Source organism: Ammodytes marinus (assembly GCF_949987685.1).
Source record: "Ammodytes marinus genome assembly, chromosome: 9".
Taxonomy (NCBI): Eukaryota; Metazoa; Chordata; class Actinopteri; order Uranoscopiformes; family Ammodytidae; genus Ammodytes; species Ammodytes marinus.
Genome location: NC_137213.1, coordinates 3,022,127 through 3,094,215, shown reverse-complemented (window position 1 = coordinate 3,094,215; position 72,089 = coordinate 3,022,127). Strand labels below are relative to the sequence as shown.

The 72,089-nt window shown below is 42.6% G+C and overlaps 1 protein-coding gene across 1 annotated transcript; it reads right to left on the bottom strand.

Moving 5' to 3' along the window:
• Positions 1-15,904: 15,904 nt before the first annotated feature.
• On the bottom strand, positions 15,905-70,791 carry LOC307255051 (phospholipid phosphatase-related protein type 4-like; the record flags this gene model as incomplete). Its single annotated transcript, XM_080033650.1, has 11 exons — positions 15,905-16,830; positions 18,552-18,705; positions 34,160-34,778; positions 36,851-37,079; positions 37,679-37,820; positions 41,714-41,887; positions 43,017-43,074; positions 49,078-49,273; positions 49,910-50,039; positions 53,227-53,412; positions 70,708-70,791. The coding sequence occupies 11 exons, from the start codon at positions 70,789-70,791 to the stop codon at positions 15,905-15,907; spliced, it is 2,898 nt and encodes a 965-aa protein (XP_079889776.1).
• Between the last annotated feature and the right edge of the window lie 1,298 nt (positions 70,792-72,089).

The following is a 72,089-nucleotide window of genomic DNA, read 5'->3' as shown; positions in this document are numbered from 1 at the left end:
TACACACCAGACCCAACAATACAGAGGAGCTGAAGGCCACTATCAAAGCAACCTGGGCTTCCATAACACCTCAGCAGTGCCACAGACAGATAGCATCCTTTGGAAGCGCATTGTGAAGCGCCTTGTGACCCTGGTCTGTGAAGGGCGCTATATAAATAAAAGCTTACTTACTTACTTACTTACATCCATGCCACACCGCATTTAGGCAATAATGTGTGCAAAGGGGGCCCAAACCAAGTACTTAGTACATATGCATGATTATACTTTATAGAGGGCCGACATTTTTGTATTTAAAATCCTTTTTTTATTGATTTTATGTAATATTCAAATGTTCTGAGATTTTGAATTTGGGGTTTTCATAAGCTGTAAGCCATAATAATCACAATTATAACAAATAAAGGCTTGAAATATCTCACTTTGGATGTAATGAGTCTATATAATATATTAGTTTCACCATTTAGGTTGAATTACTGAAATAAATGAACTTTTGCACGATATTCTAATTTTTCGAGTTTCACCTGTATTGATAAGAGATTTATTCTTGTTCTTTTCATACGGGCAGCGACATTCCACGTGTGTATCGCGCTGGACCTGTGGTGTAGCATTGGGCGAGGAAGCCTTGACAGCGCCCTGATTTAATCTGCAAGGTTAAGATCTCTCTATAACAGTTTTTCCAATGACTCTAGCCTATTTTGTTCAAACTGCCTTTGTATTTCACATCCCTCAATTAGCACCTGTCACTTTCACATGGGCCTATTTTAATTAAATATTCAGATGATTCAGCAGATGCAAGGTGTGTCAGTTCTGTGTGCAGTTCACAGGACAGTTTACAGGGACAGGGAACAGGTGGACAGTAGTGTTCGGGCATGGTAGGAGCTACACACCTCTTAAATGTAACCAAGGTTGAGAGATTGATATGGATTTTGGGAGGACCAGGAGGATAGGCTAAATCTCCATTCTGGGAGAAGAGGTTGAGTTGATGGAGGGCTACAGAAACCTGGGCATTTAATTAAACAACAAACTGCATGGAGGGACAGAGCAGACTCTACTTCATGAGCAAATCCTTGTTAACCTGTTTAAGCCCAGTTGGTTGTGGAGAGAATGATAATGCACAAGCTGCTGAAGATGATGGACAGCATCACCTTCAGCTATTTGACCACTACAGAAAGTCATTCCTGATACAATCCACAATAACTGCTGCTACAATGCCACACTTTCCCTATGGCAATAAATAAAGTACATTATCCATCTATAAATCCATCCATCCATGCAGGTATATTTAAACAACGCCTATGCATATGGGTTCTGTATTATAATCTCTGAAGGACACACCTTTTGGTTTACTATTTCCACAAGAAAACAAATGAGCAAACAAAAAGCTTAATTTTCCATATTGGGCCTTCAAATTTATCAGAAAATCAACCTTGCGGTAAAGAACACCAACTGAATACATTGCTGGAAAGGTGCTAATGTTGAGAGTGTGAAGATTGTACAATTTTACCTTTAAACACACCTACAATTCACCACCATGCTTTTGATTAGATTTAATTTATTTGCACAATAAAAACAACAAAGAACATTGGCCACAGAAATATAAAATATAAAACATTTTTTTAAAGGCAACATATTTTGCAGGTGAGATATATATATATATATATATATATATATATATATATATATATATATATATATATATATATATATATATATATATATACATATATATATATATTATATATATATATATATATATATATATATATATATATATATATATATATGTATATATATATATATACATATATATATAAAAGTTGTGAATGATATCTTACTTCAAAGATCATTTAATGTAAAATACTGAAGAAAATAGAAGTAATTTAATCCACAAGGTTATGCAGAGGTAAAAAGACAAGCAAAGTGGGTATATGGTTGTAGTTGTCCTGCTTATTTAACTGTAAAGGCCGCCTACAACTCCTTATTCGTGATAACCATCAAACTACATCGTGCACATTTACTGAGTGACGATTGTGTTGCATTTCTCACAAACAACAATGATCATCTCACAACGATTTATGCTCTTCGTAGCTCAGGGCTGCCGCTATAGGCTCGTTTCGCGTCACGTGACATTCCTCGCCATTGATTGGTTTGTAGAGGGGCGTGCGTCTGACGTCACCCTTCCTCAGGTCGGCAATACGTCATCTAGACGGAACTCTCGTGGCAGTAGGCTACTCAAAGACAGCGCGATCATTCTAAATAAGCGTTATAGCTCAAATCTGCAATGTCCTGAGCTGTTTTGTGGTTTACAAAGTAAAAAACAAACATCATGGTTTTATTCCTTTGCCATGCCCCCAAAAATTCCCCTAAAGAAGGGCTGTATGACAGCAGGAAGCTCCCGGCTGCGCTCTGCATTCAGTGGGAGTTTGCTATCGTAACAAACAATTAGTTCACGTGTAATCAGCTTACATAGAGACTCAAGCTATGTCTTGATTCAGGGGTTGCAGCCTTGGTAGGACGCAGTCTCGCGGTCTATGAAGGCTATAGCCTATGAAGGCCGATTTTAAGGCCGGTTTTAAGGCCAACGAGCCTTGTTAAACGAGACGGTCTCCGCAGGTCTCCGTTTACGAGCATTTCCGGTTTACGTAACAAGCCGTTACCTTGCGTGACGACTCGCCGCTCCTGTGCTGCCTAGCAACCCTGATTGCTGCCAACGGAGACAGCCCTGTCAGCGGAGGAAAAAAGAAAAATAAGTTGTCTACCAGACGAAAAGAAAAAAAAGTACAAGAAAAAAAGAAAGGAAGATAAAAGTTAAGAAGATGGAGCAACACGTTGCTGTTTTGTTATTTTTTATTTTATTTTATGCAATCTCTGAAAAAAACGCAATGAATCTTGGGATATGTTGGGCCACGAAGGATACATCTGATGCAGCCTTCAAAACTGCTTCAAAACCGTGAAACGAAGGCTGCATTTCACGACCGCATATGAGGAGCCTTGCAAGGAGCCTTGCAAATGGGACAGCCTTTGCGCGCCGCTATGACGCAATCGGTCTTCAAATGCAGCCTACGAGGCCGGTTCCAAGACCGCAACCCCTGAATCAAGACACAGCCTCAGTGAGGTGAATCAGGGCATGATATCTCTGGCCAATGGGTCGGATCATTTCGCCAGCTTGATGCTGAGAGACTACACACATGGTTTTAGATTGATCAAATTAATCATTTATAAGTGTCTTTAACGTTATCTAGCTGGCAGAGTTGTTATAAAGGATCTTAACATTGTGTCTGTCGGTCAAATTGTAACTTATTTATCTCTGATCGTTTTCTTTTTGTGCTGTTTTGGACCGCAATTTTGCATTATAGTCAAAATCGCTTTGTTTTCCACCCAAAGGGGGCGTGGCCATGTCGGAACGTCGATTGCCTTCACCAGTTTGTTTGAATGAATGAATGAATGAATGAATGAATGAATGAAGAAACATGTGAACATATCTATGGAACATATTAATTTCCTGCAGCGCTGTAGTTCAGGCAGCCGACCAGACAATGCACACTTCAACCAAACATAATCCTAGAGGTAAATAAATGGCAAAAAATAGGCTGAGAACGAATGTATGCGATATGTTTATTAAAACGTAATCAATACGTTTTGCAGCCAAACGTAATTGAGCATCCTGAACAGCTCTAGGCTGAGAACGAACTTGTTTGCGATATGTTCATAAAAACGTAATTTCGGACAAAATACGTTTTTCAGTCAAACGTAATTGAGAATGCAAAATATGTTCATAAAAACGTAATTACGGACAAAATACGTAAATGGTCAAACGTAATTGAGAATGCCGAATAGTCCTCTGGGAACGTAATTTTGATGAGAAAGGGTTGTAATTGCGCGGGTCCGAGCAAGACGGCTCCTACTCAAACGAGGCTATTGTCTCCAACCTGGAGGGGGATGACCACAGCGTTGCTGCCCATGTCGTTGCTATCAGTCCCAGACAGAAGTCACCGCACGCCGTTTTTCATTAGGCTCACAACAGCTACAAGACGGGGAAAAGAACAGACACACAAACCTGGGATATTCAATTGTTATATCTATTCCTTAGAAACACACCTTTTGAAAGAAGAATTGATCCTGACATTCTAATGATCAGTATTCAGGGATTAAAGACTGGAAACAGCCCTGTCCTGTCCTTACCCTTCCGGTCTATCTCAGCAGGATACCCTGACCCAGAGGTGGTGTGGCTGTGTGGTAAAGACACTCTGGAGGTCCCACGGTGCAGATAGAGTACGATGAGGATGGCTGCTGTACTCTGGTCCTGGCCAAAGTTGGTCCAGACAATGCCAATGTTTACACCTGTAGTGCCACCAATGTCCATGGGGAGGCATCCTGCTATCAAAATAAAGTGTTACTGAAAGTTGCCCCCTTTTCACTTTTGCCCCCTGGCCCTTAGAGAGTGTGTGCACACCACTGTCAGACAGTCCTCTGCAGTGGGCTGTCAGGGCTGGACAGTGATTGGTTGGCTGACTGGATCACACACACTTCACTTCCATTTTGAGTGAGTGTGCTCCAGAGTGCTGAACTCATACTGAGCTCTCTCTGGCATAGTTACCATGGTGAATGTGTGACCAGCCAATCAAAGCTTTGTCTGCAAACACATACACACACTTTTAACATGCATTCTATATAAAGACACACAGCCTTAATAACAGACGAAATAAACAAACAGAGAATTGCATTGCATAAAGCACATCACTGTCTCCATCTACTAACCCCCCACCCCCACCCCTACGCCCCAGCCCAAATCTGTCTGGTGTCTCTGCTCTCCTTCCAGTTATTGCCATGGAAACTCAGCTGAGATTGCTGGGTTGCAGAAGCAGCAGTGAGGGGAATGGAGATTGCGGGTGAATGAGAATAGACTGAGAAAAGGCATGACAGAGGAGGTAAACTATGGGTAAGAAGAGGTAAGTAAGAGAATCATAAAGGAGATGTCATATCTTTCATTTTAAATCAACAGACTAGTGAATGTCTGGTCACATCCTCACAGCTGCCTCTTCTTGACTCTCTGTATTCAGGTCATCAGTTAACTGACTTTCCTGCTGATCCAAAGTGTCTGTCGCTCCCTGTCTGTTGCCTTTTCCCTCGGTGCTTCTCTTTAGCCGCCACAGACCCTGATGCTCCATGACAACCAACATGAGTTAAAGGAATACTTCACCCATATGGAACCGGCGTTCTATCATTATAAATGATAGAACGCCGGCGTTCTATCATTATAAATTAATAATCACTATTAAAATAAAATGAATGAGGTTTTTCTTCCCTCAGTCTTCCCTTGGCCCAGCTGTCCTGTTAATCCTAATCATACTTGTGATTTCACACATAGGAAAATGTAGGGTTAGACAGTGGGACCATAAAACACTTTTTCTGCCTTTTTTCAGGCTAGGATGAACCGATTTCTAAAATAACACAAAACTGAAAACAAATGACATGAAACCAGATTTGGACAGCCCTAAAAAAAAAACTGCCGATATCGCTGTGTAGCGTAATAAGCCCAGGGGCCTATTCTCTTCCCAAACCTCTCCATTCTTTTATCATTTAATTTGGCTTCAGACACAGGTGTCAGGTGTGCAGAATGACAGAGTGAAATAGGCACAAAAGTGAGACAGACAGAACTTCTATCAAACTTTTATTTTGATACAGAGACACCACTGGAAAACAGATACTTTAGGATGTCTGTCAGTTATCAGTACACTTTCCACTAGTACGTGTTCAAATGTAACAGTCCGGGCAATTAAGTCACAAAGTTCACTCATTCACACTGCAGTGCGCCCTCCATGTAGTCCTACTAGTCCACATTTCAACACACCTCAATAACAGTGCTGTTGTCCTCACATCTGTGTTTTCAAATGAAGTGTAGAGTGTTATACGGTCACAGAATGAATGAGAAGCATTCTGTTCAGTGGCTATATCTACATGTTCACATTATCTGGAAAAACAGACTGGACTTTTATAACTGTTAAAGCCCAGAGTGCAAGCTTTGAAAGTACTTTATATTGTAATTAGCTTAAAAAAAATCAATAAAAACCCAGTAAAATTGAGACAGACAAACAAAAGCCTTTTGGGGATTGTTCTGCTTATTCTGATATGGTGTTAGGGAGCCAAGAATGTCATACTTGTACTTTGTAATGAATAATACTGTATGCAGACAGAATAGCACGACATGTAAACATAGCCATTGAAAGTGACCGCACAGATACTGAATTCCATAAATATAATTTGTGACATCATATCTGTCTCCTTCCAATCACAGCTCGTCGCTGCTCTCTGCCCTTAAGGTTGGGGATGTCTGATGTCATTATCTCCTCATTATGCTGATAACACTCACATTCACTAAACTCCTCCTTGTTATACCATTGACTTACTTCTGGCTCTAGCAGCAAGCTAAGCAGACCCAAGCTATATATAAGACTAGAGCTAGAACTGCAGTTGGCTAACCCAGAAGTCAATGTTTCCCAAAAACGTCCAGAATGAGAACCTCATCATTTAAAAAAAAAATGTATACAACAACTCGGGACTAAAGTAGACAGCTGGTTATCAAGATCAATAGGTGTGCATTTTTACAAATAGACATTATATTTAATGACATCCCAGATTATAAAACAAAGTGGAAAATGACACCTAGGGTGGGTTTCAAAGGTGTTCACATGACAGCAGCTCTTTTATAACTATTAAAATGTCATGTCATTAACCAGACATGAGGCCTGGGTTCAATCCACTCAAACCTAGAAATGGAGTATAAATAGTCATTAGTCATATTTCTGCTAGCCTAACTAAAACCTACATACAAATCAGTGGGCTATAGATAGAACCCTGGGGTCTGTTCAGGGTGTGAATAGATGGACTACGAGGTGGATTGGTCCCAGGCCCTGCCTGAACATGTATTTTAGTCCATGCTAAACATTAGCATTTTCCAACCAAGCTAACAACCCGAACCATCAGTTAGGTTTCACACGCAGGATTTACTAATGAGTATAAAGATACAAATGTCTATTTACAGCAATAGAAACAGCAAGGCTTTTAACTGTTGCTGATTATTATAAATAGCTAGAAGCTCATGGCAATGGATTATAAATCTGATAGAAAAAAAAATCAAACACAAACCTAATCCTATAGCCTACAAAAAATGTCACTAAGACAGTTGTACAGTCCCTTGGTCCACTGTCTTGATGATATTACAGGAATGGTGCAACATTGTGGGAAATACTTAATCTTTCTTTACAGGACAACTGTTCAGGCACGCAACTCCAGTTTCTCCTTGGTCATAGTCAGCTTTAGAGGTGTTGGTAGGTGTATTTTGTTAACTCTAGACAAAGCAAGGCTAGCTGTTTCCCTCTGCTTCCAGTATTTATGCTAAGCTAGGCTAACAACAACCTATTACTCTGAGAATGAAAGCAACCATGTGTATATCCCCAAAGTTTGGACAATTCCTTCAAAGTTTTATATATTTTATACCATGATTGAGCAAGCGGTGGGTCTGCTGACATAGTGCCAGAGGCCTTGGTCTGCGGAGAGAACAAGAACGCACACTTCAGTCTGAACAACAGGACAAGTAACACACACACACACACACACACACACACACATAGACACACAGGTAACACACACACACACACAAAGGTAACATACTCTCACTCGCTCACTCGCTCTCTCGCTCACTCACTCACTCACTCACTCACTCACTCACTCACTCACACACACTGACACACACACACACACACACACACACTGACACACACACACACACACACACACACACACACACACACACACACACACTCACTCCCTCACTCACTGGCAACAGCAGCGAGTCACAGAAAGACAAATCCATCAGCTGGCCTCCTGGCTGACCTATGTGTCAATCATATTTCATACATTGGGATAATATTGAGGATTCTCCAGTAACAGGTGTAGAATACTACACATATCCAACGTCAGTGATAGTACGAGATTTCTTTCTCGGCTGGCTATATGACTAGCTGTACAATATACCAACCAACCATGCATATGGTCGCCATGGCTATTATTAGCCACTCATTTGACAAGCAGATATAAAAAGTTCTCTTTCACATACACTATTCAAAATATTTATATTTATTTATACATCAATATATATTAAACAAACAAAGTATAACTTTCAAAAGCTGGTTAAAACATTGAACATGTGTTGTAACCAGCAGGCCATTCATTGTGTAACAATAGGTAGTATGAGGCTAGCCATGTAGCTGCTAGCATAACAAACAACACCAGGTCCCCTTTTATATGTGAATAAACTTATGGTCAAGTCAAGTCAACATAAGCTAGTTCAAACCGTTTCATATACATTTCACTCCCTTCATAAGAGTAATATCAAGGGCTAAATTGAAATAGTAAGGCTGCTAACACATTTTGCTTTGTGTTCCAGGGGTTTACAAAGCTGACGCTAATAATGCACGTGGCTAACGACAATGTAAGGAGGGCTTCAGAGAATATTTACCTCTGTAATAACAATCAGCGGGCTGCCTTGATTTCCAACTGACAAAAAAAATAAAAATAAAAAAAAATAAATAAAGTATGACCATACACAAGCGCTATGTGTGCTTGTGTATGGTCATATCCGCGCGAAAGGCCGCGATTTGCAGTAAATAAATGTCCACATGTGTCTCCAAGTGTCTCTGTAGGTTATTTAAAAAGAAATCAAGCAAGTAGACTAATAATAACGTTAATGAATTATTGGTTATCGCATGACAGAAGGCCTATTGGCCTATAATAATAAAAAAACACCACCTTAATTATGTTTACAGTTTAAAAATGTTTTGAATGAAATGCAAACCTCAGTGAATCATTTGCTCTTGTTTCTCTGTCCTGAGATTCACACAGACTGAGCAGTCTTGTTTAAATGTTACAAATTGAGCTAATAAACTGAACTTTGAATGTTTTTGCTGCAGAATTTATCTCAGCTAATTTTTGTTATCTAATTTGATAATAAGGTGATTGTATGCAGAATGCTCGTGTCAGAAACTCATACAGTGGTTTTGTACAGATAAATAAATAAATATTGGCAGGTTCTCAATAGTATTTCAATTTAGGGGGGGGGGGCGCGAAAAAATTTCTGTCCCCTAGGGGGGGCATGACAGAAAATAATTGAGAAGCACTGCCCTATGGTATGTGGCAGTAATGATCAGGCATTCTAACTGTAAAATGCTTGACCGTGCAAGCAGCTGGGCAGAGAGCACATTAAAGGGGAGTGTATGTAATCACTGCACTTTAAACTTGGCACCATTTTATTTTGTTGTGTCCACAAATAGCTCGGACACATACATGCTGCTTGAAAGTATGTGAACCCCTTGAGCCTTTTGGAATCGTATTCATTGTAACCATTATTAATTCAATTTCATCAATACCAGTATTTTTCATATGAAATAACAGGTGTTTGTTTATCAATTCAACATTTTTCTTTTCCGGAAATCAATTGTTAAAACAGACAAAACAAATTATTTGCCAACTTTTGTATGTGCAAAAGTTTGTGAACCCTGAGCTGCATTGCTTAAATGGAGCAGGTAAACACAATCAGATGGGCCAAATTGAGTGATGAAATGGACCAATGTAATGAGAGATCTTTAGGGACGAAATTGGGCGGCATTAGATAAAACAGAGATAAAACCAGGTCAGTTTAGGCTCACCAAAGTGAACCCATACAGGTCAGTTAGCCAAGAGTAAAGGAAATCTCAGAGGATCTCAGGAATAGAGTTGTGATGTTTCAAATTTGTCTGGGGACAGCTATAAATTAATTAAAAAAAAGTTTGAGCTCCATCGGTCCACCGTGAGGCAAATCATCTACAAATGGAGAGCTTTAAGAGTGACTGAACATCTGCCAAGAAGTAGACTTCCTTCAAAAATATCCTCAAGCGCCACAAGAAAAGTGATTTTTCAGTTAAAAGTCAACCCAAACATTACATCTAGTGATTTGCAGACCTCTCTTGCAGCATCTGGGACAGATGTGCATGGTTCCACAATAAGAAGAAAACTCAGTCAACATGGCTTTCCTGGGAGGGTTGCTGAAGAAGCCTCTGCTCTCAAAAAATAACAAAACCGCTTGTCACAACTTTGCCAGAGAGCACCTGGAGATACCTGAAGTCTTCTGGAAGTCTATTCTGTGGACAGATTAGTCCAAAATTGAACTGTTTAGTCATAACCAAAACTGCCATATTTGGGCTAAAACGCAACTCTGCCTGCCACCAAGAGAACCTTCTCCTAGGAACGGTGGTGGCAAATGGTCTGCAAATCTCCAGATGTAATGTTTGAGTTGGCCTTTACCAGAAAAATCACTTTTCTTGTGGCACTTGTGGATATTTTTGAAGGAAGTCTACTTCTAGGCAGATGTTAAGTCACTCTTAAAGCTCTCCATTTGTAGATGATTTGCCTCACGGTGGACCGATGGAGCTCAAACTTTTTTTAAATTAATTTATAGCTGTCCCCGGACAAATGTGCAACATCACAATTCTATTCCTAAGATCCTCTGAGATTTTCTTTCCCTTTTAGGTGTTTGACCTGTATGGGTTCAGTTTGGTGGGCCTAAACTGACCTGGTTTGAACTGTTTTATCTAGTGCCGCCCAATTTCTTCCGTAAAGATCTCTCATGGTCCATTTCATTACTCAATTTGGCCCACCTGATTGTGTTTACCTGCTCGATTTAAGCATTGCAACTCAGTGTTCACAAACTTTTGCACATACAAAAGTTGGCAAATCATTTGTTTTATCTGTTTTAACAATTGATTTCCAGAAAAGAAAAATGTTGAATTGATAAACAAACATCTGTTATTTCATATAAGAAATACTGGTATTGATAAAAATGAATTAATAATAGTTAAAATAAATACAATTCCAAAATGCTCAAGGGGTTCACATACTTTCGAGCAGCACTGTATATTACCATATAACTCCTCTTACTTAAAGGGGGACTAATATTTTAGCACAGACAGGGCTGTGTGGGAAACCTTTGGGACTTCAATTCCATTTCCACAGGGCTCTGACAAATCTCATAATCCTCTTTCATGTAAGTTGCGCTTCCTATTTTCTTCACTCAAAGTAAATCTGTTTGCAAAACCATGATTTTAAATGTCCCAAAGCAGAAACAGCAATAAAGTGACAAGGTCAGATCTTAACTGGAAAACATTATGTCAGAAGAATACTAAAAATAGCAATTGAAATAAGAACCATATATAAATATATAAGTATAATAAGCTTGCTCTTGCTAAGGGCACATAAAACAATATTCAAATATGCACTTTGAAACTAAGATATCTACTCTAAAAGATCTGTAGGCCTACTGAGTAGGGTGGCATATTATTGATAACAAACCACACTCCACAACATCTATCATATCAAAATATACTTCTCTGTCTCCAAGACTGTATATACACAACATACTTATGGATTTGATTATATCTTTTTACATGGACTGTTTTACTTAATCACAGCAATGAATTTAAAAAAACTCAGTGATGTAAATGAAAGAAGCGTGCTGGGAACATGTTGTGGAAACAAACACATACTGTAGGCCTCCTTCACCAAATGTATGCAAACACAATGAGTATTATGTCCATCACATTCAATTACAGTTAGAACACCACTGTATTCTGTCACGTACATGTGGTTAGTGTGAGAAAATGTTTGCGATGGTTTGGGCAGGTGGAAGCTTTGGTAAAGGGGTGGGTTATATAAGTAGGCCTAGACACTTTAAACTCTCTAATGATTCAATGAGAATTGGACTAAAGAAAAATCATGGCAGGATTTGAGGCCATGCAGGTTCTTGGGTCTGAAAGCGGTCCATGTCAGTTTACCCATTAACCATTAACCTTAGTATTCCTGTGGTAAGCTACTGCCTAGCTCTGATTCCTCTACACATCTGCTCACACAGTTTTAGATATTTGCACCTTTCTAGATACGAGTGCGATTTAAATTGAAGACATGATCTGAACTTATCTTGTCTTTACCTAAACATAACCAAATAATATGATACATAAGTGTGGTGAGGTGCACCACCCAGTCTACTTCAACTTGCCTAGTTTTCTAGAAACAATGACGGGCTTTAAGAAAGACACTCATATGTCTGAGATACTCGTAAACATACAGTAGGTTAAAGTTTGGATGTGCATGGTTGTCACTAATGGTTCTGTTGAGAGTTGTGAACATTAGCTGCTTGAGCTAGCATCAACGTTAGCTTTTCAGGTTGAGAGTGGAGCTGTCTTTTAAGGTGGAAACTGTCCCAGTCCAGGGTTGTGCATATAGGGGTCAACCTGTCCATGCCCTTCCGCCTAAATGCCCTTTATTTAATCTTGGTTACAGTGTTTGTTAACAGGTAATATGACGATGTGGTTCATAAAGCTTTTATACCACTCCAAATGTTCACACTGGCTACTCCCTGTTTTTCTTCAAACTTCCAGGCTTAGATGGATAATGACAAAAACATAAGGCATACCAAAACATGCCAAACTAGATGAGTGGTTAGTAATATTTGGCACACAAACCGTTTTCAACAAAAAACACATTCTTGACGACCAATCAGAGCGTATTGGCTTACAAGCTCTACATCTTATTTAAACTGTGACTAATCTGTATTGTTATGTAAGAACATTTGTCGAAACACACGGACACTTCAAATAATTTGTCACATTCAACCATACACTCTATCTGGTTATCTAAAATACTCCCTAAATATAAGACCGCTCAACTCTTCTCTATTCTCTTTATCTTTACATCTTTACAACAACATTAGCCGCAGCGTTAGCCTCTCCAGCAAATATCATCAAACTTAATATTGGTTATGGCACTGCACCTACAAACGCAATCAGCAAACAGAGATCTGACTAGGAGTGGGAGCTTACAGAAATGATACAGATATGACAGTATGTACACAGTTCAAAATATCCACCGAATCTGACGTCAAGTTGCAGTGATTGTGCTTCTAACGTGTGGATCTCTTGTGTTCACAGGCAGCTTTTCATCAAGACACTATCGCACTAAGGTTCAATACACACCTGCACTGACACAGCACTTTAGATGGCACTTGGGCACTAAATTAAAACAGAATGGAAACACTGGGCTAAGAAATTGATGAGTAATGTCTGTTGAGGTACATTTGAAACTTTTTCTCCAACCTTTTTAGAGAATATAGCGCAATATTGTTGTCTGAATTCAACAACACATGCAAACCACAAAGCCAAGTTAATATGGAATATAGCGCTATGGCTAAGAGACGGGGGTGAAATAACAGATTTAGAAGAAGGAATAATCCTATAAAAAGTCATGTCGCAATAATAATGTTATTAGTGCACAAGAAAAATGTCAAATTAGTATGTGATATAAATTGCAATATAAAAAAATCTGATAAATTCATAGTTTTTACCAAGAAAAGTCACAATATTTTGAATATAAGGTTGGAACAAAGTTGTAGAATAGTTTTAATCGTTTTTTATATTAAGCACAGGCCTGTTTGTCTATGTGTCGAACTGAGGGTTATTGAGGATCTAAAGTTACAGGCTTCAAACTACATTATCATAGATTTTGGGATAGAAACGCGAGTGCTTTCCTTAAAAATAGCAACCAAAGCTGCGTTTGCAGAGAAATAAGCCATTGATACAGATTCTGTCGAAACTCAACATTTATTAAGTGTAGCCTATCATGAATTGACGTGCAGTTAACTTAGGCTACTAAGTTTACTGCTTCTCCATACGTCATCGTTGTCTGTTTTTAAAATAAACTGACTTTTTACAAACTGTTATTTTATCATTGTCATAATATTGTCATAATATGGCTTTTTGTCATAACTTCATACTTTTGCTGTTATAATTCTGCAAAATAATACCTTTCATTTATAATGCTTAATGATAGTATATTCTTATTACATTTATTTTCCAACTTTTGTAGTAATGTTAATACGTTATTGTAAATGTATATTGTACTGTGTCGCATTGTTCATTCTTATGAAAACAGTTTATTCCTTTGGCACAAGACTTTGACCTTTCCCCTCAAAATAACAACTTTTGTTTGTACTGTGATGCCTTTACTGATTCATTTTGTAATATAGATTATATTTAGTTTGTGATATTGTACAATGCTTTGTTATTTTAATATTATTCCTTAGATTTTCCAAAACGACAAGCTTTTCGTGTACTGGTATGACATGTTATTCTTGTAATATAGTCATCTGTTTTAAAATGGCACCTTATGTAACATTTACACTACAATAATCATATCATCTTTTTCACATAGAACATCAACTTGTCCCTTAACCTTGCAAACTTTATATCAAAATATCACAACTCTATTTATTTGAAGCTATAGTACTTAACGTGTTTCCTGTTGTTCTGAGTTTGTACCTTTATGGTTGAATGCACTTAATGGAAGTTGAACTTAAGCGTCAGCTAAATAAAATGTAATGTAATGTAACATATAAGATTCTCCCAACAGTTGCCCAAAAACTCTACTTCACCCATGCTGTAACGTTTGTAGACACGATGAGAGAAGAAAATGAACCAAACGAACAAGAAAAATCTGATGGTTGATGCTGCATATGTCATCACAGCTACTACACAGAAAGGATAATATAATACTGCACACTATTAAAACACGCCATGTTTAGAGTAGAGCACTTTTTTCCAACACCAACTTCAACCACCGTGAACCGAGAGATACTGTTATTGCCCAAATGGGACACCTTGTAGTCCAGACACAATTAAGACTGTGGGTTTCATTCCCCCCTGCGGCTGCCCATAATCATATGTACAAACACAGCACAGTCATAAGCGTTGAATGCAAATAATCCATCTAATGGCATGTGGGTCACATTATAAAGTTTACATATCATATATTGTTACCTGTGTTTGACAACAGGATAAAAAGTTAAGACTATATTGTATGTATAAATGTTGTGATAAGAATGTTTCTCCATTTACAGTCATTCGGCTGACCTAAGGGACGGCCCGAGGAGTCTCTCCATTTGACTCAAAGGGTCAGCAGTTTATTAAGCCCGTTATTCTTGTGCCTTAAGCAAGTGCACATTTACAAAAAAATGGACTGGTTAATCCAGCAGTCCAAGATAGGGAAAAAAACACACACACAAGTAAAGTCAACCCTCATGTGTTGGGCCCATATAGTCCTTTCTCATTGGCCAGTTTGAGATGAGGGGCGGGGTTAATTGTGTTCATACTCTCTATGGCTGTTGACCCAAAGTGGATCATGAACATATTGCTAGTACTATTATATAGGTTATGAGAGGGGGCATACACTGTGCCCTTATCGGCCAGGTTAAAGGTGCACTATGTCACACTGGCAGTGTCAGAGAAGTGAAACATTTTCTAAGGTGTATTCTCATAACTGAATAAACAAACTTTCCTCACAGGAAAATGTGATCCCTGGAAAACCGCTTGGAGTAAGAAAGTTACTTGAAAAGTTACCGTTTCACTGTTGTTGTTTACAGCAGCAGGGCCTACAAACATATTCTAGTCTTAGGTTTGGTTTAAGCTTCCTCAAAATAATTTAGTTTTGATTTATAATATAATCATTCAATACTAAGAATTACATGAAAATATGTTTTGTAAGCTAACTGCAGGCTCTGCAAATGTAAACAACCCCCCCCTAACGTGAAACTGCATAGTGCACCTTTAAAGATTTTGTGGGTGAGACTTACATGTTTTTGGCTTTTCCCATTTTGGCTGATCCTGTTTGGAGGGGGATAGATTTTACCGAGCTACCTCTCATTTTTGGCCCATTCTGAAGTTGTCAAAGGCCCAAACAGAGTCTCCATTGAAATGTTATGCTGGTCAGTTAGCACACATTTTCTATCAAGGTGTGGATGGATGAACTTCACACTGAACTGAGTGTGTCATTCTTTATAGGCCAAGCCCAAAGTAGGGGGCGGAGTGTGAGACAGCATGGGGCGGGGCATGGTAGGGGGAGGGGTTGGGCTGGGGCGGCCGTACATCCCCTGCAGGTGCCTGTTGGGGTGATTAGGGTAGATGGGGTTCTCTTGGAAACTTCGAAGGTTTTCCTGGAAACGGTTGCCGCTGTCTTGCTCGAAGCGGATGCCGTCGCCGCTCATCGGCCGGTGGTTGTTGTTGTGGTGGAGGTCGGGCGTGGGCCCTCGCTCGGGGGCCTGGCCCATGTGGGAGCCGCTCTTCCTCCGCAGGGTGGACTCACGGCTAGAGGACGCCACCGACTGGCAGTCTGAACCCCCGTCACTGCTGGCGGCCGTGGCCTCCACCGGAGTGACTCTGATGGTGGTGAGGGCTTGAGGGTGTGGATGGAAGGGAGGAGCATACACAGGGATGGGGGTGAAGGGCATGTTGGAGTTAGTGGTAGAGTTGGGATTGAAGTTAAAGTGAACGTTGTTGAAGTTGGGATTGTTGGGGTTGTAACTGGGCTGTTGGAAGTTGTTTGGGTTGTTGGAGTGTTGGAAGTTGTTTGGGTGATTGGGATGTAACGGGTGTAAAGGATGTAAAGGGTGAACCACATGTGGATGGTTTGAGTACACGCTCCCTCCTCCGTCCTCGCTCTCCGACTCTGTCCCTGTCACGCTCCTGCGGCCGTCCACTGAGCCTGCATCCCTCAGTGAGTCACAGCTGTCCGTGTGTCTGTCCAGGTCGTTCAGGGTGAAGGCCGACTGTCGCAGCGACGCTCGTTGTTCCGGCGGTTTCCATCGCCAGGAGCCACTGCCGTCGTTACTGGGAGGCTTCACCACAGGTTTGTTTGATCTGGATTCTGGGTGGGCTTCAATGCGGACTATGCTGCCACTTCTCTCCAGACCTCCTCCTGAAAGAGCCAGACAAATGATAATCTTCTACTATCAGCATCTTGTATTTACTTTGAATCCACAAATCTAAGCTAAGGAGAGGGAGAGAGGGACAGAGACATAAGCCCCTTTTACACAGCCAGTGAAAGCCGGGAATATGCCGGAATTTCGGCCCTCCGCCCTGCTCTATAAATGCGATCGTTGCGGAACGGGAGCCGAGAGGCGCAACAGATTGTTTCGGGAATTTTACTACCTCGGGGGGTAGTAAGATTGCAGACACAAGCAGTTCCGCCTCTCTGTATAAATGCGGCCAACTTGTTGTTGCGGAACAGGGGGGCGTTTGACGTCCATAGCCTACGTTCTAAACATGCGACCATGTTAGCAGTTGAAGGACGTGTGTTTAACATTAACCATGGCGGCCTGATATCCAGTAACGGCGTATAATCTAGCTGGTCATAAGGTCCGCTGCTCAATCCAAACCCCCACGCTTCATTTAGCAGAGTTTATGAGTCTATTTTTGCCCGGGGGAAGTTGTTCAATGAAGTGGGAAAGCTAGGCTAGGCTAAGCTAGGCTGCGACCAGATCGCCGCCGCTATTATTATCCTAAATCTGAGCGTATATCCACACTTTATTTCTGTCTACAGTAACGTGACTTCACACACTGTGTGTATGTGTATGTCTGAATGGCAGAGCGCTGCCCTCAAAGAGACTCGCTCACAGCCAACCCGTCACACAAACACACAGACACAAAGGTAACGCAGTGAGCGGAGTGATTTTGTCAGTTTGGTTAACAGTCCCAGAGAAGTTGGACTCAGCGCGTCGCGAGATCAACCGGCACATTGTGGGGACAGTGAAATACGGCCCTCTTAGTGCAAGCTCCAGCACTTCTGCTCTCAATTCACCGGCCAGTGTTGTTGTTGTAAAGCAGCTGACCGGCGCGGCGCTAACTGTTTACGTAACACCTGACGCTGTTTACAAGCACCTCTTTCATTCCGGAACGCTGTGTAAAAGGGGCTACTGATGCACCAGCAGGCCGGCGTTGCTTGGTTCTGTGTAAATAACACCTAACCAAGCAGAGCCAGCAAATTGCTGCGCAATCTCTGTGTAAAAGGGGCTACAGAGAGAGAGAAATTGCGTTGTTTAGTACATGCCTCAGTGCGGAAGTAAATTGCAACCCTATTACTGCCTGTGGATATTACTATAGGTCATTGAGAATTAGGTGGTATTTGCAACAAGGCTTATTTGCAATGGAATGGGGCAATTTTGCCCAGCGTGCTGCCTGCTGGGCAGTGCAGTTTGTATGCATTTCCTTCTTTGTGTGTGCTCTGTGAATTGGACACTATCTTCTTCTCTTATTTGCACAGGTTTAGCGGCACAATCCTTTAGTGGATCCGTCCCTTAGTGTATTAATAATGGATTGGATTTATATAGCGCTTTTCCAGTCACTCAAAGCGCTTTACAGGGTTCCAGGTTCCATTCATTCAGTCATACTGGTGGCGGAAGCGGGGCTGCCATTTCGCGCCTACGGCCCCTCCGATCACCACAAACATACACACATACACATTCACACGAGGCAAGGTGGGTGAAGTGTGTTGCCCAAGGACACAACAACCATGACGCAAGTGGCAGGGCGGGAATCGAACCGCCAACCCTTCGATCGTTGGCCGACCCGCTCTACCACCTGAGCCACGGTCGCCCCAGTATAAGTCTACTAGCAGCACAGACTGTAACAGTAACACACCTCCTCCCACTGCTCCGGTGGTGGAGGCTGGTGGAGATGGGTCCTGGTCCGTCAGGGCTCGGTACCGAATGGATCCGGTGCAGCTGAGACTGCTGCCACCATCCTCTGAACGGGGAGAGTACAGCAAACCCTGCTGTTTGGATAAGGCTATCACCTGGAACAGGAATAGGACAGTTAAGTGTGGGCTATTTCAAATGTTGCTGCCGGGATACTTTTCATTAGCGACTAACCCGCTCGTCTTGTAAGTGGAGTCCTACTGCTACAGCTAGAAGAAAAAAAAGCCTATGATTGCAGCTGTCCACAAAACATACAGCCTTCACTGAAATGATACATCATTAGTGTGACCAAAATCAAATCCTAAATCTTATTACATGACAAATAGTTGAATAAGCTTTCCAAGTACATTCATTCAGCTCAGTGATCTGTATGAGGTTATTCATTCAATTAATTCATTGTAATTATTTACTTTTTAAGATTATTTTTGGGTATTTGTAATGCTTTATTTACAGTGCAGAGAGACAGAGATGAAATTGGGCAGAGATGGGAATGACATGCAAAGATACCGACCACGTGTTGGATTCGAAAAGGGTCTGCTGCAAGGGCTGAGCCTCATGTGGGAGGGGGGAGGGGTCTCACCACTAAGCCCTGTGAATACCCTTATAACATTTCAGTCAGTGCTTTTTCTTGTGTTAGAAAGTGCTGCAAAAATGCACATGTTTTTCTATTACAGGTATGAGCAAGTGTTTTCAAATGTTTTTTATCACTATGCCTTCCCATGGGCAACCTATAAGTGCAGCAAAATAGATTATAGAGCTTGTGTACTCGGTGTAGCTAACAAACCCTCTATCTGCTGACACACATGCAGTTAAAAGCTCTGCAGAGAGACGACTTTTTGTAAAGATTATTTAGCAAGCAAGTTATTTTCTTTACTGATTTATCATGTGCCTTATTTAGTCGATTTATCAGTTCAGCATATGGAGCAAATGGCCATCTTAAGTTCTTAGAGCACAATGTTACTTCTGCAAATGGCTGATTTAGTCAAACACAATCCGTGTACCTTCCGTTCAATCCATATCCGTTTGGAAATCAAATCACGAAAAACTGAAAGTGACCTGTTTATTATACTATACTAAAACATGTTTTTATCCATTTTTAATCACAATTCATGACCAGGATATCAAATATGAGAATAATGGCCTAAATGTTGATTTTGAAAAATACATGTTTCAATTTAGTGAAAGAAGTGCGTGCGCACGCGTGTGTGTGTGTGTGTGCCATGGACGTCGATTTGGCTAAACAAGTGGGGGGGACAAACAGGCATTCTGGAGTGCATTTTCAAAAGTGGGGGGGACAATGAGGAAGCATCTTTTTTTGTCTTTAGTGCAGGTAATGAACGGTTCTGAAAGACGGCATACCCGCTCACTAATGAATACAATGTATACAAAACACTGATGTCTGACACATTTGATGAAAAAAGCATTTTCAAAAAGCAGCGGACATATGAGCCACTAGCTGCTCCCCGTAGCCCAATCAAACATGACGTAAACAAAAGGAGCTTGGGAAGGTAGTTCCGACTGAGCAATCTGATTGGTCGAAGGCATTTTGACCGTGCTCAAATCGAGCCGAAGCACGGCTGGACTGTCGCACAACAATATTACTCCGCCTCGGTCTCCATGGCAACCTAGCTAGTAGCATAGCTATGATCAGCTTCAATTACTTCTTGATAAACAACATCGTCAGTGACGTGCGGTGAGGTCAGTGAGTGGGTAGGCACTGAGTTCTGAAAGCCAGATTTCTCTAAACCTATATATTGTTAAATCAAAAACAATAAACAACAAACAGGCACGCACGGCCGATTTCAAATAAGTTCCTCCCTTTCTTTCTTTCTTTCTTTCTCTCTCTCTCTCACTCACTCACTCACTCACACACACAGACGGGACGTATATGAAATGTCACGACGGTGACTTCAGGTTTGCCCGTAGCCTACTGTAGTTTGGTCTAAATGATTAAACATCGCATCCATCGACATAACGGACCCGTCCCTCACACCGAGGGCCGAAAAAACGTAAGGCAACAAGTCAAACCTTCGCCGATTCAAACTACCGGTACTACTTCTATTCAACTTAAAAATAAAAGACAGCATTCATCATTATGTAGGACTACAGCATAACTGATGGCAACTTCACTCCATAAACTTTATCTTAATAGATAAAGTACCAGTAGCATATGCCCCATGGACCTGTCCAGCATCAGAATGTAACCATTTATCCACATTGCAGAGCTTAGGTTTGTCCGTCAGTAACAATGAAAACACAACTGCTCAATTAAATATAAAATGCAGAATGGATTGCACTCGGTATCAATTCATCCAACTTTATTATTAAATAAACCCCAAAAAAGTTTCTGACTCACCAATCTGACTCCCTGGCTGTAGAAATAAGCAAGACGATAGTAATCCAGTGACAGTCTGATTGACAGCACAGCTAGCTAGCATCCTTCCGTTCATGTAGGCTACCTGTCCGTTTGAAATGCTCGAACATTGTTTGTCCCTGTTGCTGCTGTACACCGTCCAAGGCTGGCGCAGGCCTTTCTCTTGCTATTCATTCTGTTCCTTTTTAAATTATAATCCAATTTGTTAAAATTCCTCCAGTCTGAAATATCTGCGGGCACGGCAGCTGCAATGTTGACTTAAAAATCCGCGGGGGTAATGCGACGTGAATGAGCATAGCCAACGTAATGACGTTGGCCTAAGCTGCGTAAATGTCTAGTAATATCTCGATTTTAATTGGTCCATGAATGATATGTAATGTAAAGGCTTATGTGGCATACCATTTACGTAAAAAAGGCACAAAGAATTATGCTTATTTGCGTACATGTTAAATAATACAGAATCAAGTGCGCATGCACGAAAACTTTTTTTTTTCTTGCCGTCCACAATGAATAGGCGCAAAGGCACTGATTCTTTGCCGTACACAATGAATGGGAAACAGCAAAGGCACAATATTTTTTTGGCGTAACTTACTAACTGCCACGTTTCGAATCAAAACGTCTACACTTTTTTAAAGTAATCGCGGATTACATGTAAAGATCGAAATAATTAACAGTAACAGTAATAATACAAATATAAGTTTATTAAATAAAAAAAATATTTTATTTTATTTTATTTTTTTGCACACGGCGCCAGTGTAGGCAGTACCCTGACCGCACATCACTGTAAACAACATCGTCATGTATCCATGTGCCGCGACACAAGCTGCTGTTAGTGTCCGCTACATTAACAGTCATTAGTGGGCATTGAGGATGGCAATCCCTACAGTTTACACTTAACAACGGGACACTTATAAAGCCACTCGCCGTTGTCTCTCTGCTGCTGATTGAAATGCATCAGTCTTCTCTGGTGTGCAAACTAGCGGAGACTTCGGAGCATGTTTTCTCTGGTGTGCAAACTAGTGTGTGTGTGTGTGTGTGTGTGTGTGTGAGAGAGAGAGAGAGAGAGAGAGACCTTGACGCTGTGTTTTAATATGGCTGGACGCACTCCATGTCCGGCTTAAAAAGTGGGGGGGACAAAATGAGTCTTGACGAAAAGTGGGGGGTACATGTACCCCCCATCCCCCCCGTAATCGACGTCTATGGTGTGTGCGCGCCCAGAGGCGAACTTAACCATTGCGCAAAGGTAGGCAATTTCCTTGGGTCTCATAATCATCTGATAAATGTTTGTTTTACTCTTCATTCATTAATCACCGATTACGTGCGGACGTCAGCATTGCACTGGGAACTGAGGGACACATCCTACATTATTGATAATGTTATTGATACTCGTGATCAGCTGAGGCATGAGCCCCAGTGCAGACAGCGGCATATGAAAGCATTTTTATTGGTTAGGTCCACGAGTGAAAATTGCGTCTGAGGCGATCGTCGTCTCTGTCTCTCTTTTTTCCCTGTCTTCACTTCACTTGTCGAGTCAAAGTGGGCAATCGCCCAGTTTAAGGGGGCGTGTGTGTGTGTGTGTGTGTGTGTGTGTGTGTGTCGAGGAAAGAAGAAACTTGTCTAGGCTATATTTTGTCCACGTTTAGGCTATAGGCTATCTGAATTGAGCTTTTTGTAAAATAAGGCTCTTGATGGTAGCCTTTGACAGACAATGACATACAGTGGAAATAGAAAGTTTACACACCCCTACTAAAATGCCTGCGTTTTTGATGTAAAAAAATAAGAACCCGTTTAATAATTTCACAAAAAAAACCACCAGTAATATGACATTTAACCTGTTCAAATCAATTGAAAAGTTGCAGAAATATCTTAAGGGGGAGGAGTAAAAAATAAGAAACTGAAATAGGGTGACTGCACAAGTGTACACACCCTCTTATTACTGGGGGTGTGAATGGGATTTGAATGAACCAATCACATTTCAAACCCATATAAAATAGGAGTCCATACACACCTGCAATGATTAAAAGTTCAACTGATTAACCCCAAATAAAATTCAGCTGTTCTAGTAAGCTTTTCCAGACATTTTCTCAGTCACATCACACAGCAGAAGACATGGTCCACAGAGAGCTTCCAAAACATCAGAGGGATCTGATTGTTAAACGTTATGAGTCACGAGAAGGTTACAAAAGAATTTCCAAGGCATTGGATATACCATGGAACACAGTGAAGACAGTCATCATCAAATGGAGAAAATATGGCACAACAGTGACACTACCAAGAACCGGACGTCCCTCCAAAATTGATGAAAAGACCAGAAGAAAACTGGTGAGGGAGGCTAGCAAGAGGCCTACAGCAACATTAAAGGAGCTGCAAGAATTTCTGGCAGATACTGGCAGTGTGGTACATGTGACTACAATCTCCCGTATTCTTCATGCAACTGGGCTATAGGGTAGGGTTGCAAGACGGAAGCCTTATCTGTCAAAGAAAAACATCCAAGCGCGCCTCCATTACGCTAAAACACACATGAAGTCTCCCACAAACATGTGGAAAAACGTGTTATGGTCTGATGAAACAAAGGTCGAACTTTTTGGACATCCTTCCAAAAGGTATGTTTGGCGCAAAAACAACACTGCTCATCACCCAAAGAACACCATACCAACAGTGAAGCATGGTGGTGGCAGCATCATGCTTTGGGGCTGTTTTTCTTCAGCAGGAACTGGGGCTTTAGTCAAGGTTGAGGGAATTATGAACAGTTGCAAATACCAGTCAATATTGGCATCAAACCTTCAGGCTTCTGCCAGAAAGCTGAAGATGAGGAGGAACTTCATCTTTATGCACGACAACGACTGTTATGCCCCGGTCTAGGGGAACCCAGAGGCATCACATAAATGCTACAATCCCACTCCCCGATCCCCAAACCACCACACAACAACGTTTCTAAAGTAAGATAAATGGTAATTTATTTTGAACTGAGCAAAAATGAAACAGATACCGCAATAATCTTCAGGGTGAGTTAACGCCAAAACAACCTAACTGGAAACAAAAACACGGGCAAACCCTAACCTAAACATTAACAAAATCAAGAGACAAACTCTGCAAAATAAACGGCAACTCACCCCTACCGGACACAACTGAACAATAATTAACACATGACACAAATCATAAAGGTGGTTCGGGAACCGCGAGTGCTGCTGCTGCCAACTAAGCCTCTCGCTGCGTGAATCTGGCGGAGCCTTATACTGCCCGGAGGTTGATAGTGGGCCAATCATCACCTTCTGCCACTTAGGAGGCAATCACCCGCACCTGCAGCTGTGAAGAAAAGCTCACTCACACACAAGAGGTCTCACTCCCACAAACAGCAAAGGGAAAACAGCAAAGCACATAACATACAATAGCCTATACGGCCCAGGGTCGTAACACCCCCCTTCCTAAAAATCAGACATTTCCCCCAAAAATGTCCGATTACTAAATGACACAGAGAAGGCGCTGTGCGCGGCCCCGCGGACCAGCGGAGCAGGAGGACTAACCTGATTTGGTTTGCCACTAACCGGACAGACATGGCGCGAGCGACAAAATTTGGTCACGTCGTATTTTAATCCTGGCCAAAAGAAGTACCGCAGGATAAGGTGGTACGTCTTTTTAATACCTAGACGACCAGCAAAGCTGTCATGTGCCAACCTGAATACTTGAGGGCGAAATTTTTGAGGCACGACAACTTGTTGAACCGAATTCCAACCTAGATCACCAGCTGAGGGGGAATACCACTTACGCATTAACACACCGTTGTTAATGCGGTACACACAGGGATTCCCAACCCTGGGGTTGGCGGCAGTGGAGAGGCACGTAACCAGAGTCTGATCGGCCTGCTGCGCTTGGATAAACTTAGTTCTGTCGACTTCAAAAGAGAGCTTAGCGTTAGAGGGTAACAGGTTAACCGGCACACATTTTCCAGGTTTAACACAGGACATTTCATTTTCCACAGAATCATTCTCAGAACACAGACAAGAGTCAGATAAATCAACACCATCAGACTTACGCGTCTGTGCGCGTGTCACAGCACAGGCAGGGAACACAGAGGACATGTTGGCAGCAGCAGGAACAGCAACACTAGGCTCAGCGATGGGGTGTTCAACCACCTTGGGGGTTGCAAAAACTTTTCCCCCCGCAAGATCATTTCCGAGAATCAAAGCCACACCGCGCACAGGGAAATTAGCGCGTATCCCAATTTTCACCGGACCCGAGACGAGCGGAGAACGCAAAAACACAGTGTGCAACGGTACTCGAAGTATACTCATTTTTACGCCCCACACCGGGACATCCGAACCACAGGATGATTTATCTGAGAACGGTAACACGTTATCTAACAGGAGCGACTGTGTAGCTCCCGTATCGCGCAGTATAGTGATTGGCACCTGATCTTCCTCCCTTCCTGTCAGTGAGACTAAACCTTTCAGGATGAAAGGCCGGTAAATGTCCGCCACGCAATCGTTTTGATTCTCGTTTACGCCGACATGTGCCAGAGAAGGGACTGACTGAACCAAACCCACACTTCCGGGGTTGCGCGTGCTCTGCTCTTTCCGACCGAGAACAGGACAGTGAGCAATAACATGACCCGTCTCACGGCAGTAATAGCATTCTGGCCTGCCAGGAGACATCAGATTAGCGGGAGATCTTGGAGGTGACGCACTAGAATTTTTCACAGAATTTGACGACGCCGGTTGCTCACGGCGCACAGTGGAAAAAGTAACTCGGTGCGTCAAAACAAACTCATCGGCGAGCACGGCCGCTTTTGACATGGACTCTACTTTCTGCTCATTTAAATAGACAACAATGTTTTCTGGGAGGCACGTTTTGAGCTCCTCCACCAGGAGTAATTCGCGGAGCTGAGCAAAATTTGCAACTTTACATGCGGCCAACCATTTATCAAAGAGAATCGTTTTCTCACGGGCGAACTCCACATGAGTTTGCTTGGCAGCTTTCTCACATCCTCTAAACTTCTGTCGGTAAGCTTCAGGGACCAATTCGTAAGCTCTTAATACAGTGGTCTTAACAATATCATAATTCAGACTTTCTTCTATGGACAGACTATTGCAAACCTCCTGTGCTTTTCCTATCAATTTACACTGTAGCAACAGGCACCACACTTCCATCGGCCACCCCAACGTTGCTGCGATGCGTTCAAAAGCCTTAAAATATGAGTCAACATCATCTTCTCTAAATGGTGGGACTAAGCGAATTTGCCTGCTAACATCGAACCGCTCAGGTGGAGCAGCATAAGGGAGCGTACTCACAGGGGTGGACGTGCCGGGAGACCTCTCAACCTCCATAGCCCGTATGCGTAAACGCATGAGCTCGCACTCCTTTGACTTGAGCTCGCACTCTTTTGTCTTTGTCTGCAGCTCCACCTCTCTTAGGCGGAGCGCCAGCTTGAGATCCTCCGTCTCATGCCCAGCCTGTATCACCGGTATATGATCTGTGCTATACCCCGGGGTGGTAGCAGAGACCTCGGCCCCTAACACCGCCCCGTTGCTGAACGCTAGTGAGGCAATGGCAGCACCAGCTCCCATCTCCCCGACTAACACAGCAGGTGCACCATCCGTTTTAGGCTCTTTACCACCACCCCCTACCACCAGCTGCTCCACCAAAAGCTGTTTAAGCTCATCTTTTTTAACACTTCTTGGAATAGCTACGTCATGGAAACCGGCAATCAAAACTAGCTCTGCTTTTGTGCATCGTTCCAATTTATCCACCGTAGGCTCCAGCGCAAATCTGTCCATATCAAACGACATCTTGTGAGAAACTGCCAAACAAAAACAAGCGACGGATTACTGCTCTGCAAGCACATCAAAAAATGTACTTTGCAAAGACCGGACGAGCCCCCAATTTATGTTATGCCCCGGTCTAGGGGAACCCAGAGGCATCATATAAATGCTACAATCCCACTCCCCGATCCCCAAACCACCACACAACAACGTTTCTAAAGTACGATAAATGGTAATTTATTTTGAACTGAGCAAAAATGAAACAGATACCGCAATAATCTTCAGGGTGAGTTAACGCCAAAACAACCTAACTGGAAACAAAAACACGGGCAAACCCTAACCTAAACATTAACAAAATCAAGAGACAAACTCTGCAAAATAAACGGCAACTCACCCCTACCGGACACAACTGAACAATAATTAACACATGACACAAATCATAAAGGTGGTTCGGGAACCGCGAGTGCTGCTGCTGCCAACTAAGCCTCCCGCTGTGTGAATCTGGCGGAGCCTTATACTGCCCGGAGGTTGATAGCGGGCCAATCACCACCTTCCGCCACTTAGGAGGCAATCACCCGCACCTGCAGCTGTGAAGAAAAGCTCACTCACACACAAGAGGTCTCACTCCCACAAACAGCAAAGGGAAAACAGCAAAGCCCACAACATACAATAGCCTATACGGCCCAGGGTCGTAACAACGACCCAAAGCATACATCCAAATCAACCAAAGAATGGCTTCACCAGAATAAGATTAATGTTTTGCAATGGCCCAGCCAGAGCCCAGATCTGAATCCGATCGAAAATCTGTGGGGTGATCTGAAGAGGGCTGTGCACAAAAGATGCCCTCGCAATCTGACAGATTTGGAGCGTTTTTGCAAAGAAGAGTGGGACAAAATTGCCATATCAAGATGTGCTACACTGATAGACTCCTACCCAAAAAGACTGAGTGCTGTAATTAAAGCAAAAGGTGCTTCAACTAAGTATTAGTTTAAGGTGTGCATATTTATGCAAGTAGGTTATTGTGTATTTTTAGTTTTTCTAATTTTCCCTGAAAAGATTTCAGTTTGTCTTTCTTTGACTTGTCCAGGTTATAGGACACATTAAAAGATGGAAAAAGTTCTGAAATGATTATCTTGTTTCCTTTTTATTACATCACACAAACCATGCATTTTAGAAGGGGTGTGTAGACTTTTCATATCCACTGTAGCAGCCTTTGGCAGCCAGCCAAAATATGTTTCCCCTCTCAATAAAGATTAAACATTTGGTGGTTTGTCTCGTTTCGATCTGGATCAACAGCTGTATGTCTGTCGCTGTTTAGATCATGCCTCGTTTCCTCTGAGCAGCACAGTTCGGTTCGGCACGGTTCGGCAGGGTTACCCTACTAGATCTGCCATGCGTTTCCACTACCGACAAGAGGCTTTAGCCTACTTTAAAGACGGAGATAGCCACGGTCAGAAAACAGTCTATGGGTCAGAGCCATCACGGCGATGGCCGCGCATAGCTCGTGGCATTGTGGCAGCGGGACACAGTTTAAACCGCTGACTAATATAAATTATTATTTGGAACTTCAAAAATTAAAATGCACATTTTTTACATTTTCTGTTTGTCTCCTTTCCCATTTTCGTATGTAAAGGGCGACATGGAAAATAAAAAATAAGAAATGGCAATCAATTCATGTTTTACAGGCATATTTTGAATAAAACAGTACGTTTTTAATTAATTTTTTAATGAAACAAATTATTAAAAGATTAAATCGGACAGTTTTTTTCGTTTTTCGTGTTTTGATTTCCAAACGGATATGGGTTGAACGGAAGGTACACGGATTAAACACCAGCATATACAGCATTTCATTTAAAATCATATGAAAAAGAGAAAAGCCAAACATCACACAGGACAAGACATCAACTTGTTTTAGTTTCACAACAGAGGGATGGATACAACTGTTTGTGTCGTGATCACAGCTGGCTGCTGTGCGCTCCTCCTCCTTCTGCCACTCCCACTCCCCCTGTCTGTCTCCACACCTGGTTCTCATCACCAATCAACTCACCTACATCTACTCCTGGTTTCCCTGCTGTCGTCGCCAGATCGTTATCATTCACTACAGTGGTAACTATTCACGCCTGGCTCCAGTTGATAGTAACTCGCTCGTTCTAGTTTTCTAGTGTAGTTCTGTGATCCTTCTTAACTTGTGTTTTCCTCTGCCTGCAGTTACCCGGATCACTACCTCCAGTCTACCTACCTGCTGCACTACCCCTGGATTTCCCCATTCACCACCTGCTCCCCACCTCGTTATAATAAACCTTTTTATTTAAATCTTACTTTGTCTCTGTCTGCTCTTGGGTCCAGCATCGTAACCATAACAGAACGATCTGGCCAAAATGGACCCAGCGGACATGGACTTTATCCGCGGAGCTCTCGCCGCCCAAGGCTCTCGGGTTGCGGAGCACAGCAAAGCCCTCTGGGACGCTATGGAAGCCTTTAAGAATCTCGCTACTCGAGTTACTCAGTTGGGTGCGCAATTGGACTTACTGGCCTCCCACATCACAGCGCTTCCACTACCAGCGGCACCTCCGCCTGCTCCCACTCTCCCGTCACACCTGCCACGAGCTCGTGAGCCCTTCATTCCTGCGCCGGAGCGCTATTCTGGAGACATGGGTACGTGCAGAGCCTTTTTGATCCAGTGTTCCCTAGTTTTCAGTCAGCAGCCTCTCACCTACCCCACTGAAAAGGCGAAGATCGCTTACATTATGGGGTCACTTAAGGGTAATGCACTAGCGTGGGCTTCAGCATTATGGGACAGTGATTCCCCAGTTAATGACAATTTTGACCTTTTTGTAGCTGAAATGAGGAAAGTTTTTGATCACCCAGTAGAGGGGGGGGACGCCGCCAAACGGCTTATTTCATTACGTCAGGGCTCCCGCAGTGTAGCTGAGTTCTCCGTTGAGTTCAGGACCTATGCCGCCAGGTCAGGCTGGAACGACAAGTCACTACGTGGGCTTTTTCTTTCCGGTCTCAGTGAGACAATCAAGGATGAGCTGGCTACTAGGGAGGAAGCGGACACTCTCGATGAAATGATTTCCCTCTCTATCCGGCTGGATAATCGCCTACGCGAGCGGCGTAGGGAGAAGACAGTCAGCTCCGTGCCCCCGGCATCCGCTGCTTCCCATTCTCCACACTTCCCTGAAACTGCCCTCTCTGCTCCCGTGACGCATGCTGTCACTGAAGAGGAACCCATGCAGCTGGGGGTCACACGTCTCACCCAGGCAGAGCGGCGTCATCGGATTAAGACCGGAGTGTGTCTGTACTGTGCGCTGCCCGGGCATCTCATCTCCACCTGTCCGTCACTGCCCGAGGGGCAGGGCTCTGCCGTGAGACTCGGGGCCCTGCTGTGCCACGCCTCCTCCGTCCCCGTTCCTCACTGTTCTCGCTCACTGCTGGATGCCACTCTCCTGTCCCTCGGTCATCCCTTTCCTGTGTCAGCCCTGGTGGATTCTGGAGCGGAGGAGAACTTCATTGACGCCGGTTTCGCGTCTCAGGTTGGCATGAGTTTGGAACAATTACCCTCTCCCTTAACTGTTAACGCCTTAGATGGCCGCCACCTGGCCCTTATTACTCACCGTACCAAGCCCCTTGAGTTAATTGTTTCTGGTAATCACCACGAGATTCTTCAGTTTCATGTCATCCTGTCTCCCCTCACTCCCCTGGTGCTGGGTAACCCCTGGCTCAAGCGGCACAATCCCCAATTTGACTGGTCTTCTGGCAAGGTGGTGAGTTGGAGCACTTTTTGCCATTCCACCTGCTTACAATCTGCTCTGTCTCCAGCAGAGGGAGGTGTTCCATTGCCACAGGAACCCCCCGACCTCTCCTTGGTTCCCTCACATTATCATGACCTGGGAGAGGTCTTTAGTAAGTGTTGTGCGCTCACCCTGCCTCCTCATCGCTCCTATGACTGTGCCACTGATCGCCTCCCCGGCGCCCCTTTGCCCAGTAGTCACCTGTTTAACTTGTCCCGTCCTGAGAGGGAGGACATGGAGAAGGTCAGGGCAGTGACAGACTGGCCCATCCCTGATTCCCGCAAGAAACTGCAGCAGTTTCTGGGATTTGCCAATTTTTTCCGGAGGTTCATCTGTGACTACGGCAGGGTTGCAGCCCCTCTCACCCGTCTCACCTCTCCTGCCCTCCCATTTGCCTGGACGCCTGAGGCGGACGCTGCCTTCTCTGACCTTAAAAGGCTTTTCTCGTCTGCTCCCATCCTTATCCAACCGGACCCCTCCAGGCAGTTCATCGTGGAGGTTGATGCATCTGACACTGGGGTGGGGGCGGTCCTGTCCCAGCGCTCAGCTTCTGATGAGAAGATTCACCCCTGCGCTTTTTTCTCTCGCCGGCTGGTTCCTGCTGAGCGTAACTATGAGGTGGGTGACAGAGAACTGCTGGCTGTTAAACTGGCGTTGGAGGAATGGCAGTACTGGCTGGTGCGGGCAGAACAGCCGTTTGTGGTTTGGACCGACCACAAGAATTTGTCTTACATTCAGACGGCCAAGCGCCTAAATTCCCGTCAGGCCCAGTGGGCCTTGTTTTTTGGACGTTTCAATTTCACCCTCATTTACCGGCCCGGGTCCCGCAACGTCAAGCCTGACGCCCTCTCTCGTCAATTCACCGCTGAGAACACACCGGTCCTCCCTGACACTATCCTCTCTCCTTCCTGCCTCAAGCTGGCCTGCACGGTTGATGCTCGGGCCTCTAATGGCCACACAGTCCATCCCCAGGTGCCTGTCAAGCACCCTGTACTTCATCCCCAGTATTCCTTCCAGGAGCCTTTACCTGATCTCCATGTGCCCGTTCAGCGCCCTGTGCCTTATCCGCAGTATCCCGTTCAGCGCCCTGTGCCTTATCCGCAGTATCCCGTCCAGAAGCCGGTACCTCATCCCCTCTTGGAGCATAAACCATATTCTCCGATTCCCCTCTGGGGCACAGAGCCTCATCCCCAGGTGTCCGACGATTCCCCGGTGCCCGTGGGGCCCCCTGTGTATTCCCAGTTTTCCCTCTATGAGCCAGAGCCTCATCTCCAGGTGTTGGAGGATTCCGAGCCTCATCCGGATGTGGTCAAGGACTCTGAACCTCTTCCCCAGGTGGTCAAGGAGACCGGGCCTGCTCCCCAGGTGGTCAAGGAGACGGAGCCTCATCCCCAGGTGGTCAAGGACTCGGAGCCTCATCTCCAGGTGACTTTCTGGGACCGCGAGCCTCTTCCTGAGCGCCACTCGAGGGAGCCTTATTATGATCCCCGGTATCCTGACTTCAACCCTGAGCCTCATCCCCAAGTGGTCAAGGACCAAGAGCCTCATCTCCAGTTTCCTGTCTGGGATTCCGAGCCCTCGTTTCCAGTGACGGACCCTGAGCCTCAGCCCCACGTTCCCCTCTCTGAGCCTGAACCTCTTCCCCAGGTGGTCAAGGAGACCGGGCCCATCCAGATTGGCCTAGGCCGCCAAGAGGCGTCCATTGAGGAGGGGGTACTGTCGTGATCACAGCTGGCTGCTGTGCGCTCCTCCTCCTTCTGCCACTCCCACTCCCCCTGTCTGTCTCCACACCTGGTTCTCATCACCAATCAACTCACCTACATCTACTCCTGGTTTCCCTGCTGTCGTCGCCAGATCGTTATCATTCACTACAGTGGTAACTATTCACGCCTGGCTCCAGTTGATAGTAACTCGCTCGTTCTAGTTTTCTAGTGTAGTTCTGTGATCCTTCTTAACTTGTGTTTTCCTCTGCCTGCAGTTACCCGGATCACTACCTCCAGTCTACCTACCTGCTGCACTACCCCTGGATTTCCCCATTCACCACCTGCTCCCCACCTCGTTATAATAAACCTTTTTATTTAAATCTTACTTTGTCTCTGTCTGCTCTTGGGTCCAGCATCGTAACCATAACAGTTTGGTTGTAAAGGTAAAGTTGGTTAGGAAAACAAATGATTTCCCTTAGTACAATTTTCACCCAGTGTTTCAAGCCTTGTTGTTTCTGTAAATAATTCCAAAAGTCTGTCCAAAAGTAAAAAAAATTTCAGATCACCTATACAATCTTCATATATTTTGTTTTTTATTATTTAATTTTATTTCCCCTATTGGAACTTAATTAGGTCCCAGTTATGAGGTATGTATCCTAAGCATAGATACGTATGGGAGAGAGAAAAAAAGTTTTTATTTTTCACTATGCACTTTGAGAAAATAGACACCTATATGCAGCAGGTGGTGAGACCAAAGTGCTGTCTGATAAGTGCAACAGAAAAGAGAAAAGTATTGAACACCTTAACTCTTATATAATGCAGTTGAGCTATGAAGACCTATATTTTTGGTTAGATTGAGGTTGTGGCAAAGATGCTTCGTATGTGTTTTAATTAGGGCTGTCAAAATTATCGCGTTAACGCAAGGTGATTAATTTCTGGAATTAACACGTTAATTTTTTTTATCGCAATTAACGCATGTGCAGAATGATCCGCCCCGTACATCCCACCGGCTCTGTACTACAGCCACTCAAACGTTGCGGCTGACCCAGGATCAGTAGCTGCGCGCAGCCAAACATCACAGCATGCTAGCCCATGCCGTGTTTTAAACTGCTAACGGTCACGTCTGTGTCGGGGGCATAGATAGTATATAAAATTAACTGCCGCGGGTGACAGTTGATGTCGGGAGCAACAAGAGGAGAAACAGTATCCACTCTGTTAAGAGCCCGCGAGGACACAAACGTCTGCAGTTTTCAGAGGTGTGTGTGAGTAGACATCAACATAACGTTGGCTTCCTGGCACAAATGAACAGTCCCCTAGGACGTGTTCGCGCGTACACACACACACACACACACACACACACACCGCGGACTGTAATCAAGTTGTATTCAAGAATGCACAACCTATAGATTCACCAAATAAATGCCATTATATAGCCTATATTTGCCCAAAGACATAGTAAAGAGACAGACCAATTGAATTATGGTGTGGTAGGTATATATTTTAGTTTGATTTAAATTTATTTTCAGTATTAAAACCATCATTTGGATTTTCAATTAATAACAATTCTAATTTTAAATGTACAATATTCAGCGAAAATTCGAATTTTTCGGGCATATTTCGGATGGTAAAATTAATCGTGATTAATCGTGATTAATCCACAGAATCCTGTGATTAATCTGATTAAAAATTGTAATCGTTTGACAGCCCTAGTTTTAATAAAATGTAACTTATGAGTTATGGATCCCGAAAGTCCACATCTTCCCAGCTCTACCTCAGTTTCATCCTGTCCAATTTATTCTCGACATTGAATTTGGTCTTTATTCTCAAAGTGCATGTTTAAAAAAAAGAACATTCTCCTCTGAGTTGTTCTAACACTCCTCAGTACTGGAGCTTCAGGCAGGTAGAGAAAGTAAATGATGAACCTGCATGAGACGAGGCTGTCCTCCAGCACTGAGCGGCCTACAGGGGATGCTGGTCTTCTCAGCCACTCTCAGCCACTTCTCCCTGACGGACCCGCCCCCGTCCATCATGCTGTCCTCTGATTCGCTCTCCTGGTCCCTGCTGCTGGGGTTCTCCTCCTCAGGAATGTGAACCAGCTGGGAGGATCCAGGCCGGGACTGGATAGACACTCTGGCCCCGCCGGCCAACCCGGTGCTGCCGTTATGGGCCAGGTGATTATGATTGGCCATTGGGACAGAGCTCGCTGCTAGCTTCATGTACTGCGCTGGGATGTGGGCCCCGGCACGCAGCTCTGCCTCCTGACCACTGACTGAGGGCAGGTATGCTCCAGCGCGCAGCTCTGCCTCCAGGCCCATGGCAGAGGGCTCAGAGGAGCAGCGTAGCTCCATGTTCCTCTGTGGAGAGGAGCAGGAGGTGCTGGGTCTGATCCCATCCATCTGCTGCAGGGACAGCTTCCTGTTGTCGTTCTTGTTCTTCCATTGGCTCAGCAGCTGTTTGGAGCGGGTGGAGTCCATGGAGGTGTGGATGGAGGCGTGGCGGCGAGGAATGCGGCCCTCCTCCAATGAGGAGCCTCCATGGGACCTGGAGGAGATGGCAAAGGAACTTTATGAGCAACAAGAAGGATGATAACTGTAGCAAGTGAGTGCCACTTTTATTGATGTAAGCTCAGGCTCAAAAGTTGCTCACTACCATAGCTAGGTAACAAGTACGCTAACAGCAACCATAGGATTAGCTAAAATGAACAACCACAAGAGAAGATTAGTACAGAGCCTGTCAGATAAATAAATACTAGTATACTAAAGCATGCTGAATGAATTCATTCAACTGAATTAACTGTTCTCTCAATGTACTTAATTGCTAAAACATGTCTTACAAAATCATTTTACCTTCCTTAAATACAATGACGTTGTGTTAATATGTGGTAATTCCTATGCCTTAACAAATTAACCTGAGAACAAAAATTCAAGACATTTTTGGGCATGAGACGAATATCCTTCCCTTTGACACGCGACCAAATGATGCTAGATAACTCACTGCTTAAAGACTGCAGTGCATTAATGTGGTGACGTGGGGACGAGGGAGGGGACCGCTAACTGCAGTCACTGACTGGAAGTTAGCTAAACTGACCATTCCACTTACTGAACCTTTAAAGGAAGAAGAGAAAGCATCATTTTGACAAAACAAAACAACTTACACAATGCAGTTCAGCCCAGTTGCTTATCGGTATATACTGTATCCTGTTAGTGTTACTGTGCAGAGCCCGGAGCTAACATTCATGATCAGCTCTATTGTTGTGAATCAGTGCTGCTTACTGCTCTCTTGCTATGAGTGGCCAGCGGCAGCATTAACTCAGTTAGGAAACCAAGTGGGCAGAAAGCCAGTCATGACAAATCAAATCCTCCTCTTGCTCTCTCTCTTTCAAAAGCAGCGCACTGTGTTCCCACAACACGTCCAAATGTTGTGAAAATGACCCAGTACCAACACCACCATTTCCTCTGATTCCATTCCGTCTCAGGTATCGTAGAGTCAATACTCGCTAACATGGGGGACTCAAAATTGAATTAGCTAAGGGTCGGAGGTTCGATCCCCCGCCTACCCGCCACATCTCGGAGTGTCCCTGGACAAGACACTGAACCCCAAACTGCTCCCGATGGTTCAGAGGGCGCCTTGCATGGCAGCTACTGCCATCTGTGTATGAGTGTGAATGGGTGTGTAAGAATTGTAAAGCGCTTTGGGGCTGAGAAAATCGGCTAAAAAGAGCTATATAAGTCAAGTCCATTTACCATTTACCAAGATAACAGAGTTGTTTAATGTGCTGCTCTAGACCAATTGAAATCTATTTAATAGAAAACAAATGAGATGAGCAGCTGCACAGGACCTTAGGGATGGTTTGTCTACATGAGGCATGGCACCCACCCACCAATCACCAGTCACTGACTATGTCTGGGAGGAGGACACATCAACATCTCTCATTCTGTGTGTATGGCACAAACATTAACTGATACAGTCAAGTGGTCTATGGCCAGTAACAATATACGGCAGCACGTACTTAACTCTTATACAGTAAGTACTGTTCATTTACATCCTGTCATTTCCTGCAAATTCTCTCCAAAGGTTGCTCCCATTCCCTGGGAAACACCTGCAAGATTCCCAAACCTTAAATGTGTGCATTGAAATCACTAAAATAAAGAGAATTTTTCCCTCTTTTCCAAACACAACTACTGTAGATATGGTCTAATCTTAAACTTCCATGACTGTAGAAAACTGTGTCAACTTGTCACCTGAAGTGGTTTCCTCCAATTTACTCATGCTAAAACGGCATGCGAAAGTTCACGGTCCTCTCACCCTAAAGCCAATGATCATTCAACAGAGCACGGCATGTGTCGGATGAACATGCAATACTATGGGTGAAGCAAAGTTCTAGCCCTTTATTGTCTCTACCAAGCCAAACCTGGTGACATAAACTCCCCCCCCCCCGCCCCCCGCCCCCGGGCCAAGGTCGCGCAGCAGACTGGGTTTGAATCCCGCCTGGGCCTATTCTCTGCATGTCCTTTCTACTCTGCCCCATTGCAAATCTGTCTCTCCAATCTGTCTAATAAAGTGAAAATGCCCCAAAAAATAACCTTCTTTTTTATATATATATAAATATTTACCTTGGCAGTGTGCTGCTGCTGAAGGTCATCATGTTGTCATGGTTGCCCAGAGGGCTGGAGGGAGAGATGACCTCCACCTCAGCACTGGCTCTCTTCATGCGGGACATGGAGGGCTCTCTGTAGGAGGAGCTCCTGGTCAGGATGCGCTCTGGCAGGTGAGGAGACAAGGTGTGGGACGAGCTCCGTGTGAGGATGGGCTCTGGTTGGCTGGGAGCCAGGCTGTGGTGACCTGAGTAGACATTAGGGGATAGGGGAGAGAGAACAATGGGAAGAATGATTTGTGTTAAAAACAACTAAAGGGTCATAATACCACCAGTGTCATGTTCTCCAATTGTGAAAAGTTAAGTTTCTATCCAAGTAACAGGGTGTATTTGGTTCAGGTCTGTAATATCTTCTGTGGCCCAGGGAACTTTTTAAAAGCTTTTTTTTAAAGTAGAGTTTGGACATACGTGTACTGTCCCAAGCATACTGGGTGTTATAACCCTACAGCCCCACCAAATACAGCTGTGTGTGCTCAGCTCGCTGCTATCGCGCTGCCAGCCTCTTTCCAGAAGTCAAGAGTGTTATACTTTGTTATACCATCTGGCCTTGTTTTTTGTGCTTAGCTTTATCCAGATAAATGATTTTGGGGCATTTCACCTTGTTCAAATTCATTGCATTGGCGATACACAATGTGACTAAACCTATTAGCATGCCCAAACTCAGATGTTTGGAAAGTGAGCAAAAATGAACAACAAGACCTTCAGTTTTACACCATATTAAGGGTTATGTATAACATTCCTGCAAATGAATTGTAATAGTTGAGCCACCTGGTAGCCATGGTTTTACCTTGGTGACTGTTACTCATTGCTGATTGGCTGACATTAGGCAGGGTGGAGAGGGAGAGGGGGGGCTCTCTCAGGAGGGGGGTGCATGGTCGACTTCTGGACCGGTCCTCACTGGGCTGGAAGTTCCCCACTGCATACACACCCTGCATACAAACACACCAGAGAGACACACAGAGGCATAAGCATTTGTTTTTTTGGCAAATGCCGTCACAGTTGGCAGATACAGTCTTATTAAGTCACTGGGGTATGACAGTTAGAGCGTCTTTTGTCTTCCGTCCTTATGTCACATATTCCTGTCTATTTGTGTCTGAGAAGGAAACCGTAGGAAGGGTTTGGTTGCTAGGGGGATTTATGTCAAATCCCTTAAATGTGATTGGCTAGTTCCAAAGCAGCATGAAATGGGCCAGGCACACCTACGGCGCTGTTTGCGTGCAGTCTGTACACATTTCTGCCTTTGCGAGTGCTCTGTGGATAGGACGCTATTTTATTCTCTCTTTTGCACCGGTTCAGCGGATGGAAAAAACGGTGCAATCCTTTAGTGGATGTGGCCCTAAATAATTGGAGCCAGTCACCCTCCATTCATCTACTTTTCTATTCATTTCTACTCTGACGACAGGTGATAAAAGGCTAAACAAAGAACCCTTAAATAGCCCAAATGAAGCATTTATCTGCAGAAGTATTGCTTGGAAAACAAATCGTTAGCCTCATAGCACAATTGCCTAAATCATATTTACTCTACTCTACTTTTACTCTACATCTACTCTATTCTACATCTACTCTACTCTACATCTATTTTTCGTTAGCCTCATAGCATAATTGCCTAAGTCATATTTTAAGGGTTATAGAGTATGGTAAAGTGTAGAACCATATAAAGGGAGGATAGAAATCTGCCAACTTAAGAGATCCTTTGACCAATCATTCTCTATCTGGATAAAATAATAAAGTGACCTGACCCAGTGAAATGCATTAAAGCCACTACGAGTAAGATGGCACGTTGGCGTCCCCTTTGGACAAAAGCGGTAGTATTTTTACGACGGCCGCTGTCGCAAAGCTGTTTTCTTGCGCGTGCCAGGCGCGTGATTGTGAACTGAGAAGGGAGCAATATAGTGCATGTCCGTGTGTTGAAAGTGTGAGGACTCTTTTCGGCTCCGTGAGAGTGGTTTTGACACTGCATCAACTAATGCCAGTCAGTGCTACACACACCTGATTGCAATTATTTGATGCAGCAGCGTCACATAACTACTCTCTCTCACGGAGCTGAAAGATTAGCCTACTCCACACAGAAAGCGAATGAACGAGAGACGGCAGTTAGTATGGATCACGATGAGGTAATGTGTTTGTGTTGTTGATGTAAATAATGACTATTTCAGATAATGGTTATCTGATGATGGTGAAGCAAAGCAAACTTTGTGTTAGTACCAACCGCTCATTCATTTAGGAGTAAACACTGCAGTCTAGTTTCGCTCTCGTGAAATTGTATACACGTTGCTTGGCAACGCGTCCCGCCCGTAGCCTATATCACTCTCCCTTTTAGCTTTTCTTCATTGCATTCTCTTTTTTTTCTTTGATGGTTCAGCCCCGTTATCAGTCATTATGACGACAAATAACTGTCTCAAACAAGGCTCCCGCTCCCCTTCCCTCACCTGGAGGGATAGGCTTCTCAAATCGCATTGCAGCGCCACACTGAAATCTGCGACCAATACGAATATGTGACCATAGAGCTTGCACGAGCGAACCGAAAATCGGACTGGGTGTGCGACCAGACCAAACGCAGTAATAAAAACTATATAAAAACGTCTTTCTTTGCACTGATGGTCTCGTTTGCTGTTAAAGGTAATTTATGATTATCAGAGGAAACATGAGGCTGTTTAAAAGATATTTAAATGTTACTCTGTAGCCGCTTTAAAGTATGAACTCCCTTAAGTAACTGTTGATTCTGTATCAGATGATATTTCAGAGAACAACCTCACACACTTCTGCAGCCAATGTTTTATTCCTGCATGGAGAAGGCGGAACAACCAAAGGGGAAGGTAACTGCTTCAGTTATGCACATGTCTGTGTGTATGTATGCTGGAAAACGTTTATCCGAGAGTATGTGTGTCGGAGAGCTATCATGTGTGTGGGAGGTAATAAATGTATTGTGCAAAAATATCTACAAGTTTCTATACACAATTGGACATCAGAGTTTCTATTCAGAAACCCATAAATAAGCACTGTAGCTTTTCTCTTCTTCATTTAAAGGTTCAGTAAGTGGAAGGGTCAGTTTAGCTAACTTCCTGTCAGTGACTGCAGTTAGCAGTCCCCTCGCTCGTCCCTACGTCACCACATTAATGCACTGCAGTCTTCAAGCAGTGAGTTATCTAGCATCATCTCAGATCCGTAAGTGTGATAAAACATGATAAAAACCATCAAAACAGGATTTTTACCTGCTCCCCCATTGTAGGCGCATACAAATTCACCCATCTGTCGCTCTGCACTTGCACAGGCAGTGAGACGGGTGCCGGTTTGTAGCGTTCTCTCTTCTGATTGGTTATCAATTAGTGGGATCCCGAAAAGTTTATTTGCCGATTACATGCAGAGCGGCTGACTGAGAGATCGGCTTTATGTAACGCGCACACTATATACACTCACCGGCCACTTTATTAGGTACACCTGTTCAATGGCTTATAATAACAAAAAGCTTATCAGCCAATCACAGGGCAGCAATTTAATGCATTTAGGCATTTAGACGTGGTCAAGCCAATGTACTGAAGTCAAACCGAGCATCAGAATGGGGAAGAAAGGGGGTTTAGGTGACTTTGAACATGGCATGGTTGATGGTGCACGGCAGGATGGATCCATACTTTCATGTTGTTTACGCCAAATTCTGAACCTGCCATCTGAATGTCGCAACTGAAATAGAGACTCATCAGACCAGGCATGATTTTTCAATCTTCTATTGTCCAATAGTGGTGATCCTGTGAGAATTGTAGCCTAATTTTCCTGTTTTTAGCTGACAGGAGTGGCACCCGGTGGGGTCTTCTGTTGCTGTAGCCCATCTGCTTCAAGGTTGGTCGTGTTTTGCGTTCAGAGATGGTATTCTGCATACCCTGCTTGTAACGAGTGGTTATTAGAGTTACTGTTGCCTTTCTATCATCTTGAACCAGTCTGCCCATCCTCCACTGACCTCTGACTTCAACAAGGCATTTTACGTCCACACAAATGTCGCTCACTGGATATTTTTTCTTTTTCGGACCATTCTCTGTAAACCCTAGAGATGGTTTAGAGTGAAAATCCCAGTAGATCAGCAGTTTCTGAAATACTCATACCAGACCTTCTGGCACCCTCAACATGCCATGTTCAAAGTCACTTAAAACCCCTTTCGTAAATGGACTTGTATAGCGCTATATCTCCGTTTATCACAGACCCAAAGCGCTTTACATTGTTTTTGTACACATTCACCCAGTCACACACACATTCATACACCGATAGCAGCAGCTACCACGCTTTCTTCCCCATTCTGGTGAGTGTAAGTGATCACTGTATGAATAAAGCGATTTAACACTTATATTAACAAAAATAAATCGCTTACTTTCACCTTTAAAGGAGCACTATGTAACATTGTGTACGTCAGAGAAGTGAACATTTTCCAAGATATATTCTCATAAAGGAAAACACTGTTTGAAGTTCGAAAGTTAGGTGTTTCACTGTTGTTGTTGTTGTTGTTGTTGTTTACAGCAGCAGGGCCCACAGTTGGGTTTACAAACATATTCTAGTCTTAGGTTTGGTTCCAGGTACATTTATTCTATTATAAGTATTCAAGACTAAGAATTACATGTAGAGAAAATATGTTTTGTAAACTAAATGCAGGCTCTGCAAATGTAAACAAATCCCTCTCCCCTGAAACTGCACAGGGCACCTTTTAAATGGATGGATGTGGTTACACTTGTTTGGCAGCAGGCGAACTGTATATTCGTGAAAGTCACTACAGTAAATATTCTGACAGTTTAAGACGCATACTAAACTTTGAATCATTTCAAAAAGCTGAGTGTGTTACCAGGTAAACGGCTATGGCAGCCCCCAGTAGCCAGCCGCAGTAGACGTCAACAGGATGGTTTCTGAACTGGATGATCCGGGTCAGGCCGGCCAGGATAGCCAGCATGATGAAGGAGAACACCAGCAGAGGCTTCAGCAGCTTGGCAGAGTCTGTGAGCACCCTGTTGAAGTACATCTAAGACACACAGCCATGGAGCGGAGCGTTAGTTCAGGCAGGATACGGAGTCAAGCCGGCTGTCAATCTCTGCATGTCAGCTGACAGACAGTTTACTTCTAGAATCCCATTGGCCATCCACTCAAAGTGGCGCCTTATTTAAGCTGCTCTAGCCTGCCTACTGGTGCTGCTTCCTCTGCAAGCTCTTGCAACCCACCACCTCCTTGTTCACTGTATTTCTACATCTACATCTATCAATGCCATTTCAATTGTCATTGACGCTTGCTCTGTTCTTTTTTTTTAAATATATTTTTTGGCATTTTTTATGCTTTTTTGATAGTTTTTTTTTTGAAGAGACAGAGGTGAAATGGGGCAGAGAGGGGAGTGACATGCAGAGTACGACCGCGGGTGGGAATCGAACCCGGGTCTGCTGCTGCTCTGTTCTACACCCTGGGCGGTCCTTGCTGCAGATCTCCACACCTTCCGGAATTCCATGTTGCTCATGGAGGTCAGAGGGATGGCTCTCTCTGCCTTAAAGCCTTCCATGTGGGCGCGTGGAGGGTGTGGAGATCCCAGATCAGAACCATACCGCCACACATAATTACTGCAAAGTATTCTGCTAATTGAAATAAACTTCTATTTTGACTAAAGTATTCCTTACTGAATTATCCTTTAATGGAACAGTTTGAGCTTTTTACCTCACTCTCCAGCTCAAGAAAAGGCAAAAAAACATTCCTGTAAGCGTACATTTTTGATTAAGAAATGGGCATTTGGTCCCAACAAACCTGCTGCCCTTGACTACCAGTGTTTGAGCTAAGCTAACCTGGATGAGCGACCTTTGTCTTCATTAAAAAAATGCATGCAGTTACAGGAACAGTTTCTGTCGCCCTTTTGTTGAGCCGTAGAGTAAGGCGAAAAGATAACAATATTTATTTTTGATTTTGATTTTTAATGTTCTTTTAAAAACAGAAAAAATTCCACACTTTGTCATTGTCAATTCTATTCACATCAGTGATAATATGACATTTATTTCAATATTTAACCATTTTTAAACAACCCAAACAACTGAATCTGCCACAACTTCAGTGTGTGTGTCAAGAATTTCAGATCTCATTCTACGTACATAAGATTGGGTACTTCAAACACTTACTGAGACGTAGACAGCAGCAAAGGCAGCCAGAGTTGCATGCTGGGAGGGGAAAGACTTCCTATGAAGGAAAAAAAGAAAGAAAGAAAGAAAGAAAGAAAGAAAGAAAGAAAGAAAGAAAGAAAGAAAGAAAGAAAGAAAGAAAGAAAGAAAGAAAGAAAGAAAGACAGCTTGTTTTTTCTGCTAATTATCATGTTCAGACAGCCGAGGACAATGTTGAATATTCATCTGCAAAAGGGAAGTGACTTTCAAAGAAACTTGGATGTGCGTGTTTGTGTGTGTGTGTGTGTGTGTGTGTGTGTGTGTGTGTGTGTGTGTGTGTGTGCGTGCGTGTGTGTGTGTGTGTGTGTGTGTGTGTGTGTGTGTGTGTGTGTGCGTGTTTGTGTGTGTGTGTGTATGTGTGTGTGTGTGTGTGTGTGTGTGTGTGTATCTGGTGGTAACTCTTCCCTAGCAGGTGTGTATTAATAAATGCATTGTATAAAGGACACAGAGAGGTCAATGACTCCAGTCCTCTGATGTGTCATCCCCTACCTTGTAGCCCAACTATTACAAAACTATGTCCTGTGCTAATAAACAGTATTACACAGTATGCCAATACTGCAGTGTGATGCAAAACCATTATAAAATTATTATAATTTATTGTATTGAGCATTAAATATAAATTCACCACCTTAAAACAATGTGATGTGAATTGCACATTGGTCAGGCTGTGAGAGCTTTAAATGAACTTAATATCCTCCATGAGCTGTGTGTCACAGCCCTTGATGCATTTCCAACTGCTGACTGTGTTGATTAAAGGCCTACTTCACCGGTGGGAATATGAAGGTGTATTGAATTCTGAGATCCTATGTAGTATAAATGTGCAAAAAAAAAAAAAAATCGGTTCATCCTAGCCTGAGAAAAGGCAGAAAGAGTGTTTTTTTTAACCCTATATTAATCTTACTGTGACATCACAGTAAGATAAATATAGGGTTAAAAAAAAAATTACTTTGTAAATATTACTGTGATGTCACAGTAGGAGAAATCACAGTAATATTTACAAAGTAAGGTTTTTTTTTAACCCTATATTTATCTTACTGTGATGTCACAGTAAGATTAATATAGGGTTAAAAAAACACTCTTTCTGCCTTTTCTCAGGCTAGGATGAACCAATTTCAATTTTTTTTGCACATTTATACTACATAGGATCTCAGAATTCAATACACCTGCATATTCAAACCGGTGAAGTAGGCCTTTAACTGGTCAAAGCCCTGGATATTTAACAGCCCCTGCACCATGCAACTAGAACTTTCACCTTACCCAGTACCACACTTCTCTCCCTCAAAGCGCTTAGGGTTTTGAATATATTCTTACAAGATGTTGTTTTTTCTTCAGCTCAGTTTTCATTTCCCTTCAGTAGTCAGTGTGGGTACGCGGTATATTCGCGATTTTTCTCAGGATAGATTTTTCCATGACCAGTCAGCGAACATAGGGAGTGGCTCAGAAGCCGGCGCATGACATACTGTACATCACAACCAAACGTTATGCGATCCAATAGTTTTAAACTCCAACAGACGCCGTCTATTGAGCAATTCCAGACCTTCTGGACAAATGAAGTGAAGTATGATGGTCTGGTAGGACCAGGCTGCGTTTTACTGTCAATACATTTGAATGAACAGGTCTGGCTGTGTCTTTAAATGCGTGTTTTCAAACATCACTGCTTTATTGGCTCTTGTCTTGTAGAAGCAAGAGAACTTCACATGCAAAAAACACTCTGCGCTGTCAGACGATACATGCAAGAAAAATGCAATTTTGTGACTTGACTACATCTATGGTGAACAAGAACAGAGCTCCCTTGATATGCCTTGAGCTGCATTCCCATGAAACCTGGCAGATGGTTACGTTTCCATATGGTGCTATTTGTTTAGTTACTTTGATACTATAGAACAGTGCTTCTCAAATGGTGGGGCGCGGGCTGCCTTGATTTCCAACTTAAGTGCTAGCAAGCGCGATGTGTGCTTGTGTATGGTCATATCCGCGCGAAAGGCCGCGATTTGCAGTAAATAAATGTCCACATGTGTCTCCAAGTGTCTCTGTAGGCTATTTAAAAATAAATCAAGCAAGTAGAGGCAGCATATATGATAGCGATAACCATGTTTATCGCATCACAGAAGGCCTATTGGCCTATAATAATAAAAAAACACCACCTTAACTATGTTTACAGTTTACATTTTTTTTTATGAAATGCAAACCTCAGTTAATCATTTGCTCTTGTTTCTCTGTCCTGAGATTCACACAGACTGCAGTCTTGTTTAAATGTTACAAATTGAGCTAATAAACTGCACTTTGATTTTTTTTGCTGCAGAAGTTATCACAGCTCATTTTTGTTATCTAATTTGATAATAAGGTGATTGTATGCAGAATGCTCGTGCCAGAAACTCATACAGTGGTTTTGTACAGATAAATAAATAAATATTAGCAGGTTCTCAATAGTATTTCAATTTAGGGGGTTGGGGGGCGCAAAAACATTTCTGTCCCCTAGGGGGGGCATGACAGAAAATAATTGAGAACCACTGCTATAGAAAATGAATAATTATTCTATTAGATAAAATATCCCAGCTGTTGGGAGCATATTTACAGTACAAACCTTGTCAGTGAACTGAAGGCAAAAAAAAAAAATAATAGTTAATTTATCTTAATCGAGGTAAAATGTTTAATTAATCGTGATATTGATTTGAGGTCAAATTGTGGATACATCTACGTGAGACACAGCCAGCCACTTACTCCACTGCACCTATTTATTAAGAGGAAACAAATACAGTGCCATACTGTATTAGGCTAAATGACCACAAGCATATGTCTGACCTATCACCAATAACTAGAAGATCCGAAAAGAGGTGGTGGAGGAAGTGAGAAGAAGCCATGCCCGGCTTAACAAGCTGTCACTGAGTTTGACCATATAGTGGGCAGGTGCATTGTGCTAGTGGCATTTACAGTAAAGTGAGAGCAGCCTTCAGCCTCAACCTGCAATGTTACTGGCAGCAGCAGTGGGATGCATGGAGCAAACACAGCTATCCTTAACCACTGTGTTCCCAAAGAAATCCTCATGTGGCTCAAGCATTAAGCTTAATGATGACGGCAGCATGCAACAGGTTTACATACCGTTAGCCTCATAGCATAATTGCCTAAATCATATTTACTCTACTCTACTTTTACTCCACATCTACTCTATTCTACATCTACTCTACATCTACTTTTCGTTAGCCTAATAGCATAATTGCCTAAAAGTCATATTTTAAGGGTTATATATATCTTGTTCTTCACCACCTGAAATGTATATGTCTCTTTTTCTCATGTCTGTGCTTTCTTCTTATGTGTGTCTTATTTTTAATTCATTTTAACTGCTGCCATTTTGGCCAGGCCTTGCTCAGAAAACAGATAATTTGACCTCAAGCAATTTTGCCTGGTAAAATAAAGGTGAAATAAATGAATACAAAAAACATCCTTAAAGTCTGCACATGTAATTAGGCTGCCCATCCTGAGTTTGCCACTCCACTCCTCTCATTGCAACATGCAGTATATCCTACGCACCCTTCTAACCAGGTCACTGCACTGTTTGTAGTCACTCTTTAGCTGAAAGTTATCCTGTCCATTGCGTCACCCCCTCCTGAGCCCCATGTTCCTTTAGTAAGAAGTAAGATATTGACTTGAACAGCAGAATGTATCCGTCATACCAAAACCATCTGCATTTGAACAGCTTTTTATCCCGCGGGGCCATAGCTCTCCTTAAAGATATTCATATCCATATTATTAGATTTTTCGGGTCCAGATTTTTAATTTTGTGATTCTACTAGAAACTGTGCTCATGGTGTAGTGTCCAAAACTCACTTTTTATTTCTCACACTGACATTACTGTATTTCGTCTCATACCCTGCGTTCCGAATCGCATACTTTCTACTATTTAGTATGGTAGATAAAATATTTAGTATGTCCCGATTCTTGTGGCCAGATTTAGGATGGTAATAAATACACGGATGTCTACTACATCCGGCTAAGATTTTTAGTGTTGAAAACAGCATCCTATTTGGCCATAATCCAGTGCATACCTGAAGTGACGTCACATCGACGGAGCCTCCATATGAAAACAAACGGGGATGCGACGGATATGAAAGCAAGAGGCAAGGTCAAGGCGCGATGTAATGATGAAATAAACAAGTAAAAGTATATCCCAATTGTAGCATACTGCATCCTAACTAGATTCTTTTTATTGTCAGTAGTATGTAGAAGAGAAAAAAATAAAGAGTATGTGATTCGGAACGCAGGGATAGCCTATCTGTGAAGACGTTCTGTTTAGATCCTAAACAAAAATCTTTAAGACCCCCCTGTCTGCCCTCTGCACCGGTCTGCTCTGATTGACCAGGTTCCCTCGTGACAACAGGCACCGCCCCCTAGCTTTACTGCTACACTCTACAGACCTATTAGCTACACTGTGAAGTGAAAAGAGCGGACGGCTGTGCGATCGCGGGCAGATTTGAGCAGACAGGGGAGGGCGGGGCAGGGATGGGCCTGAGCGTGTAGCAGCATTACCATACATGGAAATCCGTGTTGAACACGTAGCGAGATGCAGGAAATTTGAAGGAATTGCTGATCGCTACTGGCACCCTAGTGTTGAGCGCTGTGCACAACCAACCCAGACAGTCAGCAGTGAATACGTCTAAATGCATGTATGTCATTATTTGACACATTGGTATTGTTTAAGATAACTATAAAACATAACATTTATCAGAAAAGATGAAAAAGTAATCCACTATAAAACTTCATAATAAATAAAGTTTCATGTATTACTCTCTATCTGTTTAACTTCATTCCTTGGTTGTTCGTTTTTTAATGTGCTGTACCACAAGTCAAATTCCTGTGTACTGCTGTACATTTGGCAACAAAAAAAACTGGCAACTACTGCAGCACAGTTGATCAGCTCCAGTGTTATTGGTCTCAGAGGGAGGAACACAGAGGGGGAAGAGACAGCATAGGTAGGGGAAGAAAACAAGGCTGTGAGATCTTGCAATTCTTCTACACTACCTCACAAAAAGTGGTTGTTTCCATGGTGACCAACTGACCAGGGTGTACATTGGCGTGGATGAAAAAAAAAATCTATCAAGAAAGCAGCACATGCACCCATGTGGGTACACTTTAATTTAAATAGTGATTATTATTATTTTTTTAATGTACTTTTATTTTCCATATGTTATATTGAGCATTAAACTGCAGCGATTCTGGGGACGCTTGTTGTCAAAATCATGTTTTGTCTGAATATTGAATATCTCCTCATGATCTACTTGCTACCTGACCGTACCGTGTGTGCGCTGAAAAACGATTAGCTGTTTATCCACAGCCTATGCTCTGTGAACTGGTATGGAAACAAATGGTATGTAAACAAATGGGCCCATCTTAGCTACTAGATACATGTCAGTTTATAGAGCCTAGGCTGTGTATTAACACTGGATTTATTTTCAGCGCACACACAGGTAAGCCGATCGTGAGGAGATATTCACTGATTTTGATAAAAAGGGATTTTGACAACAAGCGTTCTCCACAATCGCTGACTCTTCCTTTAACGAGAATGCTTATTAGCCAGTAAAGGGCTAGTTTTAGTGTTGGGATGTTTTGTGCATAGAGCTTGGTGCAATCACCTAACATACAGTAAGTTTGGACATGTGTCATGTCATTTGCGTGTAGGTGCTTCCCGTAAGCTCTAACACATGTCCTGGATTTCACCTTTATATAATGCACATGTAATCTTGTCACAGTAGAAGAGCCACGACGTTAATACTCCATGTTGTAGTACTACCGTTTAGCTCACGTATTCTACTTGTTGGGAGCGCAGCTTTGTAACCATAACAACAGCAGAGGACTGTGAGCTACAGGACTGTGTGTGTGTGTGTGTGTGTGTGTGCGCTAAAACTAAACATTAAAAATGGCTCCATAAACACCCACACAAATCCTCCTCTGACATACTCACGAGTTCACTCACACACTCTCTCCCACGCTCACTGGCCTATAGTCAGTACTAGCATGGAGCCCTTACCTCCCAGCATTGATGAGCCCCACGTCTTGCCCAGAGCAGATATCCTCCAGAATAAAAGCCTCATCACAGGTGGACATGTTTATGTGGGTCAGGTTGGGTTTACACACATCCAACCAGTAGGGGGCGTGTAGCCCAGTGGACAGCTGGAGAATGTCAGTTATCAGGGCTGTGACGGACAGGCCGAAGATATGGACACCTGTGGGAAAACGATACAGTTGACTGCTGAAAATGTTGGATTTGCATTTTAAAAACTTGCATTTTAAAGCTTTAATTTTGAGCTTTTTGCTTTGACTACCATTGTATGAGCTAACCTGGATGAGAGACCTTTGCCCATTTCTATATCAAAAACACACGCACAGTTGCAGGAACGGTTTGTGTAGCCTTTAGTTGAGCTCGAGAGTGAGGCAAAAAGCTAAAAATAATACTTTTTTGAACTATTCCTTTTATGTAGCTACGAGGAACTTTTAAATATTTCTGAAATATTTAATAATTTTTCGGTGCAAAGAACACTATCTTTATATCGTTTTTCTTAAATGCCTTTGTCCTGGTACGCTCACCCAGGAACAACAGCTGTCGTCATAAAAACACTAACCCCTTTTTTCCAAAGGGGGCCCGCTAGAATGAACACAAACTGAAAGTTCCTCATAGCCACTTTTAAAATGTATATTTTACTCTGCAAACATTCTGACATTACTTTCCTTTGTACATTTATGTTTTTTTAACAGCTGTTATCTGGTGTCATTTCTTATATTTTCTGTTTCTATGGTTAGTTTCAAGTCACTGAAAACATGCATACTAATCAGCCGTGGGTGTAATGCGTGTGTCCTCCCACCTATGAAGCGTACCGCCCTGCGTATGTAGGAGTTGAAATTACAGCCTGCAGCGTTGATATTGGCCTCTGTCTGCAAGGCTGACAACCTCCTGGATAGATAGCAGTACAGGATGGCCTCTCCTATCAGAATCTACACACAGACAAAGTAAAAAAAGGGCTGTTGGCTAAATGCAAATTTTTGATTTCACCACACAACATTTGTCTCACAGATCAGCTGAGCACATTGGAGATTACTGGACCATGTATTGTTGTAAATATCCCACTGTGCACAGTTAATCTTTGTTTTAGTTTTCAACTTTATGTTTATTAAACAGGCTACAGAATATTTATTTTTAAATCCAGCTATCTCTTATCATCCAGACCATCACCTCACATTGAAATGCATGTTACCTTCAACATTGCTTACACACACAAAACCAACCTCTTAGTAATACCCTTACATACATGTGTGAAACAGTACCATAATGTTTCCATGTTAAAGCTAAATAAACGTGTTTTTTTTTTTTTTACAAACCTTTATTCATTTAACACATGAATTGGAAGAGCCTTCAATCATAGATGATGAGCTTGCAGAATGCCATTGAAAGCTCTGGAAAAAATGTAGTGCTGAGATGTGTTTTGTAAAAGAAAGGATAAATGCAAACACCACATCTCAGAAAACAAACGGTGGGTGTAGGTGAACTATACTCATTCTTGAGTAATATCATTTCTTAACATCTCTCAAATGTATTTTGCATAAAAAATTAAAGGAACAGGACTTCATCAGCTACAGTACATTCCTCCAATGTAAAAACTATTTCTTGGCTAACTCCTTTTTAGCTCGTGCACATGTGCATATAATAAAACCCCAACAGTGAAAACCATGGCTTGTGATGGCTATGCTTCAAACAAACTATAGCTCAAAATGCAAAAGAGTTCATATACCTGCTTGATTAGCCCCATAGGCTGGCCAGACCGAAGACTAATGACATACGTTGTTTTAAACTCATTTCAACTCATGTTGTACGAATATCAGGGCACCTTAAGATTGGTGTCACGTATTTTCCATTCAGCAGCAATTTAAAACATTGCAGAACAAGAGGACACAACAAGGTGACAACATCACTTCGCTCAAACCTTAAACAGGGGGAAACAATATAGAACAAGTATTGCCTGATACAGTATTCTATTGTGCTGATACAGTACAATGATTGCCTGTTAGCATTATCTGAAATCAGTACACAGCAGTTATATACCAGCTGTTTAGGGGGGAACGGGGTAATGTGAGACACTTTTTACATTTGCTCCCCTCTAAGCGAGCTAAAATGATTTATCAGTAAAATGTACACATTTCCCATTAATTCAGGATGTTTCCTTGCAATGGACATTATCAGAATGTATTCAGGACGAAGGGCAGTTAAAATATGATTGTTTTAAAAAAAGTTACCCGATGTCTCACATTCCCCCGTTCTCCCCTACTGATTACAGATAATGCTGTTCAAAATCATCTGGCTGTAATTGCAGTTACCGATTTCTATCACATTCAAAAGTGTTTACAAAGTAAGTACAAATTGAATACTAGATTGTATGGCCTCTCTGTTATAGAAAATTCCTGCCTGGGAATTTGAATAATTTCATGGCTGATTTATATAACCTACCACAACAGCACTTTCAAATTGAATTGCGTATTGAGAGAGAGAGCTACGCCAGGCAATTTCACACAATTTTTTTTCCAAATTCTAGTCAACATGGTGAAAGTGGCTGCCTTAATGTTAGTGTTGCATGGAAACAGTGTAGTGTTTTCACTTGTCTAGGTGCTCTGACTCCCACTGCATTATGGGCCCATTTTAAAAATTTAAACATGTTGAGACCACTTCCAGAGCTGGGAAGATGGCTTTCCTGTTTAAAACATTATTTAGGCTACACGAAGAAAAACAACAACTACACAGCTAACTATAACCATCCTGGAGGAGGCTTCAAAGCAACCGTAGCTTCTTCACTACAGCCATCAGAACTCAGAACACACAACATATTGCCCCCAAAACTGACTGTACCATAATCTGAACTACACCAGGCACTTTCACCCTTTCTCTTTTTTTTGTTCTACCTTTATTTATACAGGTATATCCCATTGAGGCCGAAGACTCTTTTTTCCCTCAGCAGTCACTTCTAACACTTATATGCCTCGTTTCCACCGAGTAGAGCGGGTCGGGGTTCGAGCGGGTCAGAGCGGGACGGCTCACTTTTAAGAATCTCGGTGGTGTTTCCCCCTTACTGGTAGGGCGGGGTTTAGGCTGGACTATGATAGCCGGCGCCAGAATATGGGTCAAACTATCGGGCTGTGGAACAACTGTGGTCAAGCCAGCGGTCTCTCGTTTGTGCTTGGTCAAACCAGCCGCTTCTTTATTTATTCCCCACGCGTTGTCCCACAGAGATGGCTCGGTGCACCTGATAGAGACAGTGAGTGAACAGCGCTGGCTGCGGCAGCTACATGACATCGTAGCAGTGGGACACAGTGTAGCCAACTGATTCATTTAATGACGAGGAAAAACACCACACAATAAACAGTGCTGCGCTCACATTTTCGCCAAAACACAAGACTCTCTTTACTCTTGCCGAGGTGAATACACACGGCGGAAATGATTCTTTCGACCAATAAACGGACGGCATGTGTAGCTCAGCCTTTTCGGCACCCCAACAGATGAGTACCGAAATTAGGAGCGGCTTAGAGCGGTTAGGTGCGCTTATATCCGTACCCTACCCATCTTTTGGCAAACGAAAAGCCAAAATACCCGGACCGAACTGCTCCGACCCGACCCGCTCTACTCGGTGGAAACAAGGCATTAGACTTGGTAGATGTGGCACTTTATAACTGTTTGTAATTGGTTGCTTTTTTTTTTGTACGCAAAGAAAAATGACAATAAAGAACCTCAAACCTAACAGTCAGAGGAGGAATATTAAGTACCCTGGTTATCCTTTATGAAACTAAGCAGTGTGCTGGCCATGAGGTCCAAATCAAATCAAATCAAATCAAATCAGTTTTATTTGTATCGCCCAATATCACATATAGACATTTGCCTCACTGGGCTTTACATTCCATACAGTACGACACCCTGCCCCTTAGCTCGGCTGAGAAAAAACTCCCAGTAAAAAACCCTGGTAGAGGATTTTTTTACTGGTAAAAAAACTCCCAGTAAAAAACCCTTTATCGGGATTAGAAAAAAATTGAGAAACCTCAGGGAGAATTGACAGAGTAAGGGATCCCTCTCCCAGGACGGACATCCTGCAATAGATGTCATAAGTAGAGAAACATCATGAAGGTCCAGTGTTCTACTCACAGTGACAGTGGGAGCAGCGAAGGCCAGGCTGAAGAGCAGAGGCAGTGGGCAGACTTCCTGTCTGGGCAGGATGTAGGGCAGAGACAGACTGCGGTCATTACAGCTGTACCCAGAATGCACCGGCTGGAACAGATCGGTCAGCTCCAGGAAGTAAAGACTGACAACAGAAGAGGCCAGGATAGGGAGCTGCAGCATAGAAAGAACACAACATATAAGTCAGATCATTGGGCAAACACGTCTCATGCTCATCAAAGGGGGAACAATCTAGCACTGGCTATTGTTTACAACATTTTAAATGGTATCTTTAAAGAAAGAGTTTCACAATTTAGTACTAGTAACCATGAGGTCTCTGGGTCCTGATTTATAAACGTGGCGTACGCCCAGAAGAGGGCGCACGCTACTTTCTAAGCAAATATTGGTATTTATAAAAACCAAACTTGACGGGAAGATGTGCGGTCCTCCTTCACATATTGTCAGGCTTTTAGTCCGTTTTATCTATGTGTTTTTTCTTTATGCACGTCGTAACTGTGTTTTGAAAGGGTTGTGAAGTTTATTATTAACCCTCCGCCGCCGTGTCGCGGGAGTGTTACGCGCTCCCACCTTTCTGCTCCTCCCTCCTCTTGCCTCCTCCACGCTCTCTCTATCAGGTGTCATGGGGCCTGATTGGGGGCAGGTGCTCCTGCGGAGCTTTAAGGCGTGGCCTGTGCCGGTGGCGGGTCTCTCACTCACCCCGGAATTCCACTGGCTGCGGGTGCGGTGTCCAACGGTTTTGCTCCGTGCGCTCACGTCCGGCAATACCCACCGGCTCCGTTTTCAAACCAGCACGGCCAGCTCCGCTGAACAGCTGGAGTCGCGAGAACGAGGAGTTCCCGCGGTAATAAAAGTGACGGGCGATCGCTCTTGATAATATGATTCTCCTATATGGTATTTACACAACAACGAACGCACGGAAGGTTATTATTCCCATCCGAACGAGTAAAAGAACAGTGGACATGCTTGTATGTGTCTCTGTTTTGAGAATGTCACCTGCAGTGAACACCGAGTGTCTTATTTTGAAAATTAACCGGAGGTTTTATTGTTTTGTCGGCGCTTGTGTTCCTGTCTATCTCGATGTGTTCTGTGCTAAATTGATGCGGTGAGCTCAGGCATCCGGCAGAAATAGAAGCACTGCGTATTTCACCGGAGAGCTGGAGCAGCAGCGGAGCAGAGAGACGGCGCAGCGGCCGTGGTGGAAACTCACCCACTGACTGCTCTTAATTCTATTTTTGTTTCTGCCGTGCTGGAGCGGAGAAGGACCGGAGATGCAGCCGGTGAAATTCGGCCTTCAGCGCAAACTGCTCCCAGCTGCCGGCCTGCGTATTCCTGCCCTTAAGGCTGAAACATACTCCGCGAGAAGAAAGAACAAAGTTCTCGGTGACAGAGCTGCGAGAAGTTCTTTCTGGTCTGACATTACATACTTCACGAGAACTCAACTGCCGAATTCCTCACCGCGGCGCATTGTTACCATGGTAATTTACTCAGTAGTGCCAGCTGATTTCACTTCGCTTTCCTCATTGACTTCAGACTGACCAATCACACAGTAGTTCTCGGACAAGCTGCGAGAAGAAAGTTCGGCCCGGGTGATGTGTCGAGAACAAGCTGCGAGAACAGCTAAACAAGAGCTGAGAGAAGAAAATGACGTAATTTTCTTCTCGCAGCTCTGTCACCGAGAACTTTGTTCTTTCTTCTCGCGGAGTATGTTACAGCCTTTACTTTGTCTTATGATTTAGGTTAATGGAGGGCTGTTAGTTTGGTGTTCTTTTTGTTTGTTCGTAGCTTTAGAGGGGCCGGGGTTATAGTTTAGTTGGAGGAAGACCTGGGCAATACTGTAGTCCAACTGTGGCTGTCCCAGGCTTCCTCCCGTTTTCCTTTTCTTTTCTTTTACAGTCCTCCGGTTGACGTAAGTTTTAGGGATTGCTTTAATAAATTACCTTATGGTTTAAACGTTGATTCTTGGTTTTGTCTGGGTTTATTTCATGTTTACAGGCCGGTTAACGAGCCTGGTATGGCCGGCCGTAACAGGGAGGAATTCCCCGAATCAGTTCCTCATGGGGGGTCTCAGTGTCCCCCGCACGTGGCACAATCACTGCTGTGTGAGGATATGCACTTTTTTGCGTCTACTTTTATGTCGGATCGCTTCTTTTTATTTCGGCCACAGCATTCACAGAGATCGCCACAGGCTGCACTCTGGCACAGTGTGAGGGTAAAGACCCTCACACTGTGCCACCAAACTATATTTTCCCTGGTCGCCACTTCTCCAACGGGTACTTCGGCATGACCGCAGTGATCCACACCGTGTGGAGTCTATTTTTTCATTTCACTTTCAGTTGGCGATTGCCACTACCGCCTTCATGCACTCAGTAAATGATATTAATCCGGGCGTGTCAATGACTATGTATGGGTAAATATGGGCGTTACGTGAAGCCCGCAAAGGCTGCGCCACATTTAGAGTTGATTGTGATTTATAAAGGGAAACAGGCGTAGGACGTGAGTGCGCACTGTTTTATAAATCAGAATATTTTTGTTCGCACGTACATCCTGAGTTTCTTCCGTACGCTAGCTTCCACGTGAATCCCACGTAAAGCTTTAAAAATGAGGCCCCTGGTGTGGACAACCGGCCCTCGGACAGGAGGGTGTTAGGAGTAGAAGTATTAGTGGCTGGTATTCACGTCTACCGTGCCCACCATCTCTACCTTTGTGTCCTTGAGCAAGGCACTTAACCCCAAACTGCTCCAGGGGCGCTGTACTATGGCTGACCCTGCGCTATGACCCCCTCCAAAGTGTGGTAACTTGAGAGGGGAGACAGACACATTTGAATGTAACCATTCTAACTTAACTTAACTTAATAACATAGCCTATAAAATGTTATTAATATTCCAATTCAATTCCAAAAGTTTCTAGTCAAAGAACAAGTAATAAAAGTAGCCGGATAATCTTGTTGAATCCCCTCTTTTCAGCCACAGTCTTGTCTCTTTAAGCCCCACTATTCAAAAAACCCAGTGTGCTCTGAGTGGCCATGTATCTAACTGCCGGTTTGAATCTAAAGCCCCTATCTAACTGGGCTGCGACTCTTGGCGACAACTGCATTCGCAAGTGAGTTTCCAAACTGTCTCGAAACAGTTTGCGCGGCGGGGGTGCTCAATTTCCTTGCGTGAGTCGCAGAGCCTCGCTGTTGTGTCGCATGAATTTTGAACATGTTCAAAAAAATCCTTGCGGCAAATGTTCTCTCAAAATAGTCACAGAGTCGTTGCAGGTGCCTCCAACCTGTCTCCAACCCTTCACAATTTGCTTTCCATGACTCAGGACTCCATGACGTTTAAGGCCTTCCCATGCAACATACATAGTGTATCATGTGACAACACTGACTAGATGATGTCTGATATCTTTAATGATAGTTAAAGCGGCTCCGAGTAACATTTAAATATCTTTTAAACAGCCTCATGTTTCCTCTGATAATCAGAAATTACCTTTAACAGCAAACGAGACCATCAGTGCAAAGAAATACGTTTTTATATAGTTTTTATTACTGCGTTTGGTCTGGTCGCACACCCAGTCCGATTTTCGGTTCGCTCGTTCAGGCTCTATGGTCACATATCCATATTGGTCGCAGATTTCAGTGTAGCGCTGCAACGCGATTTGAGAAGCCTATCCCTCCAGGTGAAGGAAGGGGAGCGGGAGCCTTGTTTGAGGCAGTTATTTGTCGTCATAATGACTGATAACGGGGCTGAACCATCAAAGAAAAAAAAGAGAATGCAATGAAGAAAAGCTAAAAGGGAGAGTGATATAGGCTACGGGCGGGACGAGGGCGTTGCCAAGCAACGTGTATACAATTTCACGAGAGCGAAACTAGACTGCATTGTTTACTCCTAAATGAATGAGCGGTTGGTACTAACACAAAGTTTGCTTCACCATCATCAGATAACCATTATCTGAAATAGTCATTATTTACATCAACGACACAAACACATTACCTCATCGTGATCCATACTAACTGCCGTCTCTCGTTCATTCGCTTTCTGTGAGGACACGTAATATTTCAGCTCCGTGAGAGTAGTTAGGTGACGCTGCTGCATCAACTCATTGCAATCAGGTGTGTGTGGCAGTGACTGGCATTAGTTGATGCAGTGTCAAAACCACTCTCACGGAGCCGAAAAGAGTCCTCAGACTTTCAACACACGGACATGCACTATATTGCGCCCTTCTCAGTTCACACTCGCACGCCTGGCACGAGCTAGAAAACAGCTTTGCGACAGCGGGCGTCGTAAAAATACTACCGCTTTTGTCCAAAGGGGACGCCAATGTGCCATGTTACTCGTAGTGGCTTTAACCCCAGGTATGGCTTTTAAGGAAAGAAATAAAGACAGAGACACATGCAGGACAAAGGTACATGGTGTGTTCAGTTGTTTCACACCAAATCCTTGAAGTGTGAAACCTGTCAGCACTCTACTGACCCTTATGAACCAGTCAGAGCTCTCAGGTCGTCTGGGACTGGGCTATTGAAAGTCCCCAGAGTAAGGACCAGACAGGGAGAGGCAGCCTTTAGTTTTAATGCACCCAAGCTCTGGAATAAACTTCCAGGGGATTTGAGGTCCGCTTCAACACTTGGCTGTTTTAAATCAGGTCTGAAGACCGTTCTGTTTCCGTTTTAACCTGAAATTTTAATTTCTCATTTTGAATTAATTTTATTTTTTTTGGAATGTGTGCTCTATACTTGATGTATTTTGTTCTTGCTTAAATTCTTTTTTGAATGTGTGCTCTATACTTGATGTATTTTGTTCTTACTTGATGTATTTTGTTATTGCTTATGTAAAGCACCTTGAATGGCCTTGTGTCCGAAATGTGCTCTAAAAATAAACTTGCCTTGCCTTGCCTTACTGTTAAGGAATGACCTCTCTGCCTCTATTTCAATCATGAGAGACTTCATAAAGGAAAATGTTAAGAATGAACAATTAATTTATTTGAATGTGCTGGAGATATTGAAAGAGTCTTTGGCAATTAGACCCCATCGCAAAATCATCAGAAGGGGGCAGCCAAATCCTGGGCTGAGCAGAATACCCCCCACCTCCCCCCCGATGGAGCCTAGACACTGGTGGAGGTGAAGAGCTGAAGGTCTGGATGATGCTGATGATGATGTGATGAAGACTGGAGGTGAATGGGGTGGAGGAGGGTTGCATCCATCATTGAAATTTCATCGATCGCTGAAATGAAAACTGACATCAAGTTGAGGACGGTTTTAAACGTTGATGGGGAACAAGGTGATTGGCTCACAGATGTTAAGGTGAATGTGATAGGTTTGAGTTAATAGAGGGAACCTCCCATAATGAACTGAATTAGTTGAAGCAGCAACTAGGCGAGACCATGAATGAACTGAGGGATGATCTGCAATTAAAGAACAGTGCAGTTATTCCCTCTTCCTGTAGATCTTTTGCTAAGCTTCATTAGCCTTTTACTGGTCGGGTACTGTGATCACCACATACACACACAGTCACACAAAGCTGCAGTGCACATAGACACTTATGAAAACAAAATTCAATGAGAAAAAGAGGTTAAATGTCAAGGCTCTCTCAGCACAAAGACAAACACTCATACTTCATCCAACACGAGCAGAAAGAATTGGACTCGGTGCAGTTTAATCTGTGTGACAGCACATATTCAAGACTATGCCAAGCCAGTGCTGTGAAGGATTAGCATCAATGAATGTGGGCCAACGTTGGCAAAGGGAAACTGCTCACAATGAAAGAACATCTTCATCAAGACGCATCACTTGCACAGGAAGTGAGTTCAAAATATTTCTTTTGAGGCTAGGCTGTAAACAAGGCTCCTAGAAATGTGTTTTAAAATCAATAGCACTGGCAAACAGGGATTCAGTTGTTCTACCCACTCACTGTTTGATTTGTTGGAGTAGAAGGACAAACACTTTTGCAAAAGATTGCATACTAGATACAGTGTGTGACCGTGCACACGATCACATGTCTTGAGTTTCAAAGCCAACACCAGCTAGAATTCTTCATTGTTAAGAGGGTAAAGAAATCACAGACTCAAATGATTATAGAGGTGGAGGCTGCTGTCATCTCAGTATCTCAGTGTCAGAACGAGCCTGGTAGGACCACCCTGATCCTGTTGGTTCATGCAGTAAGTTGATCAACATGGATCAATGGATAAGCTTGTGAGATATGGTAAATGCACTTGTATAGCGCTGTATCTCCGTTTATCACAGACCCAAAGCGCTTTACATTGTTTTTGTACACATTCACCCAGTCACACACACATTCATACACCGATAGCAGCAGCTACCACGCAGGGTAGGCTTAGCACTAGGGTGCTAAGCTAACTAAACTAACTATCGGGAGCAATTCCGGGTTCAGTGTCTTGCCCAGGGACACTTCGACATGTGGCGGGGAGACGGGGGATCGGATCGAACCTCCGACCCTGCACACCAGAGGCGAACTCCCTACCCACTTCGCCACTGCCGCCCCGATATGGCTGGTCTCATGAGGCTGAATTGACGATGTGGTGATAAAAATGAGATCATAAGGCTGTACACAATCAAGCAAAGAGTATTTAATCAAACAAACAGAGGCTTCATCTTCTTGGATCCTCAGAACATGAAGGTCCACTCAATCCCGGCAGCAAGTTTGCTTCCTGAACAGAATGCCCACGTTCAGACACAAGTCACATACTTTATGCAAGTCAGTTCACCATAAAAACAATGCAGTGTCTCTCAATTGGTCAATCATGTGAGGGGGAACGGGGGGGGGGGCAGTCTGAAGACTCTAGACTGGGTGTGGAATATACATTTCTCCTGTGGGGAGGGTTTTTTTGGATGTCAAGAACAGTACTTTATTATTTCAGTTTAGCATTTAAAGGAATACTTCACCCATACGGAACCAGCGTTCTATCATTATAAAAGAACTATTATAATATAATGAATGAGGTTTTTCTTCCCTCAGCCTTCCCTTGGCCCAGCTGTCCTGTTATTCCTGACCCTTACTGTGATGTCACAGTAAGGAAACTGTAGGGTTAGACAGTGAGACCATAAAACACTCTTTCTGCCTTTTCTTAGGCTAAGATCCGATTTCAATTTTTTTTTGCACATTTATACTAAATAGGATCTCCGAGTTCAATACACCTTCATATTCCAACCGGTGAAGTAAGCCTTTAACAGAGGTGGGGTTGTTGGTGCCGTGTTTCTGGATCTTAAGAAGGCCTTTGACACTGTCAACCATAAAATCTTGCTGTCAAAATTATGCCATTTCAATTTCTCGTCAGATGCGCTTAAATGGATTGAGTCTTACCTCACTGGCCTTTCCCAACATGTCAGAGTTCAGTCTTTTAAATCAGCGGCCCTCAGTCTGTCCACCGGTCTTCCTCAAGGATCAAATTTAGCACCTCTGTTGTTTTCACTTTATATAAACGACCTTCCGTCGGTCTGTTCTGATGTTTCTGTGCAGATGTATGCTGATGACACTGTAGTCTATGTCCATGGTAGTAATATCTCTCAAGTGGCAGAGAAGCTCACTAACGCTATGGTTACTATCTCAGCTTGGTTGAAGCAATCCTGCCTCCAGTTGAACACTTCAAAAACAGTAGCGATGTTCTTCACCAAGTCCCACAGACATGTCAATGTTGAGCCGAATGTTTTGGTTTCAGGGGAAAGGCTGCAGATTGTATCCGAATATAAATATCTGGGAGTTTTATTTGATTCAAAGTTGTCATTTACATCACATGTAAAAAGGGTCTGTAATCGAATCAAATTCAACCTCAGGAACTTTATTCATGCACTCTATGATTTTCTCACACATCACTTACTGTTTACCTATTTGGTCACAAGCTACTGTTACATCCCTGAAACCTATACAATCACTTTACAAACGAACTGTTAAAATCCTGGACAAGAAACCTTGTAGATTTCATCATTGTCCAATATTACAAAAGCACAGATTACTCAACTGGGAAAACATGGTCAAATATTCAAATCTATGTCTTGTCTATAAAATCATTCACGGTTTATCATCCCCTCCGCTCCATCAGTTTGTCAACATCCGAACAGCTGATCACAGCAGAACTAGAGCTTCAGCGAGGGGAGATTGTATTATCCCTTTTAGGGCGAGTGCATTTGGCCATACTTCTTTCTCTGTTTGTGCAGCTACTGAGTGGAACCTCACCCCCATAGCCATCAGAAATCTGAACACATATAGGTCATTTAAATTCCAGTTAAAGAAATGGCTCATTGATAATCACAGCTGTCTACATAACATTACGATTAACCTGTTCATGTCATTGTCTGCTGTTGTCTGATTGTTGCTCTGCTGTGTTTTTATTGTATATTTTAGCTTAATAGTACTTTTTACTTTACTTACTTTTTAATAGTACGTTTTACTATAGGTATGTTGTGTTATGTAAATGTGTAACTTCATTTTCTTTTAGGGTGACTTTTACCATCGGTCTAGGGACTGCAGATGAAAAATAGCCTTCTGGCTAATTCTGGCATATTGACAGAAATGTTTGATAATATGCACTGTCCCTGTATTAAAAAAAAAAAAAAAAAAAAAAAAAAAAAAACAATACTCCATATTTCTCATCACACTATATATTTCTCTCACCACAACGACTACATGAACTAATCAGAGGCTGCCTTCCACTAACAGAAAGGCCAAGGCTCTTCCCCAAGGAGATTAGAGAAAGTTCAGACTGATACTGTATGCAGGACAGAGATGAGACGGGTCTCACCACCAGGCTATAGATCCATGGCTCCGAGGGAACTTTCTTTGTATTCTACCACTGGAGGCACAAAAGTCAATAACATTTTAAAATCATACAAATCCTAATCAACCAGGACAGACATCGTAATGATTATTAGCTTGTATTTATTGCTAACTTTTTTTTACTTCAAATGATTGAAAGATAACCTTGGTAGATTCATTGAGAGGCATGACAGGATCAGATTTGATATTAAAATCTGTGTTGATAAAAAATAAAAAATAAAATGTGTTGCTATTCTTCTCTTTTTGACTGGTTTTAGATTGACCTGCTCGAAGATCACATTTCCATATTCATGTTTTCTATTTCAGTATTGCACCAGAACATTGTTTCCATTTTACAGTGCTGTAGCCTTATCCTGAACTAGTTTGTCCCCACACAAATTAATTATCCCCAACAACCTTGTGCGACAAGCTTGAGGCAATAATTCCAAACTGTTAATATGCTGCTTTAAATGCCGAAAAGTAATGTCACGTGACGTCTACCCTGGCAAAGGATGGTACCTGAACATTCATAAAACCAGTGACAGAGCTGAACAGTCTATAAATAAAGTAGTCGATCATCAGAAAATGAATCAGTCAACAATAATAAATCTTAATAACAAAATCATTTTTTACCTCAATTATCAAGGGAAAAATGGCAAGCAATTTTCCTCAAAGGCCAATACTAAGTGTGACAGGCAGTTACAGAGATGCAACTTCAAACTCAATCTCTCTCTCGCTCACTATGTCACTCTATCTATTCCTCTCTCTCTCTCTACAAATCTCGTGAGCTTTAAATTATATTTGAATTAATTCAAAAGCAAAACAACTTTGTGGCTGTGTTAGCGCCGGCCTATGATTAGTACAAATTCCTTTGTGGATACGGTGCTACAACGGGGCAGATTGCTATAGCACTCGCAATCCATTCTTAGTGGATCTGGCCCAAAGTGTTTAATGTACAATATTCTGTCAATGTCATAATGAAGAGGGGGAGATGAAACCTGCCTTACTTACTCCCATCCCTTCACCTGACCAATCGTTTCGTAAAGTGAGCGTGATTTTTACACGCATTTACTTTGTTCTGAAAGTTATGCAACTCTAAAGAAACAGTCCCCCCTGATTATGCTGGCGGGAATCATTAAGACACTGTAAGTTATTTCCTTTTTAGAAATGACAAAAAGGAAAATGAAAAGAGACCTCTATGGCAAACTAAATTGGAAGCTCACCTGGGGGACGGGGCAGCACTTAGCTCTCAATTTAATCTCAAATAATGGCATGATCAACAGATTTGTTAGTATCCAGAAGTGAACTGGAAACCCCCAGGAATGATGTCAGGCCATTAAGAACAGTCACTGATGTGCTTTACTTATCTCTACATTTATAATAATAATAATATATAATAATACACATATATATATTATATATATATAAAACGTGTGGGGTGTAAATCCTCCTCGGAGTTAACTACTACATCATGCATATCTGATGAAGTGAAGACATTATGAGGATAATTTTAAAGACATCAGTGGCCACTGTGCACACACACAGAATAAACACAAGCTGCAGTAGGGATGTTTTTCTCCTCTTAGCCCTGAACACACACAGATATAAAAATACACCCCATTCAGAGGGCCATGTTGCCTAGCAGCCAGTTACTGGGTAGGATGGTGTGACAGTGTGTGAGATAGAGAAATGTAAGAGAGACACAGAGCAGCTCTGTCAGGGAGAAAATGAAGAAACCAGCAATAATCGTGATGGATTCTGACTGTTATTTAACCTGAAGCAAGAGAAATTCAGCCCCCATCACCCAGCACTAATATTCTGTATACTGGTGTGCCATTTTGTGTTCTCACAAAAAGTTCAACTGAAACTATCCTCGATCATGCACACTGTTTAGAGTTAACACAGCACCATTTCAAGAAAAAGCATCAAATCAGCAAAAACTATGTGCCAACAGGCTTTCCCCTCATTCGTCAGTCATTCATAATGCAAGCTGTCGGACACATAGTACACAGCACTAACTACTGTATAGCTTGGTGGGATCATGGTAGTTGGGTCATTTCGTGACTATTTGAAGATTGGTTTGGAAATGTGCATGCAGGCAGAGGGCAGGGAAACATATTAGACTAACACCATACAGAACCAGAAACAATTGTGCAACACACACATACGAAAATAGATTTGTATGAGTCTGATAAATATCAAATGCGTGTGAGATACAGTCAGTGTCTTCTCTACCCTCCTTACCACTGAGCAAGGTGCATTCAGATAAAGCAGACCTTGACTCCTGATTTTGGTTTTAGTTTTGCAGTCTTATGTCTTATGGCTATAAACAAGCCCTGGAAAGATTCCTGGCTGGTAGTGAATACATTTACTGTATACGTAAAAGAACAATTCTGTCTCATTTACAAAATCTTTATAAAAAATTACGTTGCACTTGTTTTCCCCAAGACCCTCCCCAGTTTCTGCACATTCATTAACATGACTGAGCACAGCCACAGTTCACTACGAATGTGACATGTTTCCAGCTCGCGGAGCGGCTCGGTGGAGCAGCACAAAGCAAAACAAAAAGGTTTACTTGACCGCTGCCTAAAGGCCTGCTGTGATGACTCTCGTTCGTCAGCGGTTTATTCTAATTTCTACACACTTAAAATAACGATCTCTGCCTATAAAAAAAGCTCAGACTTGGATAACTTGACGGTGCGATTTTTGTGTGTAAATCCATCTGGTCCGTGTGTGTGATGACGGGCCGTTATATTAACAGCGCGCTGCACATTCCAACAGCATTTTCAATAACGACTTGATAATTGTCTAGAAGAGAGTTAAGGCTGAAGGGATCCTAAAGCATTTATATTGTGCTTGGTTTTCTAACTGTTTCTTTAACAGACTAGTCGACTAGTCTAAATGAATACTTCAGTTTAAACGTCTGGGAAATTAGTCGCTACGTGCATCCTTAGTTTCCATTGCTAAAACTTGGGTAGGGTCCCAAAATAAGCGAGCTGAGCTGCTCTGAGCCGCTCCTATTTTCAGTACTTCTCCATTGGGGTACCAAGACGTCTGAAAGGGTGCCGAAAGGGTGGAGTTACACACTGCAGTCAGTTGAGTGGTCGGTGTAAATACAGTGAATGCTATCGCCGTCCAGCCTTAACCCTGCCTACCCAAAGGGTAGTTTTGGCGGTGGAGACACAAGCAAGATCTAGTGTAACCGAGCTGACCCAATCTGAGCCGCACTGACCGGAGCTGCGCCGCTCAGTGGAAACCAGGCATTATAGTCCACTCCTACCTGCCTTCTGTGGCTTGCACCAGATGCAACATTTTCACCAGGACCGTTTCTCTTTCACACCTATCGCTTCCTTTGGTCCGATCAGGAGAACCAAAATGCCACGTGAGAACTTTACTTTTCACTCATTGGTCAGATTTGTCTGGGGCCGAAGCAATAATGTGGTTGGTGAACTGCTCTACAATTGGTCCGTTGGTTTCAGGTTGGGTGCTCAGTTGCAAGTACAGTGGCAACAACTGCAGGGTGCACAGTTCTATGGCAGCTGGATTCTGTGACATCACAGAAAGAGAAATATAGGGTTAGACAGTGAGACCATAAAACACTCTTTCTGCCTTTTCTCAGGCTAGGATGATCCGATTTAATTTTTTTTTGCACATTTATACTTCATAGGATCTCCGAGTTCAATACACCTTCATATTCCAACCGGTGAAGTAGGCCTTTAAAGATTTTTTATGATCAGATTACAGCCCATGTAATTATATTGGATGCCCGATAGTCTTTGGACACAGTGTTTGTTTACAATATTAATATTGTGTTGTATTTCCCATGTGGCCCCCTTATATTGCTCTTTCACTGGTGATACGTTGTTTCTTCATGGCATAATGCAGACTATTTCCCCAGGACAACGAAGGAGCTCCTCTTCACTGTAGGTGCAAGCTTTCAATGCCGATTACAGGGTGTTGAAAGCGTGAATGACAGTCACCAACCACATGAGCTGTGACAGAGAGAAGGCACTGCCCATAGAGTGGCCCAGTGCTGAGGACATCCTCAACTCCAGTTTTCCACAGGGTCTTCAAAAGAATTTTTAGTAGGAGGTTTTTGAGGACGATGATCGGTGAACATATTTCTGCATCCTCCTCCTCATCGTGTAGCTCACCCTGGTCATTAGGACTAGCATCAGTCCAGAGGGGCTTCAATGCCATAAGAACTGGGGGAGTAATCAAATCACTGTCCGCAGGGGACAGGTGGCTTGCATAAAGCAGACACAAGGAGCTACGAGTGAACACACTAACCGGAATCAGCAGTGTACACTTTATATCACTATGCTTTGAACACTACTTCTGCACAATGTCAATAGTTCACAAAGCTGAAGTTTAATTCACCAAGAAAAGCAATATTCAAACCCCTTTTAAACCACTCAACTTTGACCTAGAACCCCTTCTGCATTATTTCAGCTAGAGGCCTTCAATGTGCCTAATTTAATATTATTAATACGTTTAATTTAAATGCCAACATTGCATGTCAATAACTAAAAGAACAAACATTCTTAATGGAACTTCTATGTTGTACGTATCATGTTATCAACACAATTAGAAGAGGAAAGAAGGATAATGCCTTGCAGGATGCTGCTAGCTGCATACTCTTATCTCACCATGTACAGTAGATAAAAAATAAACAGAAATATAATTTAGCTAATTAATAACATGAATATTGTGTACCGTTCCAGAGGTGGACATAAAGTACGGGAAGTTCAGATACCATTACAATTAGCATTGTTTTTTCTTTTGATGTATTTGCTAAAAAAAAAAAAAAATTAATATTTGCAAAACTCCATTTTACTATGTTTTTCTATTAGCTTGTCGACTACTGCAAACACCATCCTGATGCTGACAGGGGCATCGTAAGATTCCATCGTAAGAAGAACTACACAGACTGTATATTGAAGCTTTGGTGGTTATGTCATCATTGTTGATAATGTTGCAAATGAATAAGTAGAACTGCGTTGAGGCGATAATTATCATACTGGATTGTTGGATCAATGTTTGTCCGGTATAATTCAGTGGATTAAACAAAAGGAGACTGTTTTTCCCAACTGAATTTTCACAAAATGTACAATATCCCAATCCCTATATTGATTGTATGACAGCAAGAAACACAGACCAGGAAGGAAACTGTTCTTCAGCATCCATTTAGTGGTTTTTGATCTTAAATGTTAAGGACTGAAAGTCAGATTAGCTCAAGATTTCTGAACATTTCCTTTCAATCCCTTGCCAAACTAAATGCTTTAATGCTATATTGTATATTATCACACAAGTTGACAGGCAGAATATGCTCATGGACTACCATAAAGTAGGGCCTTAGATGTATTACATTACAGTTTTTTTTCGATTGCTAAACCACAGTGGGCACAACTGGAGCGACGTGCAAAACTCTAACAACACTATGCACAGCAGCGGTTCATTCGGACCAAACTGCAGCTCGTTTTTCATTGCTAAAACACAATTTTCAAAACTCTACACACCTATCTCATGGCTTAACCACAGCCTGCACAACACTGTGGATTTCCAGCACTTTGTTCAAATACTAAAACACTAGTGGCAGAACTGTAAACCACACATTCAAAACGGAATAGATTTCAGCCTAGTGCATTTCAAACACTGCAGATTTTTTTTGGAAATGGACCAATGAAGACAGGTTGGTGGAGGGAGAAGAGTGGCAGTGAGAGTGTGGATGTGTGGAGGAAGACCTAGAAGATATAGAGCTGTTATTTCTGATGAAATACAGTAAGGGCTACACTGATAGACCCTGTTGTGAATCATGGTCTCTCATTGAGAGAGGCAGGGTTGAGAGTGCAACCCAATCTGCAAAGATCTAAAGTTGCATCTGTAATACGAATGTTCCAGAAAACAAATAGCTTAGAGTTGCATCCTTACAGTAAAGGAATGCAACTCATTACAGGAATGGATTTCTGTATTAGAATGATAGAATATTTACACAGATAAATATTAGATTTGGAAATGTTATCAATAAAATATAAAATGAAAAGATGTATCTATTGAAGCAAACTTCTGATTTCCATTTGTAAATGTACCTGGTAATTCAGTTATTTAAGTGTAAAAGCTAGTGTCTGTAATTATCCCAGAATGACCTGCCAGGGAAACTTTCAGTACACTCTATTGATCCACTGTATTAAGCCACGGCTACCTCAACAACACCTGATGATGCAAGCCGGGGCTGAGCAGGAGCAAGCAACACAATGCAGTCCCTAGTTCACATTATTTAAATCTTTACCAACCAGAACATAATTCTGGGGACTGCTGCTGGCTTGGTTTTCAAAGGTTGCCTTTGTTGCATCGATTGTTTCAAATGGTCCTACACAGAATAATAGCAATTATAGAACTCAGATTTTTTCTCAACTAGAAAAAAAAGAAGTATTTCTTGTGTCTCATTGGCTTGGATCCTCAAACAACAGTTAGTGAATCTAAACACAGTAGGTAAGTATCTAATCGTGAGATCGCACTGTACAGTATCATTTCCAAACAAAGGATAACATAAACATCTAACACTATTCAACGTATGTCATAAAACAGTTTTGGTTCCATATAGTGGTCACATTCTAGATGTCAACGCTCCCTTTCTAACCCTTCCCTTTGGGAGAATTTACAGAAGCTACGGTGGCCTTCAAGGACAAGAATCTATAGTTAAAGATGGCATCATCCACCACTGCCTCAAGTCTTTCCACAATATCAAGTGATGAGGTGAAGATGTATTAAGTTATTTATTCTATAGTACTTCTTCATCGTCTTCCAACAGGTGCATTTCCCCAGGACGCTCTCTATATTATGTAAGGTCGTTAAATTTGTCCGTTCGGTGTAGATGTAAAACGCTCATTCTAAGGCGATATATTTGTTTCAAGCGATTGGACACTCATTAAAACATACTTACCAATAGTAAGTATTCTGAAAAACGCCAATTTCCTTCACACTTAAACACCTCCACCACCACCACCACTACTACTACCAAAAGTAATGATGAAAATAGTGTTTTTAATGGTATAAAGAAGTGCACATTGTGGAGCCTCCAGGAGGGCTGTTGTCTTGAGTGTGGAGGTGTATGAACTGAATGCGGCATCACTGGGCTTAAATCCTGGGCGAGGACGAGGAGGAGCAATTACTGGGAGAGAGTCAGTGGAACAAAGGTGATCTGACAGGGACAGGCTAATAGCTGGCCATTCACTTCTCAATGCTGATGATGAAATGGAAACAGTGTCTGAATTGTGTTAGTGTGGCAGCATATTGAAGTAAATGTTCATACATGATAGTTGTCATTCACAGTGGTCTACAAACACGTTTATCTCAAGTGTCTCCTGAAATAAATGCATATTGGACAAGCTGTATAACCATTTGTTACAGTATATCAGAAAAATTGACTTTAAAACCAAGGAGTCTTATAGTATAGTATATGCTGTGGAGAGTGCAGTGGCAGTGGCTGCTAAATGAAACAGGCTAAACAATGGATGAGGTGAATACAGATTATCTGTGTAACTGCTTTCAGACAGACTACTGGGGTTCCTTACAGCCTGTCTATCGTATTGCTCCATGCACATCTCAATAGCCTGCGGTATCTTCCTTATGCTCAGGAATCCACAATGATAGCTAATGGCAATACGTAACCTGATTGTGGTATCATGGGTGGTTGCTTGCTGAGACTGCAGGCCACAAGGAGTTAACAACTAAACTGTTCCTAAGAGAGAGCTGCCAATAGGCCTGGCCATCATCTGTCAACACCAAACAGCCCTCTGAGCTGTCCTCTTAACTTCAGGAACCAAGCTGACTGTCATTCTATCTACACTGTGAATGAGTCCCTGACCAATTCCCAACTGACTAATCAGTCAACCAATATATATCAGACAGCAGCCTGCCAACCAGTCAACTCCATTCATTTTTTTCTATAGCCTTCATCTGCACGTCAGCAAAACAATGTTATTTCACAGTCAATGCAAAAATAAGACTAGATAGATGGATAGATATATAGATAGATAGATAATTGTTATGCCTTCTATTTATATTATTACATTTTTACTTTTGTTTTTGAACCTGTATTATTATTGAATTTGTATGTATGGATAGCCGTTATGATATGGGGATAGATAGACTATGCTTTGGAAATATTGTTTAATGCCAATTACTTAGGCTATTCATTAATTGAATAGAATAGATAGATAGATAGATAGATAGATAGATAGATAGATAGATAGATAGATAGATAGATAGATAGATAGATAGATAGATAGATAGATAGATAGATAGATAGGCCTATTATTGTTTGTAGCCATTGTTATTGAATGTATATGCCTACTGTGGTTATTGAATCTGTATTTTTATTGATTTTGTGCTAGACTATGGGGTAGGCTAGTCTAGGCCTAATGCTTTGGCAATATTGTTGCATGCCAATAAGCTTAGGCTATTGAATTAGATAGATAGATAGATAGATAGATAGATAGATAGATAGATAGATAGATAGATAGATAGATAGATAGATAGATAGATAGATAGATAGATAGATAGATAGATAGATAGATAGATAGATAGATAGATAGATAGATAGATAGATAGATAGATAGATAGATAGATAGATAGATAGATAGATAGATAGATAGATAGATAGATAGATAGATAGATATTCCTAGATCATTTTTACCTCTACAAAATAAAAGCACGGCAGCAGAGTAACGCTGTCCTTGGTCTCGTTCCCGCCTTTCAGCCGCTCCTTGGCACGAGACATGACGAGCGGCCGCTGGTCTCTGCCGTTGCCGGGAGACAGGCAGCTGTATTTGACTCCGCTCGTCGTAATTTTGGCGCTATTCCGAGCCAGTCCGGTACCCGCACACCGCTCAACGACGGACCTCCATCACCAGGAGAATGTGGGCTGAAAGTGTCGACAGCTGTTGATGAGATGTTGCCAGTGGTCGCCCCTTAAAAATGCGTTTCTTTGAGGGGGGGCTTCAAAAAAGAATTGCGGGGAAGGACTGAGACTGACCCCCCCATAGCCGCTCGCCCTGTGCACTGACATTACACTTGAAATGAGAATACATGGTGAAAATGTCTACAGCATAGCCTACAGTGTTCAGAAGGAGAGGTTTGCTCCTGTCAGTGAAGCTTCTCCTCTCCACTCACCCACTCTCTTCCAGCTCTGCTCTGCCTCTGCTGCAGCAGGTGACCGACCGAAGCTAAGCTAGCCAAAATAACCAAGAACATTTCCTGTTGGGACTTTCAAAATAAACACATTTAACCATTTCTCATCACTTTTGTTTCATATTCGGTCAATAGCACTGGATAGGTTACTTGAAACAACATGTGTGCAACTCTTAATAATATTACTATTAGCGCCATAAGTTTTGCTATTGTGATGGACGAGGCCTAATAGCCAAGAGGCCTACCAAAACATAAGCTACTAATAAACACATCTGGTCAATTGCAGCTTATTTTTGCTAGCTTGATGCATCAGCAGGTGCCAGGCATACCAGGCAGTGGAAGGGAATATTTGAGAAGAGGTAAACTTAATGAGGTCTCACTCTCAACCTGTTTTAGTTTCATAGAGAATGTTTACGATCTACAAACCAACGATATAAAACGAATGATAAGAAAAGAGAGAGAGAGCCAAATTCCATTCACTTTCATTGTTTTTTTTTTGGGGGGGGGGGGGGGGTGACTACCAATGCACTGTCTGTATCAAACGTTAGTTCTGCTTTCATATCGATTATTATTATTTAATAATTATTTTTTAAGGCACACTCTTGCATCGCTGTTTGTGTGTTCAGACACCATTTAAAATTTGAGAAGTTGGGCTTCTTTTGTTGAATAATAAAAATGTAACAAAACAACGTTAGTCTACTATACATTATGTTAGTGATAAGACTTTAGTTTTGGTGTATCAATGGATTGCAGTGGTGAAAGTATCAAGTAGGCTTACTAGAATGGTAGTAGGCCTAGTAGTCAAGTGCCATTGGTGGATGTAGGCCTATAGGATCCTCTATTCAGGCTTAGGTTAAAGTACCAAAACTGTAAATAAATTAATAAATA